Genomic DNA, 72,089 nt, shown 5'->3' on the forward strand with positions numbered 1-72,089 from the left:
GAGGGGAAATGTAGTTTATATACTTGTCAATTAGGGTTAGGAGACTGATTTTTTCGACCTTAGGCCAACCTAGGAGCATTATTTTCCAAATTGCAAACTTGAAGACCCGATGCCCAACAAGAGATCGGGCCCAAAATAGGGCCAGGGACCAGGGCACTGGGCGCCATGGTCCCACCTCCCGGGACAACAAGGTGCAAGGAGGATCAGGCCAAGGTGTAGAAAGATGCAGTTTTTGATGTCATAAACAGGTTTCGGGGTCTCCATTCAGGTTCAACATTGTGCCGCCATCGTGAAGACCCAAATGCAGTCAAAATTACAAGTGTCACAATTTTACGACGCTACAGAACCGATAGCTGAGATGATCATAAATGAACCTATATAGAGTGCACCGGTATAGAATGTGGATCCAGTCACACCAACATCATTAGAGAATTCTACAAAGACTAAAGAATAGCAGCAAGTGAACACACCCATGTATCTAAGACCAAATCACTCTGAAAGTCAGATAATTGGGAATAAATATCAAGGTGTTATGACAAGAGGAAGACTAGCAAGTGAAGAGGTATGTTTAATTTCTCAAATTGAACCAGCATTTGTTATTAAGGCACATGAAGATAAATTTTGGATTAAAGCTATGGAAGATGAATTAGAACAAATTGAAAAGAACAATACATGGACATTGGTTTCTTGACCTAAAGACAAAAATGTAATTGGAACTAAATGGGCATTCAGAAATAAACTAAATGAAGATGGTAAGGTAATCAAGAACAAAGCAAGATTAGTGTGTAAAGGATATTCACAGAAAGAGGGAATTGATTACAATGAAACCTTTGCACCGGTAGCTAGAATTGAGGCAGTCCGATTATTTCTTGCATTTGCAGCTCACAAGAACTATAAAGTATATCAGATGGATGTAAAATGTGCATTTCTGAATGGTGATCTTGAAGAGGAAGTTTACATTGAACGACCTAATGGATTTTCATTGACAAATGATAAAGATACGGTTTGCAGATTAAGGAAAGTCTTGTATGGATTAAAGTAAGCTCCTAGAGCTTGGTATGCTATATTGGACAAATATCTTTTGAAGCTTGGTTACACTAAAGGTAATGCTGACAACAACTTATTCTTGATTGGTCAAGACTAGGGTGCCAATGCCTTGGTCCTCCCAATCAAGACCCACTTTTGGGTCCCTTAATGGTCACATCATGTTTGTTGGGACCTAGATCCTATGTCAGCTCATGTTAGAAAATTAAGTTGTTTTTCAACTGACACGTATAAAAGGAGGTCTACCCCTCTCATTTTGATAGATCTGAAAAAACAATCAAGCATTCAAATTCAAGTGAGAAAGAAACCAGTCTTGTTTCAAGCATTGGAGCAGAAGTAAGGTTAAGATTCAAGCATTGAAGTTGACATTCATGTTCTATGTTTATGAAGCCTTCACGAAACCCTAGTTCCTTGTGGAGACAAATAAAAATCCATTAAAAGGTGTCTCATTAGTGTTTTAGTTATCATTCAACATCTCCCTCAAAAGGAGGACATTTCCATTAATGCAATTCAATTACATTTCATTTCTATTTCATGGTTAATTCCAAAATTGGGGCTTGACCTAAGGCAAGCCCCTATTCTCAACCTATTTCCCTTCTCTAGTGTGCGTAGGAACATGTACAGAGTTGCGATCTTTAGAATTGACTTTATTTACTATCATGAATAGATTACCATTTGGATGGAGAAAAGTGTGAAGGACCGGTATGATGAGCATACCGGTCCCAACATTTTAGGAGCTCCTTCTGGGAACAAATCTGAATACACTTACATTTCTTAGATCTAGGTTCATGACTCGATTCGACTTCTATAGCTCATTGTTCATGCATTTTTACTTCAATTCTAGCACATTTACCATAATTTCAACATTTTCACAATTCAACTTAAAAGAGGGTAGTCATTTCAAATCCAATAAATCCAATAGAATTCTCAACCCCATCCTTGCTGATTTGTGGTCAGATCGATTGGGTTTACCCCTCTTTAATGTATTGGTCCCTAGGTAAAAATAAGTGGGTTTCATATCTAATTGTGGAAACCCTAATTTTTCACCAAAATACTAATCTACAAGATGGTCCTTTCAAAACTTTCATACTTCGCTTATTTTGCCCAAAATTGGGGTCAAAGGTTCACTAGAAACTAGGAACTAAGTTAGAGATTTTGTGGGTTCCTAGAACCACCAAAAGCTTTGAATTTGCATATCATGTCCAATTTTGTTTGAAACTTTACCAAAATGAAATTGGGAGTATCCATTGGGCTCTTTACCAAGTGAAGTTCTTATTTTGACCAAAAAAAAAAGACGAGATAGTCAATAATTTTAGAAGGAATTGGAACTATTGATAGTTCCACTAGTTCTTTGAATAATGAGAACCTTCGATTTTGTTCCTAATTGAGGTGAACCCTTTCATTGGCCATAACTCGGCCATTTTTTTTTAAATTTTATTAAATTTGAATTGTATAATACCCATTTGGCTATTTTTAAAAATGCAAATTTCAAATAGACCTTAAAATTAACCATTTTTAGCATTTTTTTAGTTTTGAAGGATTAGCTAAGGAAAAGGGAGGGAAACAATTAGCCAACAACATATTTCAACATGGTGACTAGAAATATGAGCATCCATTAAGTTGATCTACAAGATGGTCCTTTCACAACATTTGTACCTTGCCTATTATTCCTAAAATCGATAATTTGAGGCTTACCAGGAACTAGGAACTAGGTTAGAGATTCCAATGGTTCTTAGAGTCACCAAAAGCTTTAACTTTGCATAAATTCTCTATTTTTCTTGAAACTTCATAAAAAAAAATATGGTAGTACCCATAGGGCTCTTTTATTGAGTGAATTTCTTACTTTGCCAAAAAAACAAAGTGATGAATTGATCAATAATTTCAGAGAGAACTGAAATAATTGGCAATTCCACTAGTTCCTAGAATGGTGAGAACCTCTAATTTTGTTTCCTAAGTGAGGTGAAACTTTTGTTTGACCATAAATTGGCCAATTTTACTCCAAATCTCATCAAATTTGAATTGCAATTACTCATTTAACTATTTTACATACATTTGCAAGTTCAAATAAACACCAAACTTAGTCATTTTTTGCATTTTTGAGTTTTGAGGAATTAGCCAAGGAAAAGGAGGGAAACATTCAACCAACAACACATTTAAACATGGTGACCCATTATGAACTATCTTAGATTGGTTATCATTACCAGGAACATAACCTATAGAGTAAAACGAAGGAAAAATACATGCTGAAAAATGTGGTGCCAACATGACCAAAACCTCCAATAGGAATGGTTCTTCATAACTAGGAACCTCTACCGAGAACAATTCATGATAGACAAAATGTACTTGTGTACACCCATACAAAAATATATGTATGAATATATTAAAATTTCATAATTTTTTATTAAACTCACAAACTTGTTTTGAGAAGTGCCTAAGAAATCCATAACACAATGAATGGAGTTGAATGCATAACATTCACCTAGATCTATATTGTCTCCTGAAATCTTGCCACATTGCGTATAATGACATTATGTAACCCCTTTCCAAACCATTTTCTCTAACTCCTACTAAAATACAAATTTAATTATTTCTATAAGTCACTCCATGAAAAATTAAACTTTAATATTTCACCAACCAAAATGTGGGTTGACCTTGAAACTCGTCTCAGTAGGAGAAATAAAGTCACAAACACCATCATAAAAATAGTTTGCATCATCTCACAAATTTAGAGATTTAATTATTTTTTTAAATCTCGACAAACTACATCACTCCATTAATATTTCTAGTTGAAATTGTATGCGGGGAAAGCGGGTTGATGAAACTTGAAATGTGAAAAATAAAGCTCAAAGAGGCTTGCTCACACACTCACAGGACTTCTTGGTGCACGTTATGGAGTCATGAAGAATGACTCAACTTCCCAAGGTTGGTTCCATTGTTCTCTATCTCACAAGGTCCCTCAAGCCAATGCCTTTACTCTCAGATCATTGAGCAAAGTGACTTAGGGATGACAAATGCAAGAACGAGGGATGCTTTTGATTGATTTTAACATGAATGCATCCTACTTATGCATGATTCTATAAATGCAATAAACTAGATTATAAGATGATGAGGTTAGTATAAATACTATCCTAACATGATATACTAGTTAATGATTTAAGCTAATGATAAAGGAAATAGTCTAAAATGCTTATTAGATTAATTCCTATTTGCAAAGAGAGACTAGATGTATTGATAAAATTGAGCATAAACGAGACACTAAAAGCTTGCATGGATTCATGGATTCCCAAAATGGAGGAATGAGAGCTCTATTTATAGTGAAAATAGGGCAATGGATGGTCAGGATTGAAAGAGTTAATCAAGGGTTAAGATTGAAAGTTGCCAATCCATGTTTTCAATTTTCACCAATGAAATGGTGACAATTGTCAACATAAGGCTGGTTGAGAGGAGAGGTAAGAAGCATTAAATGCTTGAGAAGACATGATGGTTACCCTAGGAGGTAAGAGTTAAGGTTAGGTTAGGGTTATCCAATGGATAAAGCTTTTACCCAAGGGGTAATCTCTTGTGCAAAGGTTAAAGGAATAACCATGGTCAAAGCAATGAATGCTTGATGAGACCCTTGGGTTAGATTGACGTTAAGTTAAGCAAAAAGTCTCTAACCATGCCACTAAGGGTTAGTTAACAATTAATGGTTTGAAGACTTTGGGGACAAATTTGTAAGAGTTCTTCCAAATTTGGGGGCATTCAACAAGTTAAAGGCTTTAATGCCTTTTGAAGACTTTACTCCAAATTTGAGAAGTGACCTCCTCAAATTTAGGGAAAGGGGATAATGAATAGGTTTGGGCTAATTGATTAGGATTAGAAGAATCTAGAAGAATTTAGGAATAAGGTTTAGGATGCAAGTGGGAGATGTAAGAAAATGCAAGTGGGTGAGGAATAATAGAATTAATTAAAATAAAATTAAGTTATTTCAATTTGGTTGCAATTTGGGAATTTGAATAAATTAGATTTATTCATTTTAGGGTAGACTATTAATTAAATGTAAATTTAATTAAAAGTAGAGAGAAGGGGTTTAATTAAATAAAATGATTTATTCAATTAAATGATGCAAAAGGTTCTAGTGAATTTAACTAAATAAATTGAATAATTTACTTAATTAAACAGATGAATGTGGGTGATTTAGTTAAATTAGATTTAACTAAAATAGAGGAATGAACATAAAATATTCATTTAGGAAGATGGTCATTTTTATATGTCTACAGAAATGACAAACTTTTGTTCTCAAACTAATGTACTTGCTCTAAGTTTAATGTAAGGAGTTCAAATGACATTTCAAAGATAGACAAATACAACAATTGGTGTAAGAAATAAGTGACACTACCAATTTGCAATTAAAAGGAGCTTGACAAAAGAGTTTGAAGTATGATGACACTTGTTTTTTGACATGAAAAGTTTAAATTTGGTGATGTTGAAATGAGGCCAACAAATAGTTATTTCTAACTCATTTTCTAAATGAATTAAGAATAAAAATAATAACATTATCAAATTTTATTCTAAAAGATTCCACCTACCTTGCTTATATATTTAGAATTATACTATGTATGTGTAATGCAAAGAATTAGGTGCTTCTTTGCTCTAATTTAAGTTATAATGCAATGAATTAAGTGATTCTTTGCTCTAATATATGGTGAGCATATAGCAAACATTCATCCATACATAGCCATAACAAAATACTTCAATTTTTGATCTTCCATCCTAACTTTCAAGAAAGCACTACAAATCCCATCTTAGAACTGACCAAAACAAAACGTAATGACGCTTTTCTAATATCGTACTAACTTTCCCAAAAATATAATCTATCAAAATATGTATGTATGAAAGGCTAATGAATGACAAAGGACTAAAACAAAACTAAGGTGAAGAAGAGTTAAAAAGTGTGAGGGCATGGATACATTCGAGTCTTCTACGATGGCCAAGAAACTTGGCACAAACCAACGAGAGTTGACGATAAAATTTATGAAAATACGAGCTCATACGTTGATGCAAATGCTAGCCAGTACAATTCCCAATACGCGTGTTTTTTTTTTTAAGTTTGAGCACAAAAGAGAGTAGATATCCTGCTAGTTTTACCTTCCCCAAGAAGATCTGCTTCGTATGCACCATGCCAGTTTAGTTGCAACACAGATACTTTTTCCTTTTCTTTTTACCCTGCAAACAACTTTTAATCAGCCAGGGCCCAGGGCCGCCTCTTCGAACGACTGCAGACTTGTTCACACGTGTAGAACGATTTATTGTCCACACGTGTATGGAGAATGAAGTTTAAAAAAAATATAATTAATCTTGTCTGGCACACTCAGATCCAATCAACATTTGAGAGTCGGTAAACCCCTGTAGGGAACAATAAGATGCCGAAACTCACGGCGCAAGAATCGAACTTTTGACTGAGCTAGACAATTTTTGTCTACACTGCTTCTGCAGCCGACGGGTACGTAGTTAATTCTCTTGCAGACACATTAGGGTTTTGAGTTGAAAAGGGTTTTGTTTTTCATTCATACTAAGTGAAAAAGTCAAATTGTGCTTGAGCCGATGTCTTTGTCTGCCACTTAGTTGCAAGTGAAAAAGAAAATTAAAGGAATTTGTGATCGGAATCAGTAGAGGAAGATTAGATTTGACTTTGGTGGTTTTGGAGGAAGCAATAATGTGTTGATCTTTTGGTCCTTTGTTTTGGTCTTTGTTCGAAGCAGTTATTATCTTTGACGGGAGAAGCAATTTGTTGGTATTGGGTGCACAAATAGTTGATCTGATTTTACAATATAGTGTTGAAGATTGACGGTTAATTTATGCTGCTAAATTTGCTTGGTGCTAAGGACTCGGATGTACCCATCCCACTGAATTTGCCTGGGGCTTGCCATCCTTTTTGGACAGTTCTTGGTAATTGGATATCGGTGGGCTCTTTGTGATCCAGATTCACCCATTAGTAAGAGTTCGCCAGCTTAGGTGCAAGTTGATCTTATAGCTTCTGAATTGCTTTTTGTGCACTTGCATTAGTTTGCAACTGTGGTTTGGTGGTTCCATTGATTGCCATCGTCTCGTTTGATTTCATGATGATTGGCGCATGCATAAACTTTGCGGGTTCATCGAGACTTTCGTGTGGTACTAAATAAAGTAATTACTTTTTACTTCACGAGGCAGAACTTGAATCTGAAACTGTTGGGTTTCCTGAAGCTAATTGGAAATCATTTTATTTTACAGACAGAGCTTGAACTTCAAGCAGACTGGACATTATTTTTCTCCACTCTGATCTGATTCAAGCTGTGAAGGAAATAAAGTACATTCAAAGAAGGGAAGAGCATATTCTTTTAGGCCAGAGCTAACCCAGACGCCGATTTTTTCAAGTTTATATGTCCACTGGTTTCTAGTTATCACTTCACATATAGCGTTGCCTTAAATATCCTAATATCGTGCAATTCAGTTATTGGAGGGCTTCATCTGCACTGGACACCTAAGGTGTAAAATAGTAAGATCAGAAGTGGGTTTCTTGCTCAGATTTTGATACAAGGACTAATTGTTAGAGCTTTTTTTAACAATGACTTACTTATTTTCAACGAAGCCCCTGTTTTGCTTCATTTATTGGAAATGAAAACTTTAGTTCAGTTGTTAAGGTGTAACAAACTGAGATTTTGATTGCTTGGAAGGTTCAGAGTTCCGTGTACGGGTGAAGTTCTTTCGATTTTGAGCTCAATTGGCTCCGGGATCGTGGAATTGACCTATGCATCTTAGGGCACTAGACTATAAATCTCAGCTGCTGAGAAATTCTACAGTGACATAGCTGGAGCTGGGGATCCTGATGACCTGGAGATTATACCCTCCTTCAAGAGGAATTGCTCTAGTCCTCTGAATGGAAGTAGCAAAATAGTTGCACCTCTACATACCTGACAAAGGAACTTTTCCTACTTGGTACAGCATGGACTGGAACAAGGAAGAGATTTCAGGTGAGGGGCAGAAGGGAACAAGTTAGGGGTATCTTCATAACGTCAAGACACTGTTTTTGTACAATTTTTGTCTTCTATCCTTTGTCTAACAAAGCATTTAGGGTCAAAGCTGCTCCAATTCTAATGGCAAAGGGAAGTCCTCAAACTGATACTTCTACAGATGCTGATACCGATGGAAAGGACACTACAAATGTAAAGGCTTTTCTGCTGTCATTTAAAGTTATTTTATTTCCTTCTCATTCTTTTGTTCTGGAAGTAATGCATCTTATTTTACAACAGAGGCAGGAAGCTCAGATTAGCTAATTAACAGTGCCTAACATTCTACCATTGCCTTTGCCCAAGAGACAGAATCCAATATTCTTATGAAGAGAAGCAATTTTTTCATGTGCTTGGAATTTTAGTCTCAACAGAAATGCTTAACTGCTTTGTTGATGCTTCTCTCTAAAAGTTTTCTTTTTCATATGGAAAACTTTAAAATAGGTTACCTTGTTGTCTGATTAACTAGCTACCATTAGCTATGCAGAAGGCAGAGACCCCTGAAATTTTCAAGGGATCTTTTTTGCCTTAAATGCAAAAGCCACTAAATAGATTAGTTGGTTTTTATACTGCAGCTTTCTTTTCACAAGTTTTAAACCATTCTAGTTGCTGATAAGTTAACATAAGCTTTCTTTTTTGAAACCTTATGAATTCTGGTAAATTGTAATTTGTTTTGTATTTACAAGTTGTACGGAATGGGTTACAGGAAGCCTTGTATATTACTAAGCAGTCAAAGGATGGAATTGGAGATCACAAGGTTAGACTCAGACTACTTCTTTCATGTTATAATCTTGTAGATAACTAAATTGACCAGTTTTTTAATCTGCATTTGCCTTCAAAATAGAATTTTTTATTTCTAAAGGGCATTAGCTCAGAGAGTAAGAATATGCCTTATGCAGACTCTTCGCAGGCTAGCTCAGAATCGTGAGGCTGCTCGAAAAAGTCGCTTGAGGAAGAAGGTAAGTCTTGTACATATCACATAATTCTTAAAATAATTTCTTCAATATTCTTTGCAAATAATACTTAAGTTGTTTGTATTTGGATATTTGAGAAATGCAATAGAGACCTTTTAATAGTGGAGGATTAAGGGGAATCGACTACCATTGCTGAGAAAGATCTAATTAGTGTAAGACATAGCTAGAAGAGTTTAGCTATAGGGCACACTTGAGTCATTATTGGAACCAAATGGTGTTTGAGATGAAGAGTTGACTTCCAGAGATAGGTTAATGCGTTTGCTCATTTGTGCAAGCTTTCTCATCTTTAGTAACTTCAGTAAAACTAATGATACGGAATTACGCAAAGTAGCAGTTAAGAGGTCTACATAACAATGTATGATAAAAATATTGCTGCAAGAAGAAGCTACAAACTTGACTACAATACTAAAAACTAAGAAATAAGTTTTACTGGTAAAAGTTAGTTATAATGCTTTTGAAAGACATGGGTATAAAATATAAATAGAATCCAGATAACCCAAAGTAGGAACAACCTCATAAATGTGCCTAATATGACAAGTGTAAGTTACAGTGCTTTAGAAAGATGGGTATAAATAGAATCAAGATAACCCAAAGTAGAAAACACCTCATAAATGTGCCTAACATGACAAGTGTTGTGGTGATTAACTCATAGTTTCAAACTGTCCACTCAGCAAAACTTGGCAGAACAAATTTTGACCCAGATTTGGTGACTCGGCAAAACTGAATAGACCCAATTTTGACTCAGAGTCAATGACTTGACAAAATTTGACAAACCCAATTTTGACATGGCCCTAATGACTTGGCAAAATTTAACAAATTTAAAAAGCACTTAAATTCATTAACTAGACAAAACTTGGCAACACTTTGCTGGGGAAGTTAATGGGTGATTTACCAGGTTGAAAAACTATCTTGTGAGGTGAAGGAGAATTTAGAGAGTTTTGAAACCACAATATAACTACCCTAGAAGGTGTCTCAAACTAGGAGATTAAAACCAAAATTTGCATACTTGGACTAAACAGATAAAAAATATCCAACTTGGCAACTTAAAAAATTATTTGAATTTCTTTAAAAGCACAAATTTTATGCAAAAATCAGTTACAAAATGTATCAAATGAGTCTATAAAGCATTGGGGAAGTGTTTTTTATGAGATTTGAATATAAATAGAGTACAAAATCACATCATGTGGATAAAATAGGTGGCTGATGACTATTATGAATTTATGATGATACTCTTTGAAAATTATCATCATAAATTGCGTATCTAGGCAATTGACAAATTACAAGACTACAATTTCGTCTTCCCCATTCAAGTGAAAAATTGGGGAGAGGGTCTTGCCCATGCAATGGGTTGTGGCTCCTCACTTGGCCTAGAAGGTTGTGTCTATGGGTCCACTTGGCTACTAGATGACAATGCCTCCACCTTTGCTATATTGATGTCATTCAATCCATTGTCTTGCTTTTGTTGCTTTCACATCTTCCATAGCTTGCTTCTTGAAATCATCAATCTTTTTTTCTATAAACAAGAGGGTTTCCTCATCTTGTGTAGTCCGATCACTATGGGTATCAATCTTGTCCAAATCAATAAGCTCCCATTATTTGTCTCTGACTTTCTTGTGTGAAGCTGAAGGTTGTATTGCACAAAAGCTAGATTCAGTGGGTGTTTAGGGGTATTGCTCCTAGCACATTCCTTGTTGAGGTACAAGGTGGGGTCAAGTAGTGGAGTGCTTGCCTCCGAGCTCAAGCTTCCGATACCCCAACAATTGATATTGAAGCCCCCATGAGTAGATATAGAGAAAATTTCACAAGTATTAATTAGAGAGAGTTTAGAATGGATGTATAGAAAACAAAATGATGGACTCGCAACAAGTGAACATGGCATGACAAGCAAAACACTGAAAAGGAAAATGGGTTTGCTTAAGGCCACCATAAGATACCCCTTGTTAAAGGGGCAAGGTTCGAGGAAGCAGCCATTTTTCTTTTTGGTAAGTTGTACATTTTCTTAAGCCATGTCGTGGAATGAAAACTGGGAAGAGAGATGAAACTTGAAAAAATTAGATAAAAAATAGGTTGAGGTTGCAAACATAGAGTTTATGTTGTAGTGCTCTAAATGAGCTTTCCAACAACACTAAGAACTCAACCATTGGATAAATGATCCATTTTGGTGAAAGTGCTTTTGGAGGATAGAAAAGAAGAGCTACAACATTATTATGGTGGTGTGTAGGCAAAGGTGGTGGAGTGTTAGTCGATGGGTGGTGGGCTTGTGGTGGTTGGTAGATTGGCTGTACGATGACTAATATTTTGTTGCTAGTGACTAGGAAAATTGATGGTGGATGATGATAGAAGTCAATGGAGTTGATGATGGAAAATATTGATTGAAAATTTGCCTTGATAGCAACAACAATGGAAAACATTGATTGAAAATTTGCCTTGATAGCAACAACAATGGAAAATGGATAGAAAATGTAATCGTGACCTTTTATAACAACAATGACTGTTGCAATGTACAATATACTTGCAGCTAGCATTAATGCACAAAACTCAGAAGACTTTGAATAGCGTGCTTGCAAAAACCAATAAAGGATTTTGGAATAGCATCCAAATTTGACAATTTGACAGTTGATTTACAGGTTCCTAGGGTCTTTGAATGCACTGTTGTTAGAAATGAACTAGGAAGTTCCCAAATGTTTTTAACAAAACAAATCTAATGGGTCAAAAGAAGACTCTAACGCCAACGATATATAATTCTGCTTTGATTGATATGTGCTTCACGCTAAAAACAAGTTTTCACTAAAACATATGTGAAATCACAATTATATTCCAATTACAATTGAAACTTGATAAAAAAAACTAGTTACAATGCTTTTGAAAGACATTGGCATAACCAATAATTGAGACCCCAAACTAGAAACAATCTCATAAGTGCTATGGTGACTCAACTACCCTAGAAGGTTTCTCAAACTAGGAGACTACAACTAAGTGAGGTAGAATAAGAAATATCCAATTTTATTTGCAATTGCATGAGAGAAAATAGAAACGAATGTAATTATCCTAAATAGTATGTTGTGTACCCTTAATGAATTCTCATAAAATAAGGTCATAGTCTTGTAAACCTCCAAGGATGCTCTTTCCTAGTTTTTGCTTGCACAAAGGAGAGCATGTGGAGGTAGTAGCAGCTTATACTTGAGAGTTCTATTCATTGAGCCATCATTTAGTTTGAAATATGCACATCTTAATTATATTTTTGCAAGGGATAAGACTCACTTTCTATCATCAAGCACTGGTGCCTTGAACTACACTTCTAGGATATGCCTCTTTCAAAATGTTATTAAATCCAAAGTCCTTTACATGCTAGGATTTTTGGGCCCTGTTGTGACCTTTTTCACACATCACCCCATTGCAAATGGGGACCCTGTTGGCATATGCACACTCCAATGAGACATTGTATGTGATTGAAGGTTTTGTCATTGATGGCAACCTTGCAATCCTATGGCATCGGCAAGACATTATACTGGCAAAGCATTACACCGATAAGATAGTGCACCGGCATCAACAAATCACTCTACACCGGCACCGACACAAAAGAGAGAAAGTATACCGGCACTAAGGCCGACAGGATTTTTGTTATACAATATTTTGTTTATTATTGTAAGCCGACTTGGCAAATTGTAAAAGGACTCTTATATATAAAGGAGATCATTGTAGACATTTGTAAGAATGATGTAGGAGGATTAAAAAAAATATTAGGCAGACCTAATGTGCGAAATATAGGTCAAGAGGTATATGTAAAGAATAGAGCAGGAACCGGTACTGAATTTGGCATTGAAGATGCTATTATTGGATTTGTATAATCCTTATTGTAAGACAGTGTGACTTCCCATTGAGCGGTGAGGTCTAGGCAGTTGGCCTTCCTGCATGTGTAGGCCCCTATTGTAAGTAATATTCTCTTATTGGCTAGTAAGTGAATATTGTGGGTCACAAATCCCACCGAGGTTTTTCTCACACTGGGTTTCCTCGTTAAACATCTTGTGTTATGGTGTACTTTTCATGTGGATATTCTTGATTCTGTTTATTGCATTATTTCTTGCATACCGGTACACTGGTATATTATGTTCTACATGTTTTAACTTAAGAAATACTTATTACCGGTCAGATACTGATTCACCCCCCCCTCTCAGTATCTGTGGGACCCCTAATAGACCCCCTGTTTTTTTTGCTTTTTAGGGTTTTGCCTTGGCGTCGCAACTGCTAATTACCAGTTTTTTTGCAATGAGGAGTTAGAGTTTTTGAGAAGTCATCTAGGTCAAATAGGGAATTCATGCTCAAAATAGTGTCTGGACATCACCAAAGCACTCAGAAGGCACGAAGGACGAAGAGCGCAATTGCTTTGAGTCAATTCTGACACCTTCCTATTTTTTAGGGATTCTGCTTTTTTTTTTTTTAATAATTTTTTGTCACTTTGGGACCAATTTGGGAAGCAATTTTTTTGGTTTGCTTTTTTGCTTTTTTTTGCTTTTTGAAAGTAGACCTAGGGTTTGGTCCCTTAGGTCGTGGCATCAGTGCCCATGTCTTTAGAATCAAAAAATTATCTCTCTCAAGTGTAAAAAGTAGGGTAAAAACCCTAGGCTAGGGTTTTGTTCCAAATGATCCAGGTAAAAACATGGCATATCAAACATCAACATGGTAGACCAAATTTGAAGATGGTGGAGATAGAATGAATTCAAACATGGGACATAGACCTATGGCCAGACCAATGTCAAGACCACCCTGGAAAAGCAGCCATCAAGTTTGCACAAGGTTTGGACGTGGCGAATAACCCTCAAAGTTTGCCCTGCCTAGAAGATGTCCAATGGAATGAATTCAAACATGGGACATAGACCTATGGACAGATCAATGTCAAGACCACCTTGGAAAAGCAGCCATCAAGTTTGCACAAGGTTTGGACGTGGCGAATAACCCTCAAAGTTTGCCCTGCCTAGAAGATGTCCAATGGAAGGATCAAATCCATCAAGCACATGAAATTTAATGTCCAATAATGCTCAAAGTCTGCCTAAGAGGGTAGAAAGTATGTCTAGGGAGCTGCAAAAGCAAAGAGGGAGGATGTCCAATCAGCTATGAACCCCACGCAAGCAATGTCCACACTCTCATGAGTCCGCCTTGTCATGATGACCTTCAAGGAAGGAAAGGATGAAAGAAAGGCATGAAAAGCATGTCCAGACCCCAGTCAAGTTCGCCTTGTCCAAACAAGTCTCAAGTCCGCATAGGAGGTAGAAAGGATGTTCAAACAATTGGCAAAGTTCGCCCAGCAGCAAGGAAGATAAGTCCAAACATGTGCAAAGTCCATCTTGGCTAGAGAGCCTCCAAGTCCACCCAAGGTGAACAACATGAAGCAAAGATGGCAAAGGTGAAGCCAAGTCCGCCTTGGCAAGACATTCTTAAAACTCCGACCTGCACTTAAAAAGGATGGCAATGATGAAGTAGACTCCAACCTGCAGTTAGGAAGGTGAAAGGGATGTCTAACAAGCATGGAAGTCCTCCCAAGAAGAAAAGAATGGTCTCTCACAATGTAAAGTCCGACTAGCAGCATAAAAGGATTGTCCAAGGACTCTTAAAGTCCACCCAAGTAAATGAAAGCAAATTAAAGTAAGGAAGCAAAGGACGTCCAAACACGAGTCAAAGTGCACCCACTCTTGGCTAGACACACTACAAAGTCCGCTCAAGGAGAAATTGAAGGTGGCAAAGCAAAATTGCAAGGTTTGGCTATGTCTAAACAAGTTGCAAGTCCGCCTTGGCTGGGTAACCTCCAAAGTCTACCATCCTCAAAGGCTGATTGTTCAATGGAAGGGTTAAGTCTGTCCACAAGTAAAGCTAAAAGCAATGTTTAAGCATCTCCAAAGTCTGCCTTGAGCATTATATTCACAAAGTCTGCCTAGGGAGATTGAAGAGTATGTCTTGGCAAGATGAAAGTCCGCCCTAGCAAGGAGGTTGACAAGATAGATGTGAAGTTTGCCCAACAAGGTATAAAGATTGTTTGATGGACCATGAACTCTGCCCTAGCACTTGGCATGAAGGTCTTGAAGTCCGATCTAGGCAAGAAGAGGAGACAAGTCTAAACATTTGGCCAAGTCCGCTAAGCAAGATAGGGCCAATAGAGGGGTAAAGTCTGCCAAAGGTTAGAAAGATGCTATGGCCAAGACTACCTGAAGTCTGCCTTGGAAGAAGATAGCATGGCATAAAGATTGAGAATCAAGACAAGCCTAAACACTTGCCAAGTTTGCCTATGGCTTAAGGATTAGAAAGAAGAAGAATAAAGAGGAAAAGTAAAGAGGAAATGAATAAAATCCTTGTCTGAGGGTGGAGTTTGTCCTACTTAGCACAAGCCAAATTCAGAATTAAGGGCAAATCCACAGACAAAGTTCATTCGAGCATAGAGATGGCCAAAATCTTGGCTAGGTGTTGGAAGGTTAACATGAAGGTGTCACAAAATGAAATTGAGTAGCCAAAATTTGGCTGAGTATGGGAAATACTTCACAGAGAAAGTTCCAATTTCCTCCATTGTGGCGTACGCACAAGGGAGTTCTTCTCCAAATTCAGGGCACATGAAAGAATTTCAAGGCATCAAGAAAGGAAAGTCTCCAGACTTGGCAAAAATATAGAAAGAAATTCCTTGGAGGATTTCATTTACAATCCCAAACCTATTGAAGCAATCAAGGCAACTTCTTGAAGGATTTCATCTCTTGAAGAATTAAAGACAAGCTCCCAATCAAAATCAGATGGTGGCAAGAAGAGTATTCCAAACAAATGTCCATACTTAGACAATTTCATGACACAAATTGGAGAATTCGGGGAGGACATTCAACAATCAGATTGTTCCAAGTCAACATGTCCAGGTTCAATGAACCTGACTTATCCAAAAGCTTCTAGAAGACACACTTCACAATGCAACAACCTTTTGTTTTATTATTGGTTTATATTTAGCTAGAAGGACAAGTGTCCTCAAATGTAATTTTCTCATTGGTCGAGGGGTAGCTAGTTGTAGCAAACCCTAATTAGGGTTTTATTTTGTAATCTCGACCATTGATTTGAAATCAATCCTGGCTATTGAATTGTAATTGGGGAAGTCTATAAATTAAGCTTGCCCCTCATTTGTAAATCATGGGAGCATGTTGCAAAACATGTTGAGATAAGTAAATTGTTGTTTATGACTGCCAAAGTAATAAGTAATGCATTGTTCAAATTGATGGTGATTACCTCTTATTTTGGAGTTTGCATGGTTCTTATCCCCCATCATAGTTTAGATTTTATTTCATGTATGTAGACTAATGCAAGATCTGATAAGTATTGATTTATGGTGAATCTTCCGCTCATACTTTTGATGAACAAATGATTTTTGTTCATTGTGTAAAGTTAGTTTGAGCTTACTTTATGGATGCTTAACTTTTGTCTAGATGAATATTGTTTGATTTGATGGTAGTTATTCATGACGTGAAAATTATAAGCATGTCCCTTGAAGATTGCACCCACTTTGTGTAGTTGTCTTTGTGTGGCGAAGCAAAGTGTTGTTATTGGGTTCACCTAGTCAATACTATCTCTTGAATTCTTAGGAATAGATTAGAACCTCTTAACCCTTATCTCCTTTTCAATTTTCTTAAAGTCCATGATTCAAAACCCAAACGATGGATCTTCATTGTGAATTGAACAAGCCAAGCATAAGTTCCCCTTGTATTTCAGCATACATAACTAAGGTAGCTATCCAACACAAAGTCACTTGTTTGCACATATAAACCTTGGAGTCGCGGTGCGGTCTTTCTCGCAATCTTGGCACACGTAGTGATTTTATTCAAGAGAGGGTAGAGTATCCTTGTGTTACCCCCTATTTTTGCACTCGTTGATTTTTCTTACATGGGTATATTTGTGCCGAGATAATGTGTGCTTAATTTAGCATAATTAATTCTCTTAAGTTATCATCTTTCTGCTTTAAGTCCATCTCGGCCAATGCATCTCTATGTCTAAGTGTTCGCGTCTTTGAACCTGGAGTTTAGTTCAAGAGTTCATCGGTTCATCGAGTCTTTGTGTGTATTATGTTTTAGTTGCAGCAAGTCTAACTTGTGCAGAAAAGTTGGTGCGGAGAATGAACTTGAACCTTTGAACCTTCATTGGCTCAAGAGTTCAATGGTTCAGCAGTTCAACATTCAAAATGGAAACATCGTAAAAGCAGGAGGCCAAAGGAGGGAAAAGACCAGCACGAAAGAGGATATTTCTGGAATCTTGGCGATTTATTTTAAGGAATTCTCACTTAAGGAGGTAATCATTTTCTTGATAAGAGATCGCATAAAGTATTTTGTAATAAAAGCATGTGTCAGAAGTGTCACTTCAGCAGTAACTCGACACAAATGAATGAGATGTGGTAATCATGAAACCGAGTTTTAAGCCATTTATATCGACCTCAAAAAGATTTGTATCTTCATGGAGAAGCTAAATTAGGGAAGGTGGGAGTTCGGCGCTGGAGGTAATTTTCTCACTTCTCAGGATTAGCAAACACTCAATTGCATGAAAGGTGAGTTAAAAATCTTTGCTGTCTTTGTCATTTTCGTGCCTCAAAGAAGAAATTGGTTAATTTTTGTTGTAGTAGTTGTAGTGGGTGTGTCATTGCACTCTGTGTTAGTGTGCTGAATTTGAGTAAAATTTGAAAATGAGGTCCGTTCCACCAAAGTTAGGGCCAGAATCAGGTCTCAGTTGTTCTCTCCCAGAATTTGGGGACACATCCTTAGCTCATGCTGATTTGAATGAATTCTTAGAAAGAGCTAAGAATCCTTCTGGTTCACCCATGATGGAAAAGATCATGGATAGTGGGTTAATAGAAGCTACTGTTTTTCCTCATGCTATACAGTGCTCGAAATTAGTGCTCAAGTGCATGGGTAGGTATGACCTATAACACAGATGTATTAGAAATGCGAATGGGGGTGTTTTATTGAATGTAAATAGAGAAACTGTTATGGCTTTTTTGAAAATCCCTGCTAAGGAACCGTATGAGGACTGGACGGTAACCACGTCCTATGGCTTCTTCATAGAAAAGAAGTCCCAGTATAGGATTGTCATAGCCAGGAACTGGCTCTTGAAATTTCAGAAAGGTGGTTCTAGGTTACCCAAGCCCTTAACTAGAGAGCACTTGATCAGGGAGGTAAGGAACATTGTCATTTTGCTGCACAAGGCGAAAGGGAGCCAACATGCATTCTATTGGGAAGATTGGATGTACTTTTTCATTCGGGTCATATTAGATGAGAAGCGCTATATAGATTGGGCAGAGCTAATTGCTGAAAGGTTACATTGTCATGTCCCCTCTTTAGCTCTGTCTAGCAGAGACATGTGAGTCAGCTTATTATGGGGTCTTGTAGGCTGACAGCGATGGATAGAGACTCAGTGTGGTTATACAGTGTCTGGGACTTGGTGTTCTGGCAGTAGTTGATCAGTTTGGAGCAGTTCCTTATTTTTAGGAGACAGTTCCTACATTTATGGAGGATATCCCTACTATTTAGGAGGTTATGACCATACCCAGGGTTGGGTCTCCTTGAGATCATTCTTTGGGTTCAATTTCAGAGGATTTGGGTTTGTTTCCTAGTTTCTAGGAGCATCCCTAGATTTTAGGGATGAGACTGCCAGTGGATCCTTGATTTCCGACTTCAGTCACAGACAGGTGGCAGGTTGACTTTCTGGTTTGTGGTGTCATTTGAGCATTTTGCAGCTATTTGGGTTATATTTTTAATATTTACTAAGTTAGCGTTTATTATTTAAAAAAGGCTATGTTTATAGCCATTTTGGAGTAATAAGGGGTTTTTGGCCTCATTTGGATGCATATCCCTTGGTGTAATAGCTCGTTGGAAAGGTCTTGGACTTTTCTAAATATTTCTCTTTTGACTCAGATCCTTTTGGTGAACGGATTTCTTTATATTTGAAAAAAGATCGTTTTTCTATACACTTGGCAACTTAAAATGAGAAATATAACATTTTAACCCTAAACGCCCCATTGAGTCACTTTTAGGGTTCGAGCTAAGTGGGAAGGTGTTATAAGGAAGTTGTGACCTAACTCTTGGATATCTTTTTACACATTCAAAACTTGCTTCTTGCGAATTTGCTCTGGTAGAGAGATTCTTCATCTGGGACGCAAACCCTAGGTTGGATACTGGTTGGGACGTAGCCCCCAGCAGTAGTTTGTCAGTAGATACTTCAGGGTGTTGGGCATTGGTTGACAGAGATTGGGTGCGCTATTGATTGCAGAGGATTCAGATTGCATTCGGAGGGTTTTATCAAGGCAGCTATGCTTATTCAGATGGCACGTGACTACAGCTGCAACCCATTGGGAGTTGTGGTGGCGTCATTCTTCCTTGCTGTCCACGTTTGGTTTGTTGCTGGTGTGAAGAGCTGGAAATCTGCATATTGTATCTTGCTTATTCATTGCTGGTCAATTCATTTTGTAGTAGCTCCAAATTGGTAAATGATAATTGTTGGAATACAAGGAAATCAGATTATTGTCCTGGTACGAGTTGTAGTATTTTAGATTGTAAGTGTTCTAATTTATGAACATTGTTTCCATTCCTATTTCGCACTCTTATTGTTTACTGTTTCTTTACATATATATCTTCAAAACTCCAAAACAAAAAGAAACAAACCCCCTTTCTGCACTTCTGTCTATTCTATAAGATCACCAAAAAATTACAAAAAACCTAGTTTATTAAATAAAACTTACAGCAGATTAGAAAAGGGATCCATCAGGGATCTTTTAGTGGTATCAGAGCTATCATCCTGCCAGCCTGTAGGGTTTGTGTGGAATTTTCACACTAGGGTTACATTTTATTCTATGCATCCGGGTAGAGAGGAGATACACAGGTATTATACACGCAGGGTAGCTCAACAGGAGCGTGAGATTGGAATTGAACAGGTACCCAGTATGGCAGATGAACAAGGGGGTGCTAGACAAAACCGGATTGAGGATGAAGAACGGGAGATGATGAGAACTCTCATCACTACACAACCCAAGATAGTCCAGACACTTGACAGATTACAGGAAACCTCGGCACGAATGGAGTTGGATAGGAATAGGGGCAAACATGGGCGGAGCAGATTAGTTTCAGTGGCAGGCAGTCAGCATAGCCATCAATCCCATTCATCAGTGGGGAGCTCCCTTCATTCCTCTAGGCGGGAATGCCATCGTACACCTGCTACGGATAGACCTTTGCTTCCTCAGTTTGTACCAGGTGCACAGCCAACACAGGAAGATCCACCAGAGGTTGGGTTCCAGGAGTCAGTTTTGGCAGCCACAGCTGAGTGGAGAGCCCTACCCCCAGAGGTTAGGGATGTTTTCCCTCTTCCCCAGTATTGTGCACAGCATAGAGATACAACTAGGTTCAGAGGAGATTGTGGTTATAGACCACCACAACAGCAGAACTATGACCTCAATAGAGCTATTGGGAAGATCATATTGGCTACATATGATGGCTCTGGTGATACGAGTGCACGAGCTTGGGTGCACAAGCTAGACATATATCTATCCTTGAGGCCCATGCCTGAGCATGAGGCTATTCAGTTTGCTGTGTTGCATTTAGACGGGATTGCCTATGATTGGTGGCACCATGGATTGGTCACCCAGGATCACGCCTTGGTACGTTCCTATGTCGAGTTCACTGAACAACTCATTACACGGTTTGACCGTAAGGATACAGAGCTCTACTATAGAGAGTTGGCACATCTTAGACAGACTGGGCTTGCAGAAGCTTATATTAATGAGTTCCAGCGTATTGCGGTTATGGTACCTGATATGCCCTAGAGGCGGAGTGTGATGTTATTTATTGAGGGATTGTAGAATAGACTTAAGGGATTGGTACGTGCTTTCCAGCCGACCACTCTTAAGGAGGCCGTTGATGTGACATTGAGATTGGATATCGTTCCCACTTCTTATCAGGCAGATAAGAAGCAATTCAGGGACTCTCGGCCTGCACAGAAGGCCAATACTTCATAGAACAAAGGAGGGTCATCATCTAGACCCCCTTGGATGAATCAAGAGACGAGGAACGAATTGAGAAGGAAAAAGTTATGCTTTTCCTGCAAGGAACCTTGGGAACCAGGACATCGTTGTATGGGTAAAGGAAAGGTTCATTTGATTGAGGTGACATCTGAATTAGGGGATGAGGAGGTACCCGACACTGACACTGAGGATAGCATGGAGGATGTTGAGCAGGTGCAGACATAGTTGGAATTAGATACCCCTGAGCCTTTGGCGACAGCCAAAGTAACTATGGCTACCCTCTCCAGGTATCCTAAATTTCATGCCTTTAGGTTGAAAGGTACACTAAAGGGCAAGCAGGTCATGAGCTTGTTAGACACAGGTGCCACGCATAACTTTATTGATCAGAAGTTAGTGGAGAGGCGTGGATTACAGTATGAGGAGTTTGGTGGTTTTGGAGTGAAGGTGGCAGATGGTGCAGTTTTGGGCTGTACTAAACGGATTCCACAGCTTAGTATTTAGATGGGGGATTATACTCTGACCGATGATTTTTATGTGCTTCCATTAGAGGATTATGATGTGGTCTTGGGCATGCAGTGGTTACAGGGTATTGGGCATTACATTATTGATCACCACCGTATGCAGTTAGAGTTCCTTTTTGGGGGGAAGAAGACTATCTTAAGGGCAACGTCAGATGGTGGACCTAAGGAGGTGTCTTCTCGCAGGATGGAGACTATTATTAGACATAATGATGTGATTTGGGTTACACATTGTTTGGTGAAGTCCAAAACACCTACACCTCAGGATGGCAGGGTATTTCATGTTGATATTCAATCAGTGATGGACCGTCATGGGAGAGTATTTGGTGACATACCTTCTAGAGTGCCTCCAGATAGAGGTTTTGAGCATGGTATAGAGATGGAGGATGGAGCGAAGCCAGTGATTACTACCCCATATCGTCATCCTCGAGCCTATAAGGATGAAATTGAGAAGACTATTCATGAGTTGTTGGATATGGGTTTCATTCGGCCTAGTTCTAGCCCCTTTGCTTCTTCTGTAGTGCTTGTTAAGAAGGATGGGACTCTACAGATGTGTATAGATTACAGAGCCTTGAACAAGAAGACAATCAAGAACAGATACCCTATTCCACGCATTGATGAGTTGTTGGATGAACTTCATGGAGCTATCTACTTCTCTAAGATTGATCTTCGTTTAGGTTACCATCAGATACGTGTACGAGCAAAGGATGTACACAAGACTGCCTTTCGTTGTCACTATGGGCACTATGAGTTTCTGGTAATGCCTTTTGGCCTTACCAATGCACCAACCACTTTCCAGTCCTGTATGAACCATATCTTCAACAAGCAGTTGAGGAAGTCGGTTCTAGTGTTCTTTAACGACATATTGATTTACAGTCGTACTTGGGAGGACCATCTCAGACATGTTGAGGAGGTACTTAGCATTATGGAGAGCCAGTCTCTATTTGCTAAGTTATCCAAATGTGAGTTTGGACTTAGGGAGGTTTTATATTTGGGCCATGTGATTAGTGCTGATGGGGTGAAGGTGCATGAGGAGAAGATTTAGGCGATTCGGGATTGGCCCCGCCCTCAAAACATTACTGAGTTACGTGGGTTCCTTGGTTTATGTGCTTATTACAGAAGATTTGTGAGAGGTTTTTCTCAGTTGGCAGCACCTTTGACAAACCTCACAAAGAAAGGGGCATTCAGATGGATAGAACAGGCACAGGGAGTCTTTGATAGACTCAAGGAGGTTATGAGCACTTGTCCAGTTTTGACATTACTTGATTTCTTGCAGCCATTTGTTCTAGAGTGTGATGCTTCAGGTCTGGGCATAGGAGCTGTGTTGATGCAGAACAGACATCCCATTGCCTATGAGAGCAGGAAGCTACAAGATAATGAGAGGTTGTACTCTACCTATGACAAGGAAATGTTGGCTATTATGCATGCTTTAGCCAAATTCAGACAGTATCTTGTTGGTAGCAAATTTGTGGTAAGAACCGACCACAACAGTTTGAAATATTTCCTTGATCAGACAAAGCTCAATGATCGACAACAAAAATGGGTGAGCAAGATTCAAGCTTATGATTTCGATATCGAATTCATAAAGGGGAAGAATAATACTGTGGCTGATGCACTCTCTAGGAAACCATCACTTGCTGCACCAATGGTATGATGTGGTTTTGCTGGAATCACAAGGGGACTTACACTTGACGACCTAAACGTCTGATTTGCTGGAATCACAGGATTTCACTGGCTTAGATTTGAAAAAAAAAGGAAAAAAAAGGACAAGGTCGAGGAAAGGATCTAATTCTGACACTAAGAATGTAGGAGCAATGAATGATTTTTGATGAAATTCTAACTAAGTCTTGTTTTGACATCCCAGGACCATCTCTACAAGGTTAGTGTGATCTTCGGAGGAAAGCTTTATGATGTTCAGATCATCACCACAGGCATAGACACCATCAGGCTGATGCATATCAATGAAGAAGCAACAATTGAAGTTAAGCTTAAGCTGAATGATTCCAGTTGACTACACAAGGCAAGCCTGCAATCAACAAACTGCTAGTAGTATGGATATACGAATTTCACCATCAATCAAACACATTTCTTCCACTCATCCAATAACATGAAATCAAAACTGAGAAGTATAGAGACCATGCAAATTGTTGAATCGACCCATAGATTTCACCATTTCTTCAATGAAGTTTTACAAGTCTTTTACAACATCTTGGCAACAATCTTTACCTTCTCTCTCTACTCTACTCTAATTGCTATACTATTAACTGACTATTCACTAACTATTTACCCACTATTCTTCCACTATTCACTAACTACCTTCTATTCGCCTTTACAAATGAAGAGCCGGGGCTTATATAGTGCCCTTAATACAATTCAATGGCTAAGATCAATTTGAGATCAATGGCCAAGATTCTACAATGAAAACCCTAATTAGGGTTTGTTACAACAAACTCAATTCTGACCAATGAAATAATTGTATTAATTGGACACATGTCTTCTCTGGAATATTCGACCAATGGATAGTTGGGGTAGGTATATCGAAGTTTGTGCCACCTTTAATGAGTTAGGTACATTGAATTTGGACATGCTGAGGTGGACCAACCCGACTGGAGGAGTGATGACTAGGATGCCAATTGTCTAACACTTGGTTGATGCTCAATTTGGTGATGCTTTCCTTCAAATGTTGGACTGGAAGATAGATGGAGAAGGTCATCCTTGTTGATGCTGGATTGGAGGAGGTCGTCCTTGTTGATGCTGGACTGGAGGAGGTCGTCCTTGTCCTGGCTTGATCTTCTTTGATGAGGGTCCGCCAAGTAATTGATCTTCCGACTCTGAGATCGCCATTTGATGCCTACACAAAAGATTAAAGTTAGTCTTTGAGCATCAAACCTTAAAGCATAGAATTTAGGACCTTCCAAGAGAATGATTTAAGATATTAATTTGGAAATGACATGATAAATCCATAATTCTAATTTTTCAAATTAATGGCAATGAAATCAAAATAAATCTTGAATAAGAACTTCAAAATGTTTCTTCATACCTTCTCCTTTGAAAGCCTAACTATAAAACCTTGGAAAATGATGAAAGAAGACCGGATTTTGCTGGACAAGGGTTGAATTGTGGTCTTCCTTTGGATGAATTATGCCTCCATTAGCCTCCAAAAGGCCTCACCTTCCACTAGCTTCTCCAAAATCTGGAAATTCGCCTTCAAATACCTTCCAAAATCTGGAAATTATCCTCCAACTTGCTCAATTTCGCACCTCCAAATATGCTCTTCAAGTTCGCATGAGAACAATGAATGAATGATTTGAATTTGTCCAAAATACACCTCCATTATATAGAGCGCTCACCCTACTTAACCATGAAGCCAACCTAGGTTTTTAATAATAACCTAAGATAAAATCCCACCTAAAAAGGAGGCCGACTTGCTTGTAAAAGCAAATAAATGCTCTTGAGCGCTCACCTTTTATTTTTTTAAATTTTAAAATTAATCTCAAGGCCTAAAGGTAGATTTTTCATTTATTTCAAGGCCTAAAAAAATTAATTTATTAAATTAAAAGTGCCTTAATTAATGCGCATTTAATTCAACCCACCAAATGTCTTGAATTTGGCAATTTTGGCGAAATTTGGGAATATCAAGGTTTGATTGAGGCTTGGTGAAGCTTCTTCAAGATTTCGCCCTGGACCCTCTGGAAGGGTCAGGAGCGATTTTTCAATTTTAGGCCAAAATTTCACCTTAGTTTGATTATTAAACTCCTTCAAGGCGATTTCCAGGGTTCATTTATCTCCATCACTGGGCTAGCTCATCAAAATTTTGAAGGAAACATTGCATTTAGGGGGATTTCGCTCTAGACCCTCTGGAAGGGTCAAGAGCGAAATTCATAATTGGGCTCAAAATTTTCATCTTCCAAAGTTCAAAAACCTCTTCAAGGCATCCCAAATAGGCTTTTTCATTGCATTCCAGACTTAGATTTATTCAACTTAGGAGGAAAAGTGTGATTTTAGGGTTTTTCGCCCTGGGCCCTCTGGAAGGGTCAAGAGCGATTTTTCCTCCTTAGGCTTACTCCTTCATCATATCAACTTCAATCCACTTTACAAAGCTAGGCAAAGGTCTTCTTCTTTCACTCCATCCAAGCTTGGTTCGCTCCTGCAAGGCAAAATAGGGGATTTTCAAATTTTGCCCTGGACCCTCTGGAAGGGCCAGGAGCAAATTTTGAGTTTTAAGCTTATTTCTTCATGCTTTTAACTTGAAATCCCCTCTAAGGCAAAGAACATCACGCCTCTCTCCCATCCAAATCATGAATAGCATGATCTTGTCTTAATTTTGCAAGAAAAGGGGAGAACTTGGAAATTTCGCCCTGGACCCTCTGGAAGGGTTAGGAGAGAATTTCTTCCTTGGCTTCAAAACTTGCATTCATGGCAATCCATTTTCACTCTAAGGCAATTCAAATGTCGTTTTAAACCCATGCCTAGGCTTAGCTTTCCTCAAACTTTGGAGGAAAAATGGATTTTAGAATTTTCGCCTTGGACCCTCTAGAAGGGTCAGGAGCGATTTTTCTCATTTGGGCTCAATTCCTTCTATTTTCAACTTATCCCATACTTGCCTTAGCAAAACTTGATAGCAAAGGGTGATTTTGAGAAAATTCGCTTTGGACCCTTTGGAAGGGTCAGGAGCGAAATTTTCATCCTTGACCAAAAATCATCATTTTTCCAACTTGAAACTTCTTTGCAAGGTAGGTTTTCATCTTTCATCATGCTAGGAATAAAGTCTCACGTCCAAGGAAGGCCAAAAATGTGATTATGAGGAATTTCGCTCTGGACCCTCTGGAAGGGTCAGGAGCGAAATTGCCTTCCTTGTCCAAAATTCTCCATTTTGCAGGTTTCCAAGTCTTCAAATGTATCAAACGACATCCAATCTTCATTCCCAGAGACCCTGCACATAAAAAAAGTTAGCCAAAATTAGTGACAAATAAGCTCAAATAAGATTTTCGCTCTAGACCCTCTAGAAGGGTCAGGAGCGAAATCTTTATTCCAGGCTAAACTGCTCAATTTTTAAGTTTCAAACCACTTCACGAGGCAAAGTTAGACCATTTTCCAAGTTAGGAACAAGGTTTCAAGCTCAAACAAGGTGGCAAATGGAGTTTATGATGAATTTCGCTCTGGACCCTCTGGAAGGGTTAGGAGCGAAATTCCTAATCTTGGCCAAAATCCTGACTTCATTTTCACATTTTTCCATCCAAACAAGAGTTTTGCCCTCAAAGATGCCTGGGAACAAGTTGACTCTAAGCTTGGGTCAAACTAGAATGTCCTATGGAGATTTTCGCTTTGGACCCTCTGGAAGGGTCAGGTGCGAAATTTGACTTTTTGAACTCTCCGTCAGGATCATTTTATGGAATATAACATTTAAGTATAAGTGACATTTCCTTCTACCATTTAAGTTATATTCCATATATACTTTTAGGATGTTTGAGAGTGGTTTCAGACCTCCAGGAGCTATATTGCAAAATCTAGTTTATTGGAGGATTCTTCAGTTTTCTAGACTTAGCCAAATTTCAGGATCAGGACATTCCAGACTTAGCCAAATTTCAGGATTAGGACATTCCAGACTTCATCACTCATCAACTTGACCTCACTTAAGCAGAACTTGCTATCCAGGTGATCCCCTTGGCAACACTCGAAAGTTAAAGGCTATAGACAAAACCCTAAAAGACCTAGAAAACAAACCCTAGAAAACAAAAAGCAGGGGTCCCCATTTGCAATGGGGCGATGTGTGAATACGTCACAACATCTAGCGCCACCTTGAATAAATGTTCTTGAACATTTCAGAGATAAAGACTCAATTGACACTTAGAAGCTCCCGAAGATTCGACCCAACTTATCAGGTGACTAGAAAATGCACTCAAAGTGGAAGGAAAATCCTTGACCAGATCTAGACACTTAGTCTTTGATTACCCAGGTGTGTGCAAGTGTATTCATTCCTCTCGACAAGACAATTATGATCTTCGGGTCCCCTGTGATTAGCTACGTAGTTTATCTGAACTTCAAAAGCATCTTGGATAGAGCCTTGCTGCCAGTCAGACGCCCATAGTCCCGACGAGGTTATCGCCGCAAGCTCACGAACATTGCTCCATTGCCAGCCGGACGTCCATAGCCCCGATGGAGTTATCCGTATATTCCCATTAGCCAATTTTGATATCTCATTTGATTTCATTTTTTTTTTTTTTTTTCTTGATTTTTCTCTTTCATTTTCTCATTTTTTCTTTTTGATATTGCTTTTTCATTCCGTCAATTCCTTTGGCTCGTAAGCAGTGAAGCTTACTAGGGTTTGAGGATTGCAGTGGCACTGAAGTCAGATTTTAGATTTTTCACCAATCACAGCTTTGCTTGAAAACCATAATGACTCGGAGTCTATTAATGTGTGAAGATATAGTAATCAACAGATGTTGGCATCAAGATACAGAAAATGATTCCCTTCCAAGTCAAATACAGGTCCTGATCAGATGATAAAGCTGGAGAGGAATAACCTCGGATTCAAAGCACTTCATGAATAGATATCTAAGAAATGAGTCTAACATAAGATCCAGGATATTGCCAGTGTGCGAGAAACAACACAAACGCCTTTCTCACAAAATGGAGGCTCCCACTCAAGACACCTAAACTAAAGCAAACGACCGATAGACTGACCCAAGGCAAACTAAACTAAAGCGCACACCAAAAGCAAACTTCCTAAAGAAGGCAAACAACTAAACTACTTGAGTGTTGACGTGTATTTTGTACACAGCCTAACACAGAATAAAATACCTAAGGGTATCTTATCCTCTCTTGAGAAAATAGTCTCTAACTGCTGAAGATTCGTGTAAAGGATCAGTTAGATAGACTCCAAGGTTCCTTTTGGTAGGGTCTCTACATGTGGATAAGCTCGCCGTGGTATGATGTGATTTGCTGGAATCACAAGGGGACTTACATTTGGTGATTGAACTTCCGATCTGCTTTGCTGGGACACAAGCTCTCACTAACTTAGATTAAAAAAAGGGAAAAAGGAAGGGGGTGAAGAGAGGATCTAATCCTAATACTAAGAATGTAGGAGCAATGATTTGATTTTTGATGAAACTCCAACTAGATCTTGTTTTGACATCAATGGAACATCTACACAAGGCTAGTGCGATCTTCTAGGGAAGCTTTATGATGTTCAAATCATCACCGCAGGCATAGATACCATCCAAGTTGATGCATATCAATGAAGAGGCGACAATTTGAAATTGAGCTTAAGCTGAACGATTCCAGTTGACTACACAAGGCAAGTTTGCAATCAACAAACTGCTAGTAGTATGGATATACGAATTCCACCATCAATCAATCACATTTCCTCCATTCATCTAATCATCTACCATCTAAGATTGAAGACTCAACAAGAAACCATGCAAATTGCAAGAAAACGACATATTTCACCATTACTTCAATGAAAATGGAGTTTGTTTACAATCAATGGCAACAATTTCTTGCCTTGTCCTCCTATTCTACTCTCTATCTACTAACTACTTTCAACTATTTACAACTCTCTCTCTCTAATTTTCTAATTAGCCTTTACAAATGAAATGCCTGGGCTTATATAGTGCCCACAATACAATTTGATGGCCTAGATCAATTCGAAATCAACGGCCAAGATTTTACAATGAAAACCCTAATTAGGGTTTGTTACAACTATTACATAAAATTTAATGCTTGACCAATGACAAAATTGTATTGCTTGGACACATGTCCCTTCTAGAAAAATCGACCAATGGATAGCCGGGGTAGGTACATTGGAGTTTGTGCCACCTTCCATGAGTTAAGTACATTGAATCTGGACATGCTGAGGTGGACCACACTGACTGGAGGAGTGATGACTGGGATGCCACCTCATCTGACACTTGTAGCTTGCTAGATATTCAATTTGATGTCGTTGAGAGGCTATCTTTAATTAGCTCTTGTTCTAACTCCTCCTGTCCTTGATGTGCAGGATGATGATGTACCTCGCCTTGGAACGCTGGATTGAAAGAGGTCGCCCATGTCCTGGCGAAGACCGTCCTGGCGAAGACCGTCCTTGATCCGGCTTGATTTTTCTTGATGAGATCTTCATTTGATGCCTACACAACATTTCAAAATTAGTGCCATGATTTAGCAATACATAACATAAAATAGAGAGCAAATTTTAGGAAACTTAATGATAAGTCCTTTATTAATCATTTCCTAAAAACGACTGAGCTTATTGAAATTCAAAATTTCAAAATTCAAAATCTAAGCTATGACGATCAACGTTCAAAATCAAAACAATAAATTCATATCGCCATACCTCTCTTGAGAGCCTAACTCTAAAATGCAAAACAAGGAATTTGCCTAGGCAAAATTGAAATTAGATGACCTTCAACGTGATCTCTTCTTCAAAATATCAATTTCGCCACCTTTCAAGTTTTGACGTGACCTCCAATGCCTTGGACAAGTTCGCACCAATAGAATTTTCAAGTTCGCACCCCCTTGCTTGGAATGAAATTCGCTCCACCTTGGATATCAATTCGCACTTCTTCCTTTGATCGCATATGAGATGAAAATGATAATGTGAAAATAATGATTTTCACCTCCCCTTTATAGGCGCTTTTCACCATTCACCCTAAGGCCGACTTTTGTGAAATAAAGCAATTTAAATGATTTTTTGATAAATAACAAGGCCGACTTTTATAAACCAAGCGCTCCCTTTGATTTTTTTTTTTTTATTAATTAATTATTAATTATTAAATGCCATCGTTCTAAATTAATTTAATCAAATTCGATTTTCACAAGGCAAAAAATAATTAATAATATCAAGCGCAATATTTAAATGCCATTTAATTGAATTTTCAAAACATATCGAATTTTAGCATTTAAAATAAATTCAAAAAAAACTTGTTTGAACGCCAAATTTTGAAGATGAAAGATACGTACCTCATCGCCCTAGTCCCTGACTGAGGGACAGGAGCGATCCATCATGTTGGTCTTGATTCTTGCATTTTTTACGTCCAAAATCTCTATCTCCACGTTGGATTTGGCATGTTCGCTAGGATTTTTAAACTTGAGCGACTTGTCCTGCAAACAAATGTCCTTTAGGTGTGATATCGCCCTGGTCCCTTGGAGAGGGATAGGAGCGAACTTCATGCTTTCTCCTTGATTTTGCATCTTCGATCTCCAATTTTCCTTGTGAGGGACAAACAATGTTATTCCTTCATTCCACTTTCGTTTCACTTGAATTCAACGAGGCGTATTTGATGTTAGGAGGAATATCGCCCTTGTCCCTTGGAGAGGGACAGGAGCGATCCTGAAGCTCTAGCCAAAACGTGTCATCTTTCATCCTTGGTTCCTCGTTCATTGCCTCTTAAAGGACGTCCTTGACCTTAGCTATCCTTGCATTGTCTTGATTTTGTCGGAACATGAGTGTTTTAGTAAAAATCGCCTTGGTCCTTGTCCAAAGGACAGGAGCGATATGAGTTCCTTAGCTTAATTGATAGCATTTTGACGTTTGGAACCTTTGTAAATCATCTTCAAATGACACCTTATACCTTGTATGACCTTGCAAAACATTGACTCAACGTGATTTTTGCATGAATTAGCAAATATATTCAACATCACTCTGGTCCCTTCCTGAGGGACAGGAGCGAACTTCATGATTTTGAGCTTGTCATTGCCTCGTTCAACTTGTCATCGCTATCATCGTGCAAAATAAAGTCTCTCAATCCTCCTTGGTCGCTTGATATGTGTTAAACCTTCAAAGTTTGAGCCCTCATGAAGATTTCGCTCTGGTCCCTTGGAGAGGGACAGGAGCGAACCTAGGTTTTTAAGTGCAAATCCTTCATCTTGGCGATCCTTGTAACTTTGTGCTTGATTGAGACGCTTCGAAATGTCCTTGCCACCTCTCACCTTGACTTGGAGTGGTTTGAATTTGAGGAAAAGGCAACATAACTAAGATATCGCCCTGGTCCCTTGGAGAGGGACAGGAGCGAATTTGTACTTGTAGTCTCCATCACACTTCGCCAACTTCCAAATTTATCTTCAACGGTCTCGCAATGTTCCCTTTCATTCATCCATGCCTTGGAATTCATTGTAACTTGGCAAGAAATTTGTCTAAGACAAAAATCGCTCTGGTCCCTTGGAGAGGGACAGGAGCGAACTTGGGCATTTGGGTCCCTTGTTGACGTTTGATAATCTTCAATTTGTCTTCAATGGGTTCAATTCATCTCCTTTCTTGCCTTCAAACATAAAACTTGCTTGATCTTTGCCCAGATCGTACCTTATGAAGAATTTCGCTCTGGTCCTTCAGTGAGGGACAGGAGCGAACTAGGCCCTCTAGGCAAAAACTTCATCATTTCGTTGTTTTTGATCAAGTCTGGATGCTCTATCATGCTCATTTCGTCCTTCACCATGCCTTTGATGTCTCGATTCGTCCAAACAAGGTCAGGAATGGCTCAACTAAGCATTTTCGCTCTGGTCCCTTGGAGAAGGACACGAGCGAAATTTGACTTTTCGCACTCTCTATTAGGATAATTTTTATGGAATATAACATTTAAGTATAAGTTTATACTTTAAGTTATATTCCATATATACTTTCAGGATGTTTGAGAGTGGTTTCAGACCTCCAGGAGTTATATTGCAAAATCTAGTTTTTGGAGGTTTTTTCAGTTTCCAGACTTAGTCAAATTTCAGGGTCAGGACATTCCAGACTTAGCCAAAATTCAGGATCAGGACCTCACTCAAGCTGGACTTGCTATCCTATTGATCCCCTGGGCGACATTCAAAATGCAAAGGCTAACTAACAAAACCCTAAAAAACCTAAAAAAACAAACCCTAAAAAGCAAAAAACATGGGTCCCCATTTGCAATGGGGCGATGTGTGAAAACGTCACAACACTGAGCCACACTAGATCATGAGTCAAATGACTCGAGGCAAATTAAGAACAAGGCTCAAAAAACCTCTAACTAAAGACACGAAAAGAAAACCTACTCTAAACCTATATACAAGACTCCCAGACTCAACACGACTCAAAGAAGCAAAATATATACATGACTTCACATGATTTCTCAGGTTGTGCAACAGGAGCATGGCAAACGTGATGGTTCTCAGTCGGGCAAATTCATCTTTAAACACAGAAAAGCAAGCTCTCACCATGCCTTTCTCATACTCAAGCAAGTTTTCACTTAACATGATCAATTGGGGTTAATTCGTTAGGACCATGATCAATCCAGATGCAAGTTGTTTTCCCAAAATCCTCGTAATCAAAATCATAATAACTTTCAAGGCTAGGATTAAGGAAAGAGACAACATGGCATGTTTCAGGCTTAGATGGGATTGCATTGTTGCAAGCGAGGTCATCGGCTGCTTCAGGAGGTTGCAATTGGTGATGAATCATTCCACGAGCATTTGTAGTATGTTGATCTTGATTTGAAAATTCCTCTTGAAACAAGCTCAGCGCCCCTTCGAATAGCTTAACATTCTTTGTTTTCATTGAGACATCTTGCATAAACCAAGCATCTTCATGAAATTTTGTTAGCATATCCTCAAAAATGAGAATCTCCTTGAGGGATTGAGCTTCAAACATCTCCTCTAGTTGATCAAATGTAATCTCTGGTGGCCTTTCTTCTTCAAGCTTAGTCTTAGGAGGTCAGAGTTGATGATGGATCATATTACTCACAGTAACTTGATTGTCTTTGAAAAATTTTTGGTAGTGATTCCATTTGTACTTCTTCTATAAGATCTTTACATGCTTCCTCAAATAGCATAATGGTGATGAAATCTTCAAGCGCCCCTTTGAATTGTTCTTCATACTAGGGCTCACTTATGATGATTTGTATTTCTTTGTTCAATATGTCAACTTGATTGTCTTTTTTAAGAATGCCATTTGAGACCCCTTGCAATTCACTCTCAAGGATCTCCCTTTGTAGCATAAGTGAGAATTCCTCAAGGAATGAGTCGTCCTCTTCTTTGATTTCTTGTTCAACTCCTGGATCTTCCTTTATCACTGCTGGAGTATCTTCAACTGATTCTTCAACTTTTGTTTCATGATATTCCTTTTCAAGTGCAAGGCATGGCGAGCTATCCATACATTGATCATCAAGTATATTTGTATCATCAACCTGCAACTGGTCCTTCTCACAATCAGATGCTAGAATGATGTTTTGTTCATAGGTCCTCCTGAATTCAGCTGCGAGATGTTCACCCCAAGATCTATTCATGATGCATTCCTCTTCGGACAAAGTTGGCATTCCGAACTGGTTTCTGACTTGATTGATAGCCATTTCACATACTGAGCAAGTAAATTCAGAGTGAGGTGAGTTGTGAATTCTACACCACAATGGTAGCAATATGTTTTCTAAACGCATTTTGCCATTCAAAATGAGCTGACTCTCGATCATCCACAAGAAGCTTAGAAGAGGATCCTTGCTCTCTGGGACACTGAAGCTGCCTTCTTCTGTTTCTGGCCTGGGGACATCCCAAAAGAAGATTTTTCCCTGCACTGCCGATTCCATCCTTGATAAGTACATCAAGCAATGCATTTCATCATGCTCCTCTGTCTCGTTGGTTTGACACTGCCTTGGTCTTGCAAACTCGGACAATCTGCGTGGATAAAGCTGTATATCTAATCTCCACCAAAGTTTAGGAAAATCAACTTGTTGCTCATCGTGAAACTGTTGCTGCTTCATTGAGAAATCTTTTCTTTTTGATTTTTTGATTTTTGATTTTTTTTGGATATTCTATTTTCACCTTTTTTTTTTGGATTTTTTATTTTTCACCTTTTTTTTTTTTTTGGATTTTTTGGTTTTTTCTCTTTTTTGGATTTTCTGGAATAAGAGAGATCTTGAATATCTCAGATTCAACTTGAATGTTCAACTGGTTCCAGCTTGATTCCTTGTTTTCGCAAGTCCAACTGACGACCCAACGATCACCTTCCTTCTTTGTATCACTTTCGTTGAGTGTTGAGGATGGCTTTCTACTGATCTTCCTTGGATTCAAGAGCTTGCATTCGCTCACCTTTCTTCTGCTTCAATTCTGTCGAACGTGGAGGAGGGTAAAAAGTTCTGGATAATTTCTTCAAACGCAATGTGTCTTGACAAGATTCGACGTTCAAATACAAGCCCTCCTTCTAGCGCCAATTCTGTTGATGTGTTTTTTATGCACATGCGAACATAGAATAAAATACCTAAAGGGTACCTTATCCTCTCTTGAATAAAGTCTCCGAATGCTGAAGATGTCGCGAAAAGGATCAATCGGGATGACTTCAAGGTTCTTTGCTGTAGGATCTCTACGTGTGGATAAGCAGCTAGTGAAATCCTGTGATTCCGGCAAATCAGACGTTTAGGTCGTCAAGTGTAAGTCCCCTTGTGATTCCAGCAAAATCACATCATACCATTGGTGCTTATCCACACGTAGAGATCCTACAGCAAAGAACCTTGAAGTCATCCCGATTGATCCTTTTCGCGACATCTTCAGCATTCAGAGACTTTATTCAAGAGAGGATAAGGTACCCTTTAGGTATTTTATTCTGTGTTCGCATGTGCATAAAAAACACATCAAAAAGTTGAAGAAACAAATTTTGCATGCTTTCCATGATACTCCTACGGCAGGACATCCAAGGTATGTTAAGACTTACAGAGTACCTTATCCTCTCTTGAATAAAGTCTCCGAATGCTGAAGATGTCGCGAAAAGGATCAATCGGGATGACTTCAAGGTTCTTTGCTGTAGGATCTCTACGTGTGGATAAGCAGCCAGTGAAATCCTGTGATTCCAGCAAATCAGACGTTTAGGTCGTCAAGTGTAAGTCCCCTTGTGATTCCAGCAAAATCACATCATACCATTGGTGCTTATCCACACGTAGAGATCCTACAGCAAAGAACCTTGAAGTCATCCTTTTTGCGACATCTTCAGCATTCGGAGACTTTATTCAAGAGAGGATAAGGTACCCTTTAGGTATTTTATTCTGTGTTCGCATGTGCATAAAAAACACATCAAAAAGTTGAAAAAACAAATTTTGCATGCTTGCCATGATACTCCTACGGCAGGACATCCAAGGTATGTTAAGACTTACAGAGCGGTTCGAGAGAGATTCTCTTGGAAGGGTCTCAAAGATGATGTTTTGCAGCATGTCCGTGAGTGTATGACTTGTCAGCAGAACAAGTCGGAGCATACTTATCCTGCTGGGTTGTTACAACCCTTGCCTATACCGGAACAGAAGTGGACTGGGATTTCTATGGACTTCATTACAGGTCTTCCTCGACTGCAAGGGAAGGATTGTATCTATGTGGTCGTGGATAGGCTAACAAAATATGCCCACTTCTTTCCCATTGCAGTTGATTTTACAGCATCTCAGGTGGCTGAGCTATTTTTCAGAGAGGTGTTTAGACTCCATGGTCTTCCCAAGACCATAGTGAGTGACAGGGACAGCAGATTCATGAGTTCCTTTTGGCAGGAACTTTTCAGGCTAGCAGGCACTGAGTTGACACCTAGTACTAGTTACCACCCTCAAACAGATGGACAGACCGAAATAGTCAATAAGTGGGTTGAGGGATATTTGCGTAACTATGTGTCAGGGCAGCAGAAAGCATGGGTACGTTGGTTGTATTTGGGCGAGTATTGTTATAATACTACGCACCATATGTCCATTGGTATGACGCCTTTCAGAGCTCTCTACGGCTATGAGGCATTATCCTTCATTGATTTAGCTCTGAGTGACAGTAGAGTTCCTTTGCCTCAGGATTGGTTACAGGAGAATCAGGATATCATGAGATCTCTCAGGGAGAATTTACAGCATGCACAGAATTAGCAAAAGATATACGCTGATCGGCATAGGATTGAGAGAGCATTTGAGGTGGATGACATGGTTTTCTTGCGCTTACAGCCATACCGACAAAGCACCCTTAAAGGGGGGGGAGCTGAGAAGCTCAAACCACATTTTTATGGACCATATAGGGTACTCAAGCGAGTTGGAGAGGTTGCTTATGAGGTTGAGTTACCACCAGGCAGTAAAATTCATAATGTGTTTCATGTATCTTGCTTGAAAAAGGCCCTTGGACAGCTTATTACAGTTTCACCTGATTTGCCCCCCATGGATGAGGAAGGTAAATTGACTTTGGTTCCTGAGGAGATTCTTGAGGTGAGGGAACGGCTGTTGAGAAGCAGGGTGATTCGTGAGTATTTGGTACGTTGGAGAAATCTTCCCATAGAGGATGCCACTTTGTAGGGTGAGGCCATTTTACAACATCCAGCATTATAGTTGCTTGTGGGCAAGCATCTCCGAGAGGGGAGGACTGTCATGTCCCCTCTTTAGCTCTGTCTAGCAGAGACATGTGAGTCAGCTTATTATGGGGTCTTGTAGGCTGACAGTGATGGATAGAGACTCAGTGTGGTTATACAGTGTCTGGGACTTGGTGTTCTGGCAGTAGTTGATCAGTTTGGAGCAGTTCCTTATTTTTAGGAGACAGTTCCTACATTTATGGAGGATATCCCTACTATTTAGGAGGTTATGACCATACCCAGGGTTGGGTCTCCTTGAGATTATTCTTTGGGTTCAGTTTCAGAGGATTTGGGTTTGTTTCCTAGTTTCTAGGAGCATCCCTAGATTTTAGGGATGAGACTGCCAGTGGATCCTTGATTTCCGACTTCAGTCACAGACAGGTGGCAGGTTGACTTTCTGGTTTGTGGTGTCATTTGAGCATTTTGCAGCTATTTGGGTTATATTTTTAATATTTCCTAAGTTAGCGTTTATTATTTTAAAAAGGCTATGTTTATAGCCATTTTGGAGTAATAAGGGGTTTTTGGCCTCATTTGGATGCGTATCCCTTGGTGTAATAGCTCGTTGGAAAGGTCTTGGACTTTTCTAAATATTTCTCTTTTGACTCAGATCCTTTCGGTGAACGGATTTCTTTATATTTGAAAAAAGGTCATTTTTCTATACACTTGGCAACTTAAAATGAGAAATATAACATTTTAACCCTAAACGCCCCATTGAGTCACTTTTAGGGTTCGAGCTAAGTGGGAAGGTGTTATAAGGAAGTTGTGACCTAACTCTTGGATATCTTTTTACACATTCAAAACTTGCTTCTTGCGAATTTGCTCTGGTAGAGAGATTCTTCATCTGGGACGCAAACCCCAGGTTGGATACTGGCTGGGACTTAGCCCCCAGCAGTAGTTTGTCAGTAGATACTTCAGGGTGTTGGACATTGGTTGACAGAGATTGGGTGCGCTATTGATTGCAGAGGATTCAGATTGCATTCAGAGGGTTTTATCAAGGCAGCTATCCTTATTCAGCTGGCACGTGACTACAGCTGCAGCCCATTGGGAGTTGTGGTGGCGTCATTCTTCGTTGCTGTCCATGTTTGGTTTGTTGCTGGTGTGAAGAGCTGGAAATCTGCATATCGTATCTTGCTTATTCATTGCTGGTCAATTTATTTTGTAGCAGCTCCAAATTGGTAAATGATAATTGCTGGAATACAAGGAAATCAGATTATTGTCCTGGTACGAGTTGTAGTATTTTAGATTGTAAGTGTTCTAATTTATGAACATTGTTTACATTCCTATTTCGCACTCTTATTGTTTACTGTTTCTTTATATATATATCTTCAAAACTCCAAAACAAAAAGAACAAACCCCTTTTCTGCACTTCTGTCTATTCTATAAGATCACCAAAAAATTACAATAAACCTAGTTTATTAAATAAAACTTACAGCAGATCAGAAAAGGGATCCATCAGGGATCTTTCATACATGAAGGAATAAGTAACTGCCTCGGGAGTAAACTTCTATATGTCTTCATATTTGTTCTATTGTTTGGCATGTGTCAGGCCTTGGCCTGGTTTGTATCATGAGGAATGGGTCGATGGAATGAGGATTTATGAATATCATCCACACCTTCAGCTGCAAAAGTGCCATGAGAATTTCCGGAGGGTCCATGATGTGTTTGCAAGGAGATTAATCTATGAACTTCAAGGGAATGTAAACAAAAGACTATCTGATGAAGCTATGCAACTAATGAGGACATATGGAAGTTATTTTATTCAGTATTCTCGGTTCACTTACATCAAAGTTGGAGGGTTCGAAGGAGAACCAATTAAATTACCGAGGTTTGCCCTTGACCGCTTCGTGCTGATTGAACTTTGTAGGCAGCTTGCTCACATTGATAAGAGGACACTAGCAAGGCAAGATTCAGGTGTTTCTTACCCAATTGAACTGGGTTATTATATTTGCAAAACTGTTTCTAATGCATTGAACCTAGAGGTTGACTTCAAAAAGCTTAATCTGCAATATTATACAGCTCGACCTAATTTTGACATCAAAGGTTATGCTCAAGCGCATCTAGTGTTAGGATTCCCAAAGATACTGAGAGGCGGGGGTGAATTGATATCTGACCGGTGATAGAATTTTCTTAACTTATAATATGAAAGAAGGTTTTTCTCACATCCCACTACATGAGGACTTCTGGGAGGATTGCAGTGATGAATTTCAAGTGAGGAGGATAACATTTTCTAGGTTCACGATGGATAATACCAATACATTTCAGCTCAAAATGAATGTAACAGAGGTTGTAGATAATGGCGAGGATTTGATTGATCCACAGTATGTTGAGAAAGTACAGGGTTCCCCAATTCCGGAAATAGAATGGGACAAGAAAGAGGAGGATCAAATTCAAATGAGAGCATTCCCTGTTATTCGCAGGACTGAGCAGTGGTTATGGAAACAGAGACTTGGAAAGCTAGTAATCAAAGATTCTCCTACTCCAGTTCAAAATGTTTTGTCTAATAAATCCATTAAAACTTGTGTTGCAGGTGGCACCAAAGTTAAAGTTGAGGCAGATCTACCAGAGGTTCAAAGAAATTCCTTGTAGGCCAGCTTCCAATCCGTATCACCAGATCAAGAACCAAAAATAAGAGCAAAAAGCTGCCTGAAAATACAGTAGTGGTGGATTTAGAAGGGTCCCCTGAGGCTGGGAATATAATGACAAAGCAAAACATTGAGATGTCCACCATAGAAGTTGGTGATACTGAGAAGCCTGAAGAAGTAGATATTGGAGGTTCATTGATCTTAGCAAATGTTGGTGCTGAACAATCCCAAACAAAGAAGGATGCAGGTTTTAGTGCTCCTCATTGGTTAGAAACTGCTCTCAGCAACAAAAAGATAAATGTGGTTCCTGTATCAGTTCCCATTGAGGATCAGTAAATGTTTGGGAAGGACTCCAAAGTCCAAAAAGCTTAAAACAGTTTCAAAAATGGATTTTGACCAAGATATTGGCAATTGGACTGCCGAAATAGCTCGTCTTGTTTCAAATAAAGAGGTAGAAAATCCTTCAGCAAAGGATTTCACCATTGAAAAGATTAATTTAGGCGCTGGATCACGGGTAGCTGATGTACACCATTTGGTAGCTTCTACAAAAAGAATAATAAGCAGGACATGGAAGGACGAAAAGGATAAAGACGATCTCAAGGAGACACTGAGGCACATGGCTGAGTATATAGATGCTATTCACAATCCCAATACCCAACCAATTTCACAGCTACCCGCATCATTTGACCCTAAGTCACCTGCTAATCAGAAGCTCTTGTGTCAAATTCAAAAGAGCAAGATGGTGACAAAAGTCTTTCTGGAATGGTTGGATGGGATTACTCAATCTGGCACAGAGTACTTCAAGAACCTGAGCAAAGTATATGAAAATGCCATAAAAGTAATGAGAGCTAGAAACATAAATTACTAATTGGAAAAAGGAGGAAACAAAGTAGATAGCTGTGGTGGCTCAAATGAATGATGTGCAAATATATGGCATTATGAAGTTTTTATCAGAAAAACCTGTGCAAGGCTTGGACGATAATGTTCTCTACATGTGCAAGAAAAGCATTGAGCGGCGTAACTCTATTGTGAAGTAGGGATGTGAAGAGTCCGCCAAACTATGGAACGAGTTAGCTCAACTCGTTTTATCCATGCAAAATGACTTGAAATGCATAGGAATCAAATGTCTGAAGGAGGATGGGAAAACGATAGAGAGTCTGGAAGTTATCACCCAATCCTTCGAGGGAAAAATTAATTATGTTAGAGAAGCAAAAACTCTAACGACAAAAGATTTATCAACTGTGGTGAAAATTGAGTCCCTAGTATTTCTATGCATAGAACACATGGGTAGTCACGCAGATATTGTGGCCCAAGTCTGGTGAGACAAGGAAGTGTGGCGACAGAGGATCATTCATATCGGACTCCCAAACTATGCTGTTATACAGAGTTTTTCGGCCGCTCATTTGGAATGGAAACATGTCACCATTTCAATACAGAATCAGCCCGAGGATTCCGCTCCATAGCTTCATGTCAGTCATGCAGGCCCTCTAAAGTTATTTCATGATGAATTTTAGGATAGTTTTTTAGAAATTAGTTTTCTGGTTATATTTCGGAACTGAATCTTGACTTTGGGGCAGAACTATGTAACTCTGTGTTTCTCTAAACTGTAGTTAGTCGATCTGTGGCTATATATATGTTTTAAAAAGACTATGTGAAGGTCCGATAATTTTTGGCTTTCAGACTTGATATACTCTATTTTACAATTGCATAATATTTTGAAAAGAAAACACTCATTTATTTGTGAATAAATGAAAGTGAATATTTTGGAGTTTCAAATCTATGTGTTTAATGAATGAAGTTGAATTTCTATTGTAGTTCATTTATGTCGAAATAGTCTCTTGTTTCTTTAAGAAATGTTATGCATTTGATGAGAAATTTAGTCTGAAAGTTTCTTTTGAATGAAAGGGTGCGAGACATAACAAAGCCTGTGAGCTTTGTCATTTGAGAACTATATTTCTAAAAATCGCGTTTACAACATAGTGATGTGTAAATGTGGAAATGCCTTTGGTACTTACTGGTTAAAAGTATATGCATAGTTTATTTTCTTGTTTTCATTCATTGAAAATCTAAGAGGGAGCTATACCTAAGAAAATTCAGAGGGAAACTTTCATAAGCTTACCCAACTGTTTGGTTACTGTTTTGATCTTGAAAAGGGCAATAGAGTTGTGATTATTTCATTTTCATCAAAGGACAAATCTGTTAACTAACACCTTGGATATTTTATTCTAATGTTCGGTAAATGATAAAACGTGAACCAACAAGCCCTAATTTATGGGCCTATTGATTGGGTTTATGTCGAGAGCTTTCAACTATCATGCTTCATTATATGATCCATTGCGAATTTATTGTTTCTTAGCCTATAGTCCAAGCTATATTTGTTGTTTATAGCTCCTTCATCTTGAGAGTATCTTTGGGATTCTTTTCAATATTTATGGATTCAAGTCCTTGGCTTATTCAGTGTTATCTTGTTAGAAACATTCATATTGGGCATTTTGTTATCATTTTTCTTGTGTAAGTCTTATTGGTTGTTGATGTTGGTTTTTCAATTTTTAGACCTTTTTTTACGTTTTCTTACCAACATCTCTATTGATTGACGTCTTCCATTTAAATGCTTTTAGGTGCTCCTTGCCCTTTTCCCTAAAGGAAGTGATCAATAGAGATGTCAAAGGGCATGTTTGGTGTCATGAGAAGCTCTTCGTTGTTTTTCCTTCAGCCCTATTTAGGCTTTCCATGTTGAGCATTACTTAGAAATTGTAGATGACAATTTAATGTGATGAACTTTGACATCAGTGGTCAAATGGATTGGGGATGTGCGTCCACCAATTAGGAGTTGAGACAATCATATTTCTTATGGTGGTAACTTTTGTTTTTTTGATAATATAATGGGTGATCTATAGGGGCCGTTGCCTAGGAAGTACAAAGTACGAACAACAGATACACCACCCCCACCCCTACTATAGTTTAGCCCTATAGATAGTAGGGGCTAGAAAGTAGTTGTTTTTGCTCAAGTAGGCTGATTTCACCAAAACCTAATTGGTCATAATGACAAGCAGGTGGGAAACTAATTGGAATATAAAATACAAACATTTAAAATCCCTAGATTTCCAACCAATTCTAACATAACGCAAACATAAGAAAAGACTCCTCACATAGGAGGAGAATTAGAACTTTTGTAGACTCCCCAATCATGAACACACCCCATCCCTCTATATCCATCACCACCACTTGCAAGCTAGGATGCACCTTATAGACTTGGGCATTGCTGCTGCCAAAAGTGTCTAAGCAAGGGAATTTTAATGCCATGGAGACTTGAGCACACTCTTGGGTGCGGACCAATCTAGCCCCATCCCACCAAGGCATAGTCAATTGAGTTGGAAACCTCTAAGCAACCTTTAAAAATGGTGGCCATTAGCTTATTAACCACCATCCAAAGATCTTCTCTATAGATCTTACAACTCTTGATGACTTACCAAAATCTCTTTACTCAAACTCCAATATTCACCATCGTCGTTGGCACTTGCAAATCTTTCACTTTACTAGAGCTTGCTACTAAAGCACCATCCTCCATTGTAGGATGGTTGAAGAATTTTGACAAAAATAATCTTAGAGTTCAACACCTCAACTCTGTAGAAGGAACTAAAACAAATTTTTTTGCAACAGAATCATTGCAAATGAAGGCTTTTAAGCAGCCCACAATAGATTCTACTAGCCCAACACTCACATGATACGTTTGATCAAACCCAAAGAAGTTGAGTTTGGGTTGTTAAAAGCTCTATTCGAGTAAATTATGGCATGTTTGAACCCCTTAACGAAAGGATCTCAATCTTGAGTCTTGTGAACCCAAGACTGCGCTATCAGCCCTTTTAATAGATAAAAGAGACTCACAACTACTTGATCCACAAACACACAACCTCAAGAGCCAGAAGAAACCCAAAAGCCAACAAGGAAACTGAGGCAAAATGCACAAATACCTACTAGTCCATGGTAATAAAAAGGCTGCTTGAGAGAGCAAAAATGATTCGTCATACATGCCAGCATGGGGAATTAGGAACAATCCATCATAATATTGATAAACACAAGGGGAAAAGTATGCCATCCTGTACAACCAATCTTGACAATGATAAAAGGAAAATATGGGGCACCAAAACAACCAACCAAAATGAACCCTTTTAGTTTAGTTGTCAGGAAAGAAGAAGAACCAATGTACGAGGCAGGAAATAAAAAAAAATCAATTTAATCCCAGGCCATAAATCTAGCCTATCACAATAAAGGGCCAAAAAAGTGCCCGATCAATTCCAAAATTAGTGAGAAAGGCTCCCACAAAATTCAAATTTCTGAAGCAATGCGAAATTGAAAATCTGAAAGTGCCTTACATAATCCAAGGCTTCCTAAAGAAAATGGTGATGTTGCAACTTGGTCAAGAACCCCGCTCAAAATGGTGATGTTGCAACTTGGTCAAGAACCCCGCTCAACTCTTGAATGAAAATCATGCCATTATAGTTCCCTTCCACCATAAGAATCGTACAATTAATTGAATACAGAAAAGCAATATCAGCGTCTGCTGCTTCCCACTCAACCATATTACTTTGATTTAATACCAAGAAAAAGGGACCCTCCTTTTTCAAAACCACCGTCAGCACAACACCAACCCTGGCTGCAACAGGGTTGCATTGTGAGGCCCTATCGAAATTGAGCTTAAGATAGCCCTTTGGAGGCTTCAACTCAGATCTGGATTTCTGAGCATCCTTTAAGTGATTACCCTTCTAATCGTAAACCCTTCTAACCAGTTTGTTAGATGATTTACCTTACAATTTACCATAAATGCTTTATTAAGGCACATTTTTCCTGAGATCCCAGAACTATAGCCGTTAGATGCCTACATTTTCAAAGCCTTTGAAAATATCTAGAGACTATGAGTATCGCTTATAATTCATCTGGACAGGTGTAGATGTAGTAGATGGTAATGGAATTGTCAACACACAAAATTCAAGAAAATCCAGAACAAATTCTGGGATATTTTTCCAACCCAGACCTCCTTATTGCCTTAAAGAACTAGATATATCTATCCAGCATCAGCTAACACAACTAAAAGATTTATTTCAGCACCTTTAAACCTATTTAGCAATTAAGTATTAACCTGTCAACAAGGGTGATACAAATAATAGCTTAACACTCAGCAGGATCAGGACTTGAGCAACATTTTCAGCAGCAGTCCCATTTTGGAATGAGATACTGACAGAATTGCTTCAAGTAGTTGAAGTATAAACCAGTGTTTATCTACAAAGTTTTAGTCAGGGGAGTCATGTCAGCACTTTTACTGTATTACACGAGTATGTTAAACACTGGACTTCTCTAGTCAACAGCCACTCACACAAACCGGAGGATTTAGACACTATTCAGCTATTGTGTGTTTCTCCACCTTTGATTTCTTCAGTACAGAGTGTTAAATTTAGGATCAGAATTAAAATTACAGAGATACAGAGCAATATCTCTGATATTACTGTTCTAATTCAAAATTATATCTGAATATATCTCCTGTCACTGAAGATACATCGATTATCATAATCGATGTATCTGAGTATGGTAACTCCTCACAGATAATGCAAGTGTGCACAGCAATATCTTCACAGTCAACACACACACACACACACACACACACACACATATATATATATACACCAGAATCTTCAACGGGTATTACACGGGTATATGCAGTATGATCTTCGACGGGTATTATACGGATAGATGCAGTATAACCTTCAACAACCACCCATTAATGCTCCCGATCTAGGAAACTAAATACCCGACCAAGGCGGTGAAAGGACATGACCTCAATCAGGGTAACTTGTTAGATCAAGGGGTGTGATAAAGATAAACTAACCCGATAGACAATCATCAACATTCCCCGATAATGAGATGAACTAACTAATATATTTGATAAGGAAATTAATACTAACCAATATATACGTAGGAAAAACAATTAGATTGGCAAAATAAAGAAATCGCAGAATTAACACAGCAATTATAAGGAAATAAACAAAATGTTATCAAAAGTTGCGACAACAGTTAGAAGAAAGATATCTCCTGCTGCTATAACATCAACACTCCCTCTTAGCTAGGGAGGTATCTTTCTATATAAACATGTCATGGAGTCTCTCAACATGACATCCACAATGGCTACTCCCATTTGTGGAGAAGAGTTCATCACGGAGTCACTCAATGTGATGTCCACCATGGCTACTCCCATGTGTGGAAGGGAATATGTGCACAAGTGCCCATCACGGAGTCACTCAACGTGACGTCGTCATGGAGTCACTCAACATGACGTCCACCATGGCTACTCCCATGTGTGGAAAAAAACACAAGTACAAAGGATTCAACACGGAGTCTCTCAACGTGATGTTGTCATGGAGTCACTCAACACGATATCCACCATGGCTACTCTTAGAGGGTGGATAGGACCACATCTCCGTCTCAGAGATGGACAAGGGCTTTCACCTCAATTTTCTCTGTCATAGAGAATGATGCATTATATCAAATCACAAAAGATTATTGATGCTGAGTCTCCCTCTCAGCAAGGGCTTCATTCTCCACAACTCCAAGCTTGTCACGAAAATGCACAAACTTCACTCAGTAGAGAGGCTTGGTGAGAATATCAGCCGTTTGTTCATCAGTGCAAATATATCTCAACTGAATAGCTTTCCTCAATACCATATATTTGATGTAATGGTATTTGATCTCGACATGTTTTGTTCTGTCATGGAACATTGGATTGACAAATAGCTTCACACAACTTTGATTGTCACAATGAATAACAGTTGGCTCCAATGATTGTCCAAACAATCTTGCAAGGAGCTTTCGAAGCCACACTGCTTCTCGAGCTGCTACACATATGCTGCAATATATTCTGCCTTTGCTGTGCTTAGTGCCACTGAAGATTGCTTCCTGCTGCAACAAGAAATCATTGCAGATCCTAAGCTAAAGCAACATCCAAAGGTGCTCTTTCTGTCAGCTACACTCCCGACCCAATCAGAATCAGAGTAGCCTTGTAGCTTTAGATCTATACTGGAAGAATATCTCAAATCATATCCAACTGTGCCACGCAAGTATCTCAAGATATTCTTTTCTGCAAATAGGTAAATTTGCCTTGGTTCACACATGAACTAACTGAGGGGACTCAGTGCACAACAAATGTTTGGTCTAGTATTGACTAGATACATCAAGGATCCAATCAACTGTACATGGTGGGATCTACCAGATCTGAACTAGCCGCAAACTCACTCAATTTCTTCAAATTTGTTTCCATGGGTGTAGACATAGATTTGCAATCCATCATTCCAAATGTCTTCAAGATATCTATGGTGTATTTCCCTTGACTTAGAATAATCTCATTGGGACTCTGCCACACCTCCAATCCTAGAAAGCAATGCATAAGACCTAAATCCTTCATCTCAAACTCAGAAGCTAACTCCTTGCATTTGATAATGAGATGTTATTCTCCAGTAAGAAATAAGTCAACATAAAGAACCAATATTAGAGTCTCACTGTTAATTACCTTGAAGTAGAGATTTGAATTTGCATCATTCTTGGAGAATCCCAAGCTCATCAAATATTTATCAATCCTCTCATACCAAGCACAAGGTGCCTGTTTAAGGCGATACAATGCCTTTTTCAATCTGCATACATGAGATTCCTTTCCATGAATCACAAACCCATCTGGTTGTTCAATGTACACTTCTTCTTCAGTTACACCATTAAGGAATGTTGTCTTTATGTCCATTTGGTGTAGCTTCCATCCTTTAGCTGATGCAATAGCAATAATAGTCCTGATGGATGTATAGTGAGCAACAGGAGCAAAGGTCTCCTCATAATCTATTCCCTCTTTCTGAGAGAATCCTCTAGCCACAAATCTTGCTTTGTACTTTTCAATGCTTTCGTTAGCTGCATGCTTGATCTTGAAAAGCCACTTGGAAGATACAATTGATTTCCCTTCTGGTCTAGGTACAACATCCCAAACATCATTCTTGAGAATGGACTGATATTCCTCTGTCATAGCATCTTTCCACACTTGCTGAGTTGATGCCTCCTCAACACTGGAAGGTTCAGATTCGATGATGTGACTCATTAATGCCACATAGCCAGGAAACTTCTGTGGTCTCTTGCTTTTTCTGAATGTGCCTCTAGGAGCTACATACTTTTCTGCATCTTGCATAGTTTGTCTAGCCCATAGAGGTCTCTTTCTACCTATAGAAATATCTCTTGGACCATCGGTAGGTTCCAAAGGCTCAACTGGATCACTAGCCTCTTCAGGTTCAATATAGACTCCCTCTGAATCTTGGGAGTATGATCAACGTCCATGTCCTGAGGAGTCTCCTAGTCTTCATTATTTATCTCCATTTATGAACCTTTAGATCTTTTGAATGCAACATCTACTTCAAAAGAGACATCCCTGCTGATCTCTATTTGTTTCTGTCTTGGAATGTAAATCTTGTTGGCTTTTGAAGATTCATTGCAACCCACAAATATTCCTTTCTTGCCAAATGGTTCTAACTTAGATCTCTTATCTTTAGGCACATGAATATAAACAGGACAACCAAAGATTCTCAACTGACTAACCTCAGGTTTCACACCTGTAAATGCTTCTTCAGAAGTCATACTCTCCAATATTTGACGAGGGGCTCCGATCCTGAACATACACTACAGTTCTGGATGCTTTTGCCCAAAGGAAGGTTTGTAAGTCTTGATCATGGATCATAGCTTTGGCTGCTTCAACTATAGATCTATTTTTCCTTTCTGCAACTCCGTTTTGTTGGGGATTATGAGGAACACAAACTCCCTCTTAATCCTTGCCTTGATACAAAAATTACGAAAGCTTCCAGAGGTGTGTTCTCCTCCATTATCAAATCTTCGAACCTTGATCCTTTTTCCGGATAAGTTTTCTACTTGAGCCTTAAATTCTTTGAATTTCTCAAGCACTTCTTCAGATTCCTTAGACTTCAAAAAATAAATCCAAGTCTTTCTAGAGTAGTCATCAATGAAAGTTACATAATACCAAAAACCACTTAAGGATGCCACAAACATTGGACCACATAAATCAGAATGAACAAGATCTAGAATACATTTTTATCTACTTTCACTACTATGAAAAGGGCCCTTAGTATTCTTACCCATTGCACTTCCTCTACAAGTACCATTTCTTTCCTGACTGAGTTTCGGAAGGCCGGTAACCATCTCCATGGATGGAAGAGCTCTGAAGTGAAGGTGAGCAAGTCTCCTATGCCATAGCTCACTCGAACTGGTGGAATCATGCATCAATGCTTGCATTGGGCTAGTATAAAGTCTATATAGACTCTCTTGGCGAACACCAATCACCTTAGCTGTTTTAATGCTAGAGTTCTGATCTGATCTGATCGATGATCATGTTACTGGATGCTTTTGACTCCTTTCCTTTATATCTCTCAATGTGAGGGAGAGGTCACACCTCTTCATTATGGATGCCCTTTGGCAAGAGACACACCCTTTCACCATTAGCACCCTTTGAAAGAGTGCAACTCTTCATTACTTATGCCCTTTGAAAGGGACACAACCTTTCACAATCAGATTTGCACTTCTGATTCCCAAAATATCCCCTTCTCAAATGAGGTTCCCTTCTCCCTTTTATATCCCATGTTTGAGGGAGTCACAACTTTTCCTTCCATGTCTTTTGATCATTCATTAACTTAATTAAATTTTAATAATATTATTTTATATTTTAATTTGATTTTTATTTTTATTCTTTTCTATTTTAATATTATTATTATTATTATTTATTATTAAATTCTATTCCAAAGCGGGGACATTACAATTATGGCCAAATTGGATTAACATTAACAAGTAGAAGCACCAAATAGTGCTCACCTGCAAAATGTTAGTCAGGGAAGCCACAGCACAAACATCAGGTGATTGCTAATTATCATACGAGTTTGAATTTTTCTCATTTGGTAACATAATTCTAACATTTGGTCAAGCTTTGTTCACCTGTGAACTTACAGCAATTCAGGATTATATGTTACATTGTTTGAGTTGTTCAGGAAGGTCTTACTGAAAATTGAAAAAATCTATTTAAAATTGTCATAAATTAACCATATGCAATTTTCAATGGAAGACAGATTTTGCTTTAGCTCTTATATCTACTAACATATTGTACAAAATTATGCCTCGAGAAATAATAGACCTTCATGAAACTGCAACTATATTACTAACTGGACTTTCCTTTTTGTTTTGTTTTGCTAAAAAAAAACAATCACATGGAAAATTATAGAATTGTTTATCGTGGTTGTACTGAGATGAATTAACCTAATTGTTAGTTTCTATGTTATTCTCAATGCTAGTCAAATATTTTCTACAAATATGGTATTAAGGCAGTATGGTTTGAATTTAATTGACAAGCTCTTCTGTGTAGGCTTATGTGCAGCAATTGGAGACAAGTCGGTTAAAGCTGACTCAACTTGAACAAGAGCTTCAGCGTGCTCGACAGCAGGTATGAAGCTATTTGGTATAATCTTTTCTGGGTTGATCTCATCATTTTTTCATTAAGTCCCTTTTAAGTATGCAAGGAGGCATCTATTTACGATATGTACAGCTGGTATGTGAAACTAAAATAGCTAAAGAAAACATTTTAATGAAATGTAAAGAAAATGTGCGGCTTAGCTTTACAAATATTTTTCCATGTGCCATGTTGAATTTATGAACATATTGTTTTTTCTTTAAAATTATTGGAGGCTTAGAACATTATATCTTCTTAGAACTAAGGTTAATATATGGCAATGACTACTTTCCATTTTATTGCTCAGGGTTTCTTCATTGCAGGGGGTTATTCTGGAGATCAAAGTCATTCCATGAGTGGAAATGGTATCTATTTTACTTGTAAACACTTGGGGAAGATTTTTACATTGTCCTTTTCTTTTCTGTCTTTTGTAATGCCTAGGTATTTCTTGATAGTTGATTATACCCTATGTAGACATTTGGTTGCTCACTCCCATGCATGGTCTTTTGGAAAGAACTCAAAGAAATGATGTACATTTTACCAAATCAAGATCATTTATTTCCATTTTTAGCCATCTCAATGCTTAGTGTTAATATCCAATTCAAGTGTGCATGATTGTATATCTACTGAATAGTATCAAGTGAAGCTCATGTACATAGGTTTTAAAAAATAGAAATGCTGATTGGAACCAGCTATAATTAGGTTCTACAGTCCTAGTACAAAGCACTTCCATAGCAGTACTTGATAGTTTTATTGAAGTTTATTATTTATATGAATATCAAAGAATTTATTCAACAAACTGAGAGTTCTGCTTGCTCTCTTATGCATTAGAGCTCAGGACTGTGAGAAAGTGCAAATTTTTCATTTTGAGTATATCTTCTTCATATGAGGCAGAATGTGTGGAATTGTACATGTTCGCTGCTAATTTATGAATATACTAGAGAAGAATCGTAAGTATAACATATGCTGTTTTTATTTGAATACATATTAAATGTTGTGGAACTAAGTAATTTTGACAAATGGTCATCTGTAAAATGTGAATAGACAAAATGATATTTTTGCCAAAAATTGTTACCAGCACAAGTCTCACATTTTGTTTCCTGGGGTAAATCCCTTTTTTCTTTATAATACATCTTGGTCACGTCATGAATCAATCAGAGTATGATAGTGGATATAATAACTAGCAGCTGGCATCTGAGTTATCTGTCAGGGTCCATAACTGACACATTTTAGGAGTGTTATTTTATCTGCCTTGACTTTGACATCTGACATCATTCCACATCTTAAAGATTTAATTCAACTTTGTTTTTAATAATATGTTAATGGGAAGTTAATGGGCACCACCTTCCCATGCTTGAAACATTTGAAGCTAGAAATGCTGTTGTAGGACCAGTTGTAATGTGGTTATACTCAGTTAACTAGAGATATGTGATAAAAAAATGTTTTCTGCATTCACCTACAAGATCTTCAAAGGCACTTCAAGGTTGCCTGCAACTCCACCATTACACCACATTGTAGTGGATCCAATATAATGCTAATGAGCTAGCCACCTACAAAGTGAGATGGACATGGAATGAAATAATATATAATGGTAGAAATATGGAATTTGAACTTTTTAAAAGGAAAGACTCAAGTTTGATTTTCAATTAAGGAGGTAACTTATGAAACCAGACAAATAGCCAGTAGATTGAGGGAGTATCTATGATTCTATACTGATTACCGTAGTCAATGATCATGTCTTGTCTTCTGTAGGAATAGTCTCGACCTGCAGAGTGGCCTTTTGATCTCAAGTGTTTCCATTGCCCATAACTCAACACATATTTGTTTACAATCTTATGATTATAGCAATTGTGACAAATGTGTTTCAAATTTTCATCACCTCTTTATCATCCTTTGGTTTCTCATGAAAGTGTTTGGGGTAGAGCAAAAATGCTAGAGTAAAGAGGGATGAAGCATTTTCCATATCACGAGTTTAAAATTCTGCATTTCATTGCTCATTGCATTGTCAATCGTATAATTCTCAATTAACATAAATTAACGATCTTCTCTCTCATCCAATCAAGGTCATCTTATATATCCCCTAGATATGGCTATCCATATCAAACATTTGAAGGACCTGAAATTTGGACCAGTCATGATCAATACATCTGCCCTCCACCTCAAAAAATGTTCAAACTGCCAAGCATAAGGTCCTCAGCTATTTTACCATCATCAAAATGGGATTTAACCCATCTTATCCACTCATTGGAAATTACTCTCTCTCTCTCTCTCTCCAAGTGAATGAAACTTTCTTAAAGGACACCAACATAATGAAGGTGTAGGAAAATATACTTGGGTTTTGCTCTTCATTGTCTTCTATCATATCTCTTGCAATTTGAACAACATTATCCAGACCAATTTCTTTGTTTGCTTTTTTGAAGTGGTCCATAAACATTTATCACTCTTGGTCCTCCTTTTAGTGTTGCGATATCTCAAAAATATAAGCTTACTGATCTGCTAAAGACAATATATTATTGAGAGGTTCATGGTTGATATTTATTTAATTATTTGAAATAAAGAACAGTCTAGAATACCTCCAGGTTTTTTAAGTGTTTTGAAGTTCTAATCCAATGGAATAGCTACCCATCAAAAATGTTGCCCTCATTTCTTGTAAGAGTTGTGTAACCTTTCAGTGTGATGCTGACCAGATTATGTTTTATCTCCTTCCAAAAAGGAGAATTTGAAGATTGATTCCCGTGTGAATATTGGCATTCAGCAGGAGTAGATTCAATGAAAATGTTATCAAATCTCACCTGCTTTTATCTGGGAACTTTGTCATTGTTCCTTTTTTTCTCCATTAGCAAGCAGATGCCACCTATCTCATGCTATAGAACTCAATTTTTGAAGCTTGTGAAAAAAGGCACACAGAAGCTTCTGTTCATGTTGATGCACCATCTCCAATGTACGAATGTGTGGCCTTACCATCATGATTATCCATAGCTAGCTACAAAATCCCTCTTGGGATTCAATTGAGTCAATTTTCTTGGGTTCCTGGGTTTCATGATTTATTGTTCAGGAAAAGAAAAAACTTCAGGCTTGGGGTTGGACATTTTGCTACGTAATGAACAGAGTTGAACAAACTGTGAAAAAGGAGGCAGATATCTAAAAACCTTGCAAGATATAATAATCTTAATTGTTGTATGAACAGCAATTCTCTGTTCTGTAACAGCCCTCTGACTGTGTAGCAAAATCCAAAAATCAAGTGCACTTCAATGTTAGCAGCATAACTATTCAGCTCCACTTTCAGCAACAGATCAATTAAAGCGAAAAATTAATTTTGATGTAGCATCTCCAGGGATATGTTCTAGGGACCTAGACATTTACTCTGGAAGTCCAGGATATTCTGGGGATGGGGAAGGGACATCCTCCTTTTTAATGAAACTGGGACACACCTAAAAAGGGGGACATCCACATTTACTTCCTAAAATTGGGGATGCCCTGCATCTTTTAAATAGCGAAACAAAAGACATTGCAGGCTTCCTGTGAGCTTGTTGTGACTGAGATCAAGCCTTCTCCAATGGAATAGAGAGGAGAGTGAGAAATATACGTAGCTTTCCAGATTAGTGAAGCTGATTTGATGGCATTCACCTGCTCAAATTTGTCATGTAATTCCTATCCATTTGCTTGTGAATTGTGAAGATTTGTTCCTTGGACAAACTGCAGTGAAACCATATTCACAAACAATAGGATAAACACCAACTCTTTAGCATATTGCTATATTAAAGCAAGAATGCAGACAGGGGAGCATCACTGGTTGGAAGCAAGCAATACATTATAATGCATGTTTCAGTTTGACATCATATTGTTCATGTTCATATTTTTTAGTATATATAATTAAATGTTCATGTTTTTTATTTTTTAGCTTCTTCTAGTTTGTCTAAGTTATTATTTAGGCATTTGTAATTTATTAATACTTTGAAGATTCATATATATATATATATATATATAGCCATACCCTGTCCCTGCATCTACTTGCCCTGGAAACATGGAGAAACGCTGTTTTTAAGGTAGCCATTATAGGATCATGGTATTAGGTAGGTTCCCTCACCTTTTATAGTTTTATTTTTTCACGTTCTAATCTTTTGGTGTATGTTTAAGACCAAGTTGGCAGGCTGTTTTTCATAGGTGAGAAACTATCAGAGATAAAGTTTCTTAAAAAACAGTGGCTGGTTCTGGAGAAATGGTTTCCAGTCCCTCAAAATCCAGATGGATGTATAAAAATGGTCATTTCCATCCATCTCATGTTTCCTTTTCTTTTTGTGAAGTAACTGGTTATCTATCTAAATTTTGTGGAAAACATGGTTTTTGTCATGGGCATGTGTAAAGATATATTATTGCCAAGGGATTGTTGGAACTTTGAATCATAGGCACCAGAGGCCATGCAATCTCTTAGGGTCAAAGACCAGTGATCAACATTGGTTCTCTACTTCCACCCACTACAAACAATGTATACACATAACACCACCTGATTCCACCTTTCTTCCTTGCCTGCAATGCATGTGATACTCATCACCTTATGATAGGACCAACTATGGCTTAGTGATAAATGTGATATATGGTAACTAATTCATGAATCCCTTAATGCTCATGGCCTATTGCCATAGAGACTGACTATTTGACAGAAATAAACAACTGTCCACTTGCTTATTTCTCACCTTACCATCATGTCCGCAATGCATCACTTCTCATGATAGGCCCAGATATGGCTTTATGATGTGTATGTTAACAGTTACATATCAGCAATTACATAAGTTCGTTCATTGTTTTATTCAATCAGTTATCTTTAGTATTTGATCAAATACTATTGTTAGAAATTTCAGCCATAGTCATGATGTGTTAATAGCCTTCAGAAATACCAACAATTTGCATATATGAAAGTGTTCTTGTAATGAAAATCATACATGAGTGACCATAGAAAAGAAGCTGCTCATGGAAATGGAAGTTCACAACTCAACTTAATACATTACACTACTTGGCCTTTGTTATCCTGACTAGAATCTTGAAAGGGCAAAATCAGTATCTAAATATCCAGAGATGCTGTGAAAGATGCCAGGGAGTTACTCTGGGACGAAAGTGATCCCTGGATAAGACTTACCTTATTCGGGACAAGACAGCTCAGCCATGACTTGCTCCTAAGACACTCACCAAATTCCAGGCAACAACTGAGTGTTTCCTTAACAGCTCAATGTGGTGCCAAACAAGGCTGGAAATAATTGTAAAATGACAACTTAGTAATTACTGTTAAGAGAAGGAATTGTATATAAAGCTAACAATTCCATCATAAATCGTCATATTGCTTGAGGCACCTTGTGTTTACATATGTAATACCTAATTTTAAGTACAGTAAACTACCAGTTCAGTGGTCAAAACTATATGATTAATTTAGATGCAAATTATAGTCTTAGAAACTGACCTTTTCAAGCATATACTCAACTAATATTTTGACTGAAACAACGAGCCTTTAAACTTAGACCAGTCACCTAAACATTAGTGAGCATACATAGTATTCAAAGTTCAGCTAGACACTTACCCTTAAATAACCAAAATGTTGAAACAGATAGAGAGGATGGGATTGATGAAAATGCTAAAGAACATTCTTGTGTGAGCTTATAACTTCTGGAGAAATCATTTGTGCGTTTCTCTCTCATGTTTTTAAAAGTAACTGGAAGAATCAGCCATAGATACAGACAAACCTGTTTAACATTGATTTATTAACTATTTAATTGCAGTAATGCAGGTGCACTAACACAAAAATAAAATATAGAGCAGGTCAAAATGGTGGAGAAAACAATCAAATTTAATTACATAAAGTGGGCTGCTTTTCCCAAACAAGAAAAAAGTTACACTTGATCTTGGTTGGAAATCTCACTGTTGGAGTATTAATTCAAACCGTCCGGACAAGAGGCCTATCTTAAACAAGTGCAAGTTTCTGGCTGAGAATACTGTGAGACACTCTCCATCCATGGATAGAGGACATGCTAATTATAGAACTTAGATCCCATTATGAATGCCTTAGAATGCCCATAGTCAGTAGAGTGCTGTATAGAGGGAAAAAATTGTTCTGAGAGTCTGAAGAGAAAAGGAGGATTACCCTACTAAAGTAAACGCTATTCTTTCATAGTGGATGCCTGTTCACTTCTCCACTATGGTGACCTATCTCTTAATCTCTGGGCTCTTGTTTTGGATTATGGGGTACCTTGTATTGAATATAAACCAGTGTTCCATGGGGACATGTCCTTGGAGGTCTGGGTGATGTCCCTAATGTCCTGGACGCTTTGGGGACTTATAGAGGATGTCCACTTTTTTCAGGATTGGATAGCCTACTCTATTTGGTGCATAAAAAATTATAAAGGTAATTTGTCAAGGGAAAACATACTATAAACCCTTAAAAACTAAAAGGGGGAGGATTGTCAATGCAAATGCAGCACATTGTATTAAAATTGCAGCTGCTTTTAGTTTGTTTTAAGTTATTTTTATAGTTGTCCCCAAACCATTCCCAAAACTTGGGAATGTTTTTGTTGTTGCTGCATTCCCCAGTTCCAGAAACTTGGATAAACACTGATAAGAGTCTCATTTATAACAAATACAATTACTATGATTACATTAACAGAGGCCTTTTTACAGTAGTTGAGGTTTAAATATGTCATTATCTTGTATCTGCAAAAATGCCCCAATTGTGCTTTTGCAAATCAAGCTATTGTTGATTGAAAGAATTTAATAAAAAATTTTCCACTTTCTAACATTTTAGGAGCCTTAGCCTTTGACATGGAGTATGCACGTTGGTTGGATGAACATCATAAGCAGGCAAATGATCTGAGATCTGCAGTAAACTCACATGCTGGGGACAACGAATTGAGACTTTTAGTTGATGGTGTCATTGCACACTATGAGGAAATTTTTCGATTTAAGAGCATAGCAGCAAAGTCTGATGTTTTCCATATGGTCTCTGGTATGTGGAAGACTCCTGCTGAAAGATTCTTTATGTGGATGGGAGGATTCCGGCCATCTGAACTTCTCAAGGTGAGATTTGAAGAATTTTAATATATAAATTATTTTTCTGTTTCCTTTTTGTCTTTTTTTATTGAGATATTGTATGATCTATTTTAGAAGATACTCAAAATATGTCTTTTGACAATTACTATCACACTTTTTACATTACATTTACTGCATGTATAGCTGCACTACTCAAAATTTAAAAACATAAACATTCATTATCCTGTGTTTTATGAATTTTTTTTTTTTTTAATGTAGTCAGCATGTAATGTCTATTATTATGTTTCCATAATATTGTTTATCCAACTATGTATTAATTGTTCATTTGACTTTCTCGGGTAATTATAAGCATTGGTTGGTTGACGGTTGTCTTCCTCTTGGCAACCGTCGGGTCCTTTAAATATATTGTGTATCATCAAGGAAGGTAGTATGATGTAGTCGGATCAACTCCGATCCTTGGCTGATCATCTCTGGTCTTCTTCTGTAATAATTTTATGTGCGAATAAAGATATATTTTACGTCTGTATCTGGTATGCATTGTCATCTTTATTATTACTTTTCTGTATTTAATTTATCAGATATAGCAGTAAACATTTGGCGCCGTTGCCAATTGCATCTACTGTCAAACTTGATGCATGCGTACACAAAAAGATGGATATATTATCTTTCTGATCACATTATTGTGCTTTATTGGCAGATACTTATTCCTTATCTGGAACCATTAACAGAGCAACAATTGCATGGTATATGCAGTCTACAAGAATCATCACAGCAGGCAGAAGATGCCTTATCACAGGGAATGGAAGCTCTTCAGCAGTCCTTAGCAGAAACTCTTGCATCTGGATCCCTTAGTACACCCGGGCCTTCTTCAAATGTAGCCAATTACATGGGACAAATGGCAATGGCAATGGGCAAGTTAGGGACATTGGAAAGCTTTGTCCACCAGGTACCTTCATCTAATCAGGCAGAAATCTTGAAGAATCAACACCAGACTTGGGCATCTAGATTATATTCATAGACATGAAAGATATTATATTTGAGATTCTTCCAGATTTTACTAGAAACTTTTCAGGATTGTTTTCAACTCTAGTGCTAGGGGTGTGTATGGTTCTTAAAGTGACGAAATTACACTTGTTTTTTGATGCATTGATTTGCAGGCAGATAACTTAAGGCTACAGACTCTCCAGCAAATGCATCGAATCTTGACAACCCGTCAAGCTGCTCGGGCTTTGCTTGCCATAAGTGATTATTTCTCTCGTCTCCGTGCTCTTAGCTCTCTGTGGTTGGCTCGTCCCAAGCAGTAATGTAGGTACTGTATTCAGTGTAGCTCTTGGAAGTGGTTGTAATATTATTGAAAGGGTTCAGACTCCAGAGAAAAATTCTGTGCAAGGGTAGGCATGTGCTAGAACAGAGGACCTAAGTAGACTTGTATTTCCGTGCTGCTGTGGTTGGATAATTAAGTATTCGTATATGGATTCTGTTGTTGCAGGATAATGCACGGAATCAATAGCAAATCGAGGGTATAGAGACACCTGGTATGGTATTGCACTTTTTAAACACATAATTTGCATGCCAATTGCATGGATGGATTGCTTGCTAATTTAGTTTGTATCAATACACTAGTTAGAGACAATTGTTTTTATAGATTGTCTTGTGTAACATAAAAAAACCTACTTCCAAGATGTCTCTTCCCATTTCTTCTTTTATTCTTTTTAATTGAGATAGTAGAAATTGCAGTGACTTTAATAGGCTGTTGACATATGTAAAAAGTCTTTCAGAAAGTAAAGCTCTTCGTCTATGAATGAAGTTTGCTGGGGCTTTCTTTGTCCAATGGACTCTGTTAAACAGTATGTTACATGATTTTTTACCAAAGCATATTCTCTTCTGAAGCTAAAGGCCTTTTAGAGTCTAAAATGACAGGAAGACAACTTCCTAAGTAATTTGTTACTAGATAGTCTGTTAGACAAATATTTAGGCCTCATTAAACACCACTTCTAGAATCAGAGTTATTGTTCCTTATATAATTGAATGGCTGTTTGGTTCTGATAGAAATGAGGACCATTTTTCAGATAAATTCCAAACTGATTAATACAGCGATGATTAAAGAAGGATGCATTACTGGGATAGCTCTTCTTAACCGACAGCTGGTTTTGAATTTTTGGAGTGATGAAAATTCTTGTCATGACTTGAACCTCAGACCTTCTGCTCCAATGAGTTACAGCTAACTAAACCCACTATCACATCAAGCATACATGAATGGTAAATATTTGTCGTACTTATAAAAGATAAAAATTGGAAACTGGCTGTGGTCAACCGTTAAACACTCTACTGGGAAATGGGAACAATCAGTATCTGTATTCTTTGGCTATAACTTGGCGTGGACACAAACTAAACTAATTTGCTGCGGGGTCTTCAACCAGTGTACCTATTAATTTATTATGAACCGGAATTCTACTGGTGCAAATGCTTAATATTTAAATATATGCCAAGGAAGTTACTTATTTCTGGTTGAAGGTTGTTACAATTTATTCATCAAAGCACCTCTATTGCTACTGTAAATTCAAAGTAAAGGTAACTTCCTTTTAAAGTTTATGATGCCTTATGCCTTATGAATCCAACTGCGCTAAGACTAAAGGATAGCTTAAAACATATGAAATGAGTCCACACACCTGGCTGAGCTTAGACTACGGGGGGCACACACCCTAACACTTTGAATTTGCAGTTGTGCCTCCCACACTGAATTACTAGTTTTTCACTTTGAGGCCCATTTACTTCCTAAGCACTAAGGTCTTGAAGAAGAGGTTAGAAAGGAAATTCTTCATTTCTAAATACTAGAAAATGGCAAATTCTAGATCAAATGAAATGACTCACTTATCCAACTCTTAGTGGTGTATTTTGTGAATAGAATTTGGTTCTCTGCAAATTTATGCATGAATAATCAAATATATTATGCAATTGGGGAAGCCTTGCTAACGTAGACAACATGGAAGGGATAGTTAATTGTGGTTGCCAATAACTCAGTCCAATGACGGGGTTCTAAACATCAGCAACATATAGGGCAAATTGTAAAATCGGACAAAACAATGCAGCTTATACTCAGAGATCCATTTTGTATTTAATTTGATTTGTGCTTTTATATAACATTTAATGCCTTTAAAGAAACACCACGAAGTAGTTCATGACATCAAGGTTATTATATTAATCGTCATCAACCTCCATTATTGTTGTTTAAAAGTTTTCGTCTGGATGGTTAATGAGTTTCATTTGCAGGAAGTAACTCGATTTCTAATATTTGAAGAGACATTACTAAGAAACAAATGGATTTGGATTCCTCCTTGGTTCATAAATAAGTATTACACTTTATTGACTCTTTGGCACAATGGTTAATGAGCTTCACTCAAAGGGACTTGATTTCAATCCTACAAGGGAAATGTTAATTAAGAAATAAATGGTTTTTTGTTTGTCCTTGATTCATGATATAAGTACTACAATTTGACTCAGAATCTATTAAAATTACCTTCATTGTCATTCAATTGGTTGCCGGTACTTATAACTAATGGAGAATTTTTGAGTTGTTTATTGAATTTATCGTTTGACTACTAATGATGCCTTAATTATTAACGGCAATGGGAATTTTAAATAGTAATAAAAAATGCAGAGAAATAAATCACAACCGACAATTAATTTAGGAGTGAGAGCAATTATAATGATAAGTTTACGATCAGGCCTAAACTAATAAAAATTGACACAAAGTTAAATACAATGTAAGTAGTTAAAGTAGTTAGTTTGTTTGTTTGGGTTTTTTTTTTTGTTAAATTTATTTGTAAAGATTTTTGTGGTGATTGTGAATGGCAATTGAAATTAAATCTTGAATTGGACTGAAGTTGAGGAACCTATGTTGAATACTATACAAAGATCTAAATTTTATAGACTAGGGAGAACCGGTACTCTAGTCTAGGGGTGCATTTCCTTTGCTTAAGTTGGTTCACATAACATAGATTTGCGAGTTTGTTGATCTGACATGCAAATCTAAAACGAAGCACTGGTTTTGATTTGCTCATGTTGGAGGTGAATTTTGTTTAAAATTCGTCCAAGGGTGATTTCACATGTTTTTTTTTTAATATATGGATTGAAAATCAAGAGCTAAATATATAGATTTTTGGATGATGAGATGAACGATTGAGAGTAACTGATTTGATTTAGCAATTTTAGTTACTTTTCTTTATTATAATTTAAAACTAGTTTTTATAATCTTTAATTTGTTTGATTTATTTCATTTAGGGATGTACAAGCATAAATTAGGGAGTTTAAAAACTTGCATGGTTGATTGAGTGGAAGAGAATATCTTTTGAAAATAATATATTGAAAAAATAATTAATTAATAATTTATATAACTATTGTTTATATAAAATTTGAAGAAGTTGAGAAAATACAACTTCAAAGATCCCAAGAGCACCTGCAAGCAAAATACTTGTCACAAGAGAAGATTGGAGACAAAAACACGATGGTTTTGAAGAAAAATATTATCATTCAAAGAGGGAATCCGTTAATGAAAAAGTACAATACAATCTTTATAAAAGGATATTAACAACTTTAAAAGTGTGAAACCTTAAAGAAATCGTAAACGGATAATGTGTATTTAATAATTAGAACCTACAATATTATTAAATGCCTAAGTTTAGCTCAAGCGTAGAGTATAATAGACTAATAATTATTAATTAATAAAAAATAAGTTTAATACCCCCTTTAAGATCAACTTAGAGAGTAGCTAAAAAATTAAATGCATGAAGCAAAAAAAAAATGCAACTACATGATGAAGATAAATTTGGGTCTCGACAACAAAGTTTGATGGGGTACGCAATAACAACTAAATCTCTATGAACTGGAGAAATATAGAAAACCACATGAGAAAAAACTTTACTCCAAAAAGAGTGGAAAAAGCCAGTGAAGGATTGAAGAAGCCTCCAAACAAGAGTGTTCCAAAAGATAAGAACAAAAGACGAGCAAAATAATCATTGAAGCATGAAGAACTTGCAAACATTATAAACAAATAACTGTCGATCTGAAGAACCTTCACTGAAATAAAAGATCAGGTAGAGAAGATTGTAATTTGCATGAGTGTCTTCAAATAACACTACTCGAATCAAATGGCAAACAAAGACAAACAGTTGAATTCAAAGATATAGACGACATAAACCACTAAAACTTGAAGAGCTGATCCAACGAACCAAGGAAGCATTAGCACAACATGAACCCCCCCCCCTAATGCGGACAAGGGTGAGGGACAGGTTCACTGAAAAGGACGACCAACAAGAATTGCATGACGAAAAACCAAAAACATCGAAGGTACAGATAAAGTACAGTGTCGTGGAAGGAACACTCACTTAACACATATCATGAGGCTAATGTTGTGGAAGGAACATTCATGTGACAAAAGCAGATGACAAACAAAGACAAACATCAATCCCCCCATGACACTTTATAATGTAGTGCATGTACAATAAGACACAAGATGTGCAAGATCTCAAGTATACAATGCATAGTCACACTTTATTTCAGTTTGTTTGCAAAAAAAAAATGCTTACAAAATGATGTATATAAAGATTAGAAGAGACATAAAACTCGAAATACAGAAAGAATAGCCAAATGCAAGACATCCTACTCAAAGAAAGAGATCCCAAGACCTGAAACATCCAAGATATTCACCAGAGTGTTGAAAAACAAAAAATTGAATAAAATGTACTTGGAGTATAATTTGGAAAGAAAACTCATGACTGGAAAGTGCATAGAACAAGTTTTCCAACAATATATAGTTTTCAAAAAAAAGAGTTCAGATGCTCAAGTTATGTCTCATGGAGTGCAAAAACGAACCTCTGGCTTTGATAGCAAAAAACACCATTAAAAAAACAAAATAAAAAATTCAAACCTCTAGATCTAAATAGAGCTCGGAAAGAGCTTTTAGACGATATAAGGTTTGTCGAAAAACGCCTCCGTGTGCCCAAAATATGGCCAAAAGATTAAAGGTGTTCCGGATGGGCCTAGAAGGGGCCTGAAGATTGCCTACACAGTGCTGATGTCAACGAAATATTTTTTGCCCGTTGGAAAAAATAGGTTGCCTGAAAAATGTGCCAGAAATTTTTTTGGTGCTCGGAAAAATCCCCTTGCTGGAAAAAGTTGTTTGAAAATGCCCTGTCGGAAAAATTCGCTTGTCGGAAAAAGATGCTAGCTCCTAGAAAAAAATACTCGCCCAAAAAAAATCGAGGCGGTCGCTGGTGGAAGGTAGGGATCGACGACGGTGAAAGACCGATGGGTTGTCAGCCAACAGACGGCAGACGATGAGAGGCGATCGGGAGTGGCAGTGGACGACGGGAGGCAGAGCCATGGGCGACGACGACATGGGCTGACGAGACTTGAGTGCACAGGGAAGCGGGAGCCAGGTCCACGACCTACTGCAGGTCGTACGGACCTACAGAGGCCATACAGCCTTGCAGAGGCTACCTTTCATCCCCCTCACGCCCCCCCTCCTTTGTATGTGTTTTTTTGTTTTTTTTTGAAAGTTTTTTTGTGAAAGTTTTTTCACAAATTTTTGTGAATTTTGGCCCGGGCACACTGTAAAACTGCTCGAATTTTTTTTATATATTTTTATTCATCTCGAAAAATGTGCGCAAGAAGGGCAAAAATCAAATTTTTTTTTCCAGAGCCACAGTTGTCCAATTTGGACAAATTTTATATGAAAATGAGAGTTTTGGGGTGTTTTGAGCTCAATGATGAGGTCCGTTTGAGCCCAAAATGCCCAAAAACAAAAAAGCTCTCCATATGCAAATAATTTTTTTTGAAAAAGCTTGAAACCCTCCAAAAAATCTTCTGAAAAAATCAGGAACAAACAACAGTAGATATAGGCTTTGATACCATGAAGAAGTTGAGAAAATACAACTTCAAAGATCCCAAGAGCACCTTCAAGCAAAATACCTGTCACAAGAGAAGATTGGAAATAAAAACACAATAATGGCTCTGACGAAAAAGATTATCATTCAGAGAGGGAATCAATAAATGAAAAAGTACAATACAATCCTTATAAAAAGATATTAGCAACCCTAAATATGTGCAACCCTAAAGAAATCCTAAAGGGATAATGTGTATTTAATACCTACAATATTATTAAATGCCTAAGTTTAGCTTAAGCGTAGAGTATAATAGACTAATAATTAAATAAATAATTATTAGCCAATACAAGATAACTTTAACAAAATTATTTGGTAATTGGTTAATTAATTAATAATTAATTATTAACTAATTGTGAGAATTAATTCATCAATTAATTATTTGTTAATTGATTAATTAATAAAGAATTATTAATTAATTGTGAAATAATGTTCATTAAAACTATGGGAATTAAGTAGCAACTGACTATTCTCCATACAAAAATGTATGTGTATAGGAAAAATATCATGACCTATACATAAAATTGCATATCATACATTTCAATTATCACACAGTATGTGGATTTGATTGATTGGAAGAATTTTTTTTTAAAATCTTTCCGCCCATGCCCCTTTTCTAATGTATTTATTTTTCAACCTTCAATTTGTTTATTTTATTTTTATATCTTTATGACATTTTTTGATATAAAATCTTTAAGTGATTCTTTTATTTAATTTTTAAATTTTAATGATATTGTTTAATATTAATTTTTTTAGTGTGTCTGTTTGAAAATAATTCTCACTATCTTCAAATGAAAAACAAAAACAAATAATGTGAATAAAATTAAATGCTAAATTAATTCTAAACTAAAATAACTTAAAGAAGAAAAATAGCTACGAGACATAATTTTTTTTTAAAGAAAGAAATATAGTTATTCATGTTTTATATATATATATATATACAAACATAAATAAAATATATTATAAATTATAATTATATTGACATAATCATTGTAATTGTTATAAAATAATATATAAATTTAACTACTATTAATATTGATATTTATGTTAAATTATTGACTACAAATTTTACAAGGCTGCAGCTATTCTGGTTCCAAAAAGGTCAAAAAGTACATCGTAATATTGACAATTGAAAAAATTGCAATAGTAAATTGCGAAATCAACGGTCAATAACGTGCATATAACCTTCGTGTTATACGAAATTCGTGATTTTTTGGAGCTACAATAGTTGCATCCATTTTATAATTTTAAAATAAGCAAATAATATAAATAAAATATAATAATTGTTAAATAATTCATAAATAAAATAGAATGATCATTGAATAAATTAAAAAAAAACTTAAGATTGTTTTAGATTTCTTTAAGATGTCTATAATAAGCATGTAATGTAGATAATATTAATTATGTAATTATCAGATTAGAAAATTGATTCAAAATTTGATATGAATGAGTAGCATGCTAATTATATTTCCAACCCCTATTTTTTCACAAGATTCATTTACCATTATATATGTATATATATCTAAATATCTAATTTACAATTATCAACCTCACTCTTGGATATCAATATTGGGATATTTGTAGAGTTAGTAGGCATAAATGCTATTGGAGCTATCAAATCTTCTACAATCTTTTTAAATTGTTGCGGTTGTTCTTTGACTATTTTTTGGTTCCTTCATCTTTAGAAATTCTCAACTTCAATGGTATAGTCTAGATAGGCCACCTCTTCTTCCCTTTTTTGTTTGCTCAAATTGACTTAGGTCATTTGGTAATCTTGAGGGGTCATTTGTTTGACTTCATGTATAATATGAGTTGTTATTTGAAACTTTTTTTTTCTTTCTGATGTCTAAGATAATTCTAGGTTTCTTCAAAAAAAAATTCTTTATTTATCGTTGCTTGTATAGCTACTAAATCCAATGGTTGCACTCGTGTAATTTTTTTTGTAGCAAAAAAATCCAACTTGAGAAAAGATGGCACCATGGGCCACAATGGTAAATAAATAGGAGCAAATTGACATATTGAGGAGGACTCCCTAGAGGTGATTGCACTACATATCTTATTGAGGACTTTTTATAGGGGACCAAGTTATCTATTTATCCATTTTCCACCCTCATTGTCCATTTCCTCTATCAAAATGGTATCATGTTGTGATTTTGCCTTGCTAAGAGGAGACTAATGTGTTTGCAATATGTCCTTATTCTACCTATTCCAACATTGTCTTTGTAGAATCATTAGTCTATTCATCCTTTTAAGCCTCTTGAGATTATTGGAGTTGTAGAAGTAGGTGTCTTTGGTGGTGACCTACTAGGAGGATAGGAAGGAGTTCTTTCAGAAGAAGGGGATGACAAAAATCTTACCACTTTAGTTGACTTATATACAATGATGGAGAATGACTTATGACTTTAAGCCAACTAAGATGGATCTATTATAGAGATAGTGCTCCAAATGATGCCCTTACCCCATCTTTAATAGCCACTTTTATCATATGAGCCTACTCAAGGGTATATACCTTATATATGATAGACATAGTTTTCTTCATTTAAGCCTCTTTTATGTTGTAGGAAGATAACTCTTTTGTGCTCTTCCTACAATAACTCTTTGTAGGTGAACATAACCCAAGTTTCAAGTTGATTTCCATATAATGGAGATGATTGGCCCAATCAAATGTTACTATATATAAAATTTTCATTGAAGAATATCAATATGAATTTGTGCAAGCAACTGCAAAACATAGTAGTCATGAGGCTTATCACGAAGGATGTTGGTTAAGCCAAAGGACATTACCAAAAATTCATAATGTCCTTCATGAGTCCTCAATGTATTTTTTGACCAACTCTCCTCTGTAGATTTGCAATGGTCATTTTTCTCATGACTATTTTCTCACCCTCCAAGAAGAGCAAGATTATGTTATTCATGTCTTTCAACATTCTAATAATTTTTGTCTTGCCTCTATCTCTACTTTGTAGTTGTAAAATACTCTATGCTTTCATCATTAATCGTTCCTTCTCAAGTCTTTCTATCTAGATTCTTTTGGTTGGAAATGGATTGACCATGGGTAAATATCAAGGTTTTTTGGCACACCCTTTATTTTTAAATCTCTTCTATAACTCTAGCAATATGTTTTAACTAAAATTGAGATAAAGCTCCACTTTCAGATTGTGAAGACTATTTCCCTTGATAATAAGTTTTTATTATTTTTTCAAGATAGAGTGACTACTTAAAGATTTTCTATAACTCTCTTTGAATCAAAGAAAGAGGTTTCATTGATATTGGCCTTATAAGTATCCACATGCTAGGCCTTGCATCATGTGCCAATAGAATAATTCAAGACTTAGATCTTAATGGAGCCTAAAAAATGTTATTTGGCACTATATTGCTTTTAGAACTATTATGGTTTACATGTTTTGTAGGGTCTTAGTTTCTATTCAATTCTTCTCATGAAAGAACTTGAGCAAATTCAAGGAACTTTTATTGTTAAAGGTAGATGGAAGGAATATGAATCCATTAATCCTTGACAAGTATCTAGAAGACAAATGAGTTTAAGACTAGGGATTATGAATGTGAAAAATGATTATGAGAGGATTAGATGAGAGATTAAGAGGCAATTGCAAAAATTAGAATTACTCCAAGAATAAGATGGATGAAGTCAATATCTTACAACATTAACATACTAGGGATGAAACTTCAAAACAAAATTACAAAATCTCTTAGAAGGATTTAATAAATAATGGAGTACTCATGGAACTCACTCTTTCAAAAATATCTCACTATGTAATAAATAATTTAGAATCCCTTCGACATGCAACTCACTATTTTATGATCTATGAAATATAGTAGATAAAAAAATACCTTAAATATATCTTCACAGTTATAGTAATTTGTGTAATGTTAAAATATATAGATCTACAAATCTCTCTCATAATTATAATTGAGGATGTTAAATATTGTGAAGGGATATAATAGAAAACTAAAAAATCTACTTATGTAATAGTTTCATCAATTAAACTTGTGATAGAAAAGAAAGAATTCACGATGTTGAAGAAATCATACAGAATAATGCAATGTTCATAAATTTGTCAAAAGGGGGAAAAAAAGGTGAGCATTAGTATATTAATTTGAATTAAGTAAAAATAACGAGGAAATTATGTGGCTCCCAATCCTATAAAGACACTTAGGTTAAGAAAGAAACTTAAGTAAAAATAATAAGTAAAGTATGTGAGCATTAACATTTTAGGTAATAGAGGTATGTGCACCCAAAAAAACTATTTTCTTCATTTTATGTTGCTATTGGGTTGTGATAGGATTTCATTGTAAATATGAATTTGCAAGTTGAATTACACTTTATGTTTTTCAACATGGACAATCTTAGTTCATTGTTGGTATGATATGTTTTTCTACTTGCTTGATATTATCTCAAATGGATAGTTCTATTCAAAATCTTTCTCTTTAGGTAACAAATGTATGTGCACCCAACAAAAGTGTATTTCTCAATTTATGTCGTTGTAGGGTTTCGATAGGATTACATTGTAAATGTAAAGTTGCTTGTTGAATTACACATTGTATTTTTCAACCTACAAAAGCTAAATCCATGGTTGGTAAGTTGTGTTTTATTTCTCCCTTCCTCCCTTTCTCCCCCCCTCTATACTCTTTTCTTCACCTCACTCTATCTCCCTTTCTATATCAAACTCTCTCTATCCCTCTCCCTCCCTCCAACCTTTTATCTCTATACTTCCCAACTCTATTTCTACCTAACAATCACTACCTGCACATCCATCCCTCTTTACTACCATATTAATCTTCTCTAACACTATATTACTTCTCGAACTATTGTGGTTGACAAGTTTGGAAGGGTCTTAGTTTCTATTCACTTCTTCTCATGAAGGAACCTGAGAGAATTGAAGGCACTTTTATTGTTGAAGGTATATGGAAGGCATATGAGTCCATTAATCCTTGCCTTATCTATAATACAAATAATTTTAAGACTAGGGTTTCCATCAATCAGTATTCTTTGTTGTGGTTTCACGTGATTACTTGCTAGGATAGACCTCTTGCTTATTTTTTTTAGGTTTGTGCCTAAAAGTCTTTTTAAAGAGGGATTCATTCAATTTCAAATATCTTCTATAGAGCCATGAAGAGAATTTAAAGCTAACCAACACATTGTCCAAAAATAGTGGCATGTGCATGCCCCTAATATTCAAATTTCATATTGTGAGGCTTTGAAAGTGGCTAAATTTGATGAGCTAAGGCTTCAAACATATTTTTATAAGAAAGAAGGGAAATAATTTTGGTTGGATAGGTGAAGAAATTATGCTAGGTGTAGTTCATGTCAAGTACAATTTCATGCATCGTGAAATTTTTTATTTTACTAGTAGGTAGGTAAAATGGATTTGAAATAATCTAGTAAAGGATGCATTGGCCCTACCTTGTAGCAAATATCCAAATTGATTGGGGAATTTATAGAGAGTTGGTAGTAGAAATTTATTCTAAAATGCACAATAGATATCCTTTGTTTAAGAATGTGCTTTCTACTATGCTTAATAATTCATAGTTTACATTCCTTGGAGATTGGACAACAATTTACTTAACTTCTTTTGTTGAAATCGTAGATTTCCACCCTCCTATACTCATCTTGTGCTTCGTTACAACACCATGTATTTTTGAACATTCAACAAAACATGATGTGTTTTCCACCATGTGTTTTCAATTGCTCTATAATTTCCACACCATTTGCATAAAATGTTGTTTTTTTCTACTATATTTAATAATTAAGAAAATAAGAAGTGGAGATGAGTGTTTTGATTCCCAAGACTATGAATCACACAAGGGAAGAACATATACCCTCAATCTTTAGGTTACACAAAAAGATGACACATAAGAGGCACACAAAGATTATTTTCTTTAGAAATTAAAGTGTGAAGTTTGCATAATTTTCAAGAACTAACAATTGAACCTCCATGTGAAGTAGTAGTTTGAGGAATTTTTATCTATGATGCATGAGACCTACGAGAAAATAGGTCATTTAACAACTATAAATTTCTAAATTCAACCTACAAAACTAATGATAGAAATGTGTGAATCAAATCTTCATTATGTGATGATGGTTGCACTTAAAAATCAATTTAAAAAAATTATAAATAAACCATAGCAATGTGAAGAGTGTTTAAAATAATGAACTTGAAAAATAACACTTGAATCTTAGTCCATTTGTTCAAGTTAAAAAGTATTTGAAGCTCCAAAAATTAACTACAGTGTTGTAAACAAGAAGTCATGAGAATCAATTATAATATTGTGAAGAGTATGAAATTTTTACTTTATTTTAAAATAAATGCTCAAAAACCTCCTCCATATGATCAAGAAATTGCTATTCGAAAATGGCCTCCTCAATTGAAAATTGCAATCAAGAGTGGAGCAAGGGGTTGGCAAATATATGGCACCATTGGCTAGGGTGGTGACTTAGTAGGGGCTAGTGAAACTTTGGCCATTGATAGATTTTAAATTTTTGGTAGAGGGTGTTGGGCCTTGACCCTATCAACATAAGGGCGGTAGGGTATGGTGTACCTGTGTACCACACTTTCTTACAATTTTATAATTTTTTATATTTAAATAACAAACAAATCTTATTGTACACTTGTATAAAGGTTGTATGACCTATCCAAGAAAAATGATTAGGTGTAGGAACCCTGCAAAAATTACACATAATTAACATAAATTAAACTAACTTGTTCAAAATATAAGAATAGAGACATGTTTATATATTTTGGCAAAATGTCTAAGTACACATGCCCAATGACTAGGCTAAACATAAGGAAACTATTTCCTTTACATGGAAACCATAGGGTCAAGCACACTAAGTACATAATTTAATCAATCTTGATAGATACTCTTGACATATAGACTCTACCCAAGAACACCATGGGTGAGAATGTCATAGTGATGCTTACCACCCAAGCATGAAGCATATACTTCCCCGAATTATTTCTAATGAAGAAGTCACGACCCTACATGAGGGTGTCTAGCAATCCAAAACTAACAAGAGTGATGAAATATGATGCAGTATGATATATCTACATTATAAATGTTAATGCAACAATATCATGCTATGACAAAGAGAAAGAGAATAAACAATCATATAGAAAGCATTTACTAATAATCAATAAGTCTCAACCAAAGTTTATTTTTGGGTCAACTATTGGCAAGTTGATTTGGAGTATAAATCTACCATTCTTTGTTACTCCATATTTGACACCCATTCGACCTCAGACAAAACAAAAATCAAATACTCACGAATGCAACTATACATATTTACTTGATAACTTTTCAAGATTTGAATACAATTTTGAACACTGTTATTTTAAAAAGAGAACCATAACAACAAAGTCATTAGTCAAAAAAGAACATGTCAACGTGTGATGGTAGATGATGACCAACACCTCATCAAATACATCCAAGATTTTTAAATATGATAGTCATCAACAACTATAATAATTTAATGATGAATTATCTATAATCACAAAAATAAGTTAAGATAATTCACACTTGCTTTCCTAAAACAAGATTTCCTTACTTTTGTTGATTGTAGAAATGTATATATATCATTTAACTTTTTGACACATAAAAGCTCTAATAAATTAAACTTGTGTTAGTAATTCCTTGCATTTATCGGAAAAAACCAAGATCACTTAACAAAAATAAATACTATCCACAAACCAACAAAATGATAAATGATAAATGTCATAAGAAATTGTCACAAATGTAGAAAAACATTCCTTGCATATAAAGCAACCAAGAAGACATGAGAAGGTACGAGTGAAACTTTGACTACCCCTCCAAGAATGCAACAAGTGTAAGACTCTATGGGAAAGTGTTGGGACACTTGGTGAGTCTAGATGAGGTGAGATGAAAGACTTGCTAGTCGCCCATAAGGTGAGGAGAGAACATCTCAACCTCTAAATGAGCATAAACATATTGTGAAATAGGACTCAACTAAGTAGGCTAAAAGCAAACTAGCTAGGTAAAAAATATTTTCACACTAACACCCTCCGTTAAGCGAATCTTAAGGAGTAAGCTAATTACATAAAAGATGAGTCCTGACAACATGGCCTAATAAGGTACTCATGTACAAATAAATATCTCTCATAAA

General features: G+C 37.0%; 1 protein-coding gene across 14 annotated transcripts; it reads left to right on the plus strand.

Annotated features, from left to right (window-relative positions):
• The first annotated feature begins 6,021 nt into the window (after positions 1 to 6,021).
• LOC131030604 (transcription factor TGA2.3) lies at positions 6,022 to 59,509 on the plus strand. 14 transcript variants are annotated; one of them, XR_009102923.2, is made up of 11 exons: positions 6,022 to 8,033; positions 8,143 to 8,225; positions 8,776 to 8,826; positions 8,969 to 9,028; positions 49,893 to 49,970; positions 50,284 to 50,341; positions 56,764 to 57,035; positions 57,706 to 57,954; positions 58,166 to 58,399; positions 58,498 to 58,543; positions 59,078 to 59,509. XR_009102923.2 is itself a non-coding variant. In XM_057961477.2 (11 exons), the coding sequence occupies exons 3-11, from the start codon at positions 8,006 to 8,008 to the stop codon at positions 58,310 to 58,312; spliced, it is 1,026 nt and encodes a 341-aa protein (XP_057817460.1). In that variant the 5' UTR covers positions 6,119 to 6,526; positions 6,786 to 7,038; positions 7,294 to 8,005; the 3' UTR covers positions 58,313 to 58,948. The 14 variants fall into 14 exon arrangements, 8 of the variants coding, with proteins under 8 accessions (XP_057817455.1, XP_057817458.1, XP_057817459.1 ...); XR_009102924.2 differs by having other exon boundaries at positions 58,166 to 58,317; positions 59,058 to 59,509; XR_009102922.2 differs by having other exon boundaries at positions 58,166 to 58,317.
• The last annotated feature ends 12,580 nt before the right edge of the window (positions 59,510 to 72,089 follow it).

This window comes from Cryptomeria japonica, chromosome 2 (genome assembly GCF_030272615.1).
Source record: "Cryptomeria japonica chromosome 2, Sugi_1.0, whole genome shotgun sequence".
NCBI classification, from domain to species: domain Eukaryota; kingdom Viridiplantae; phylum Streptophyta; class Pinopsida; order Cupressales; family Cupressaceae; genus Cryptomeria; species Cryptomeria japonica.

Bases quoted from the DNA above. Each gene is read 5' to 3' on its own strand.
- LOC131030604 (XM_057961471.2), top strand. From the start codon at position 8,006: ATGGACTGGAACAAGGAAGAGATTTCAG. The intron at 8,827-8,968 runs GTTAGACTCAGA...TGCCTTATGCAG, and splicing joins ATGGAATTGGAGATCACAAG to ACTCTTCGCAGGCTAGCTCA. The intron at 49,971-50,283 runs GTATGAAGCTAT...TTTATTGCTCAG, and splicing joins TTCAGCGTGCTCGACAGCAG to GGTTTCTTCATTGCAGGGGG.